Source organism: Somniosus microcephalus, chromosome 7, assembly GCF_052327205.1.
Source record: "Somniosus microcephalus isolate GS21.2 chromosome 7, FLI_Smic_1.0, whole genome shotgun sequence".
NCBI classification, from domain to species: domain Eukaryota; kingdom Metazoa; phylum Chordata; class Chondrichthyes; order Squaliformes; family Somniosidae; genus Somniosus; species Somniosus microcephalus.
The window spans coordinates 246,870,875-246,942,963 of record NC_140993.1 but is presented as its reverse complement, the minus strand read 5'-3'; positions in this window follow the sequence as shown (position 1 = coordinate 246,942,963).

Below are 72,089 nucleotides of genomic sequence, written 5' to 3'. Positions count from 1 at the left end.
GTCAGGAAAGAAGACCAGCAGCAAAAAGTCGCCGCAGGAGAAGTACAAAAAAGTACACAAGGTGACAGAGAACAGTTCGGATGAACAGAAGATGGATTCAGACTCCAGCAGTAAGGAACTGGGTTGTCTAAAAATATATAATGTGGGTAACGCAGCAGACCACCAAACTATCTGGGTCATGCTTCGGATAGCAGGAGTCCAAGTGAAGATGGAATTGGACACTGGATCGGCATTGACGGTCATGAATAAGCAAGATTACAAAAGGTTATTCTCGCACATTCCCCTGAGGGATACAGAGATTGTATTGAAAACACACACGGGGCAAATAGTATACCCCATAGGAAAGATAAAACTAAATGTGGTCTACAATGGTAAAGAAAGTCAGGAAATGGACTTGTATGTGTTACCTGATGGAGGTCCGCCACTACTGGGACGGGAATGGATCCGGAGAATAAATGTGGACTGGCATTCCATACAAGCACTGACTGTAGATGCCTGTAAAGAGGATGACGTCAAACCTAAACGACTGTCCAAAATATTGGACGATGCTAAGGAGGTGTTCCAACAGGGACTGGGAACACTGAAAGGAATTACAGCAAACATCAAGGTGGAAGAACATGCAAACCCAAAATTTTTCAAAGCCAGACCGGTACCTTATGCGATACGATCTGCTGTGGAAGCAGAGCTGGAAGGGCTAGAACGTTCAGGAGTACTGTCCAAGGTGGACTGGAGCGAATGGGCCACACCCATTGTTCCTGTCATGAAGCGTTCGTTGAGCAACAAGCCGGGGGAACCTGGGAATGTTCGCATCTGTGGCGATTTCAAGATCACTGTTAATCCGGTTCTTCACACGGTGCAATATCCGCTTCCGCGGATTGAAGATATCTTCGCTTCGCTGTCTGGTGGGAAACACTTCACCAAGATAGACCTGGCGCAGGCGTACCTACAGATGGAAGTTGATGAAGCGTCACGCCAGTATCTCACGATCAACACACATAAGGGCTTATATCGGTATAATAGACTGGTTTTTGGAGTGGCATCGGCTCCAGCGATTTGGCAAAGGGCCATGGAGCAGGTATTGCAGGGAATTCCAGGCACACAATGCTACCTGGACGACATCCTGATTACAGGAGATGATGATAAGGATCACCTCGCGAATTTGGAGCAGTTGCTCACCAGATTGAAAGAATATGGGCTCAGAGTTAATCGCCAGAAATGTGAGTTCTTTCAAAAGTGAATCTCGTACTGCGGCCACGTCATTGACCAGGAGGGGCTCCATAAGTCACCTGACAAGATCGAAGCTGTTGTGAAAGCTCCTGCTCCGGAAAATGTATCCCAGTTGAGGTCGTTCCTTGGGTTGGTTAACTATTACCACAAGTTTCTTCCAAATTTATCCACGGTGTTACACCCGCTGAACACTCTTTTGCAAATGGGAATACCATAGAAGTGGAGCGATGATTGTAAGCGGGCTTTTCAAAAGAGCAAGGCACTGATCACCTCTAAGGAAATGTTGGCTCACTTTAACCCAACGCTGCCTATTCGCTTAGCTTGTGATGCTTCCCCATATGGTATCGGGGCAGTGCTCTCATATAAGTTTCCAAATGGCTTGGAAAGGCCAGTCACGTTCGCACCCAGATCATTGACCTCCACAGAGCGCAACTATGCTCAGATAGATAGGGAGGCTCTCAGCCTCGTGTGGGGAGTTAAGAAATTTAACTATTACCTGCAAGGCCAAAAGTTTACGCTGCTGACAGATCATCAGCCGTTGGTTTCCATTTTCAACCCTAAGAAGGGTGTTCCGGTAATGACGGCGCAGAGGTTTCAGAGATGGTCCCTTTTCCTAGGGGCACATCAATATGATATCGAATTCAAAGGTACAAAGCAACATGGTAATGCTGATGGGCTGTCGTGCCTGCCACTACCTACAGCGGAAGAGGCACCGGCAGTTGACCCTGTCGAGATATTTCACTCGACCATCATCGAATGCTTACCAGTCACCAATGCGGGTATTGAGAGAGAGACCCAAAACGACCCGACACTGTCTCGGGTCTACGACTTGACAGTGAAGGGATGGCCAGCACATGGCGACCCACTGTTACCAGCATTCTCAGCCAGACGAGAACAGCTGTCCGTATGTCAAGGAACATTGATGTATGGAACAAGGGTGATTATTCCTCCTAAATTAAGGGAGAGAGTTCTGAAGGAATTGCATGAAGGTCATCTGGGGGGAGTCAAGATGAAAAGCCTTGCTAGGGCTTATGTGTGGTGGCCAGGTATCGACAAACAAATAGAGGATCTGACTAAAAGCTGCTCAGGGTGCCAAAACGTTCAAAACGCACCTCCAATTGCACCGCTGCATCCGTGGGAATGGCCTTCAACCCCATGGCAACGTGTGCATATCGACTTTGCAGGTCCATTCATGGATTCCATGTTTTTGATAGCAGTAGACGCACATTCTAAATGGCCAGAAGTGATTAAGATGTCGACCATTACCTCGGAGAAGACGATTGCAGTTCTAAGAACCATATTTGCAAGGAATGGGTTGCCGGAACAAATATGTTCAGACAACGGACCACAGTTCGTGTCAGAAGAATTCCAGAAATTCATGAAAAAGAATGGGGTGAAACACTATACATCTGCCCCATATCATCCGGCTACAAATGGGTTGGCCGAGAGATTTGTACAAACGTTCAAAAAGGCGATAAAGGCCATGAGCGAAGACCATATTCCACTACAACACAAGGTGGACAATTTCCTGATGGCATATCGAAACGCCACGCATGCAGTGACAAATCAAAGCCCTGCCATAATGTTCTATAACAGGAGGTTGCGGTCCCGGTTGGATTTGTTAAAACCCAATGTGTGAAGGGAAGTCGAAAACAAGCAATTCCAGCACATAAATAACAAGGCCACTCGGAGTTTCGAAATAGGACAACCAGTGTTGGCCAGGGACTATAGGGATGATAAATGGCAATCCGGAACAATTCGTGCCCGACAAGGGCCCTTGATGTACACGGTAGACGTTGGAGAGAACGTAATACGACGTCATGCTGACCAACTTGTGGAATCGAGAACAAGGGTCGACCCCATGTCTACGGCAGAGACACCAGTTGAAGAAGTTATTGAGCCTGTAGCATCTACCTCAGACTCGAACGTACATGATGATGTTCAATCCATAGGAGATCAAATGGATGAGTCACCCCAGCAACGAGAACCAGAGACCCCTGAAAGGCGTTATCCGGCCCGGATCAGGAGGCCTCCTCAGAGACTGAATCTTTGAACAGTTTTGTGTGAAAGTTATATATATGTTATCCATGTAATGTTTAAATTGGGGTGTACACTGTTAAGCTAAAAGGGGAGGAATTGTAGTGTATGTAACCTGTACCACCTTAAGAGGATACCTTAAGGTGATGGACTACTTTTTGATGGCTCCTGTACATTGTAGTACCGGTGGTGACCACACCGGTATACAAACCCTGCGGAGCAAAGTGTATCCCAGTTCAGCCCTGACCCTCAATCACTAAAGACCTGTTTAATTATTTCTGTAGTCTGTGTCCAGTTATTCAGCATAACTACATTTAAAAACACAGACTCAACATGAGGCAGAAGCCTCGCTGTGCCAGTAATGGTGCAGGCACTTGCCTGATGCAAGTTTGTTTGACCTCGATTGAATGGGGTGGGTAATTTAGTGGTTATGTCACTGGATTAGTAATCCTGAAGCCAGGATTGGTAATTCAGTTAGATCGCCACCGTGGCTGTTTGAGAATTTCAATTCAGTTTTCTGGCATAGGCACAATGGCCTGATTGGCCTCCTTCTGTGCTGCATCATCCTATGAACATGGAACTGGGTCAGGGCACAAGGCACCAATGGCCAGAGGTCCAATCCCGCCATTGATAGGGTGACAGATTCAGCTCGAAGGAATTTTGGGGCCTATAACCTATTCGCCGTGTTCCATTCACCAGCTGAAAGGAAACATTTATTTTCTGTTACTGACTGAAAGCTCAGGTTTTAAACTTAGTAAAAGAATTTAACAAGACATCTTAAAAGACTAATTTTGCCTTTGCATCTTCAAAAGTCTGCAGTTGGCTTTGCGAACTACAAATGGCTGGGCTGCACTTAGTTTAATTCCCAATGCTGGTTGCAGCTTTGAGGCCCCGCAGGGAAGAAAGCGCAACATTCAAAACAAATTTCTTATTACTGATTCTGGTTTTAAAGTTGAAACTCACTGTCAGTAGCAAGAAATCCATTAAATAACCTTTCGTTGTTTAGACCTGCAACGCTTTCATGTCGCTGTCTTTTCCTTGAAAGGAGCTGCACTGCAGTCAGGTCAATACGGGGAGAGTTGAGTAGGACTGCCTGAGGGTTCCATCTACTAGATTGATAATTGGGAATTTCAAATATTAAAGGCTCGTACATCATGATGAGCACCAGGTCCCGTTCACACATCACCCCTGTGCTCACTGACTTACACTGGCTCCCACTCCGGCAAAGCCTCAACTTTAAAATTCTCATCCATGTTTTCAGATCCCTCCATGGCCTCGCCCCTCCCTATCTCTGTAATCTCCTCCAGCCCTACAACCCTCTGAAATCTCTGTGCTCCTCCAATTCTGGCCTCTTGCATATCCTCTCCCAAACCTCTCCGCCTCTCTCACTTCCTTTAAGATGCTCCTTTAAACCTACCTCTCACCTGTCCTAATATCTCTTTATGTCGCTCAGTGTCAAATTTTGTCTGCTAGCACTCCTGATATCTTACATGTTAAAGATGCTATATAAATACAAGTTATTGTTATTGTATTTAAACACTTTGGGCTGGATTTTAAGGAGGAAGGCGGGTTGGGGCCAGTGGGGGGTTGGGGGCAGGGGGGGACGGTTGGGGGCAAGCTCCGAGGTGGAAACCCGGGAGGGCCCGATTTGCAGGCGAGGCCTCGGTTTCCTGCCCGCAGCCAGCCTCCGGCATTAGGCCACACAGAGGATGGAGGAAGGGATCGCGGGGGGGGGCGCGTGGGGTTGGTAAGAAAATTGGGTGAAGGGTCAGGTGGCAGCCGCGAGGAAGATCAGGAGCTGGTTGGTGGTCGGTGAAGGATCGGGGTTGGAGGTGGGAGGGGGGGTGTGCGAGGAAGATCGTGGGCCGGGAAGTGGCCACAGCAGCACGGGGGAGAGGGTCCAAGGACGATTGCCAGCCGGGAGGAGCTGGGGAGGGCGGGGGGTGATCTACAGACAAGCGCGGACTGGGAGGAGCACGGGGGTTGGGGGCGGGATCCTCAGAAGATCGTGGGCTGGAGGAGCAGGTGGGAGGCCTCATGGAGCATCAGAGGCATGTGGGGGTGTGATTGGAGGTCTGGGTGAGTAATTGGAGGCCTGGGGAAAGTGTCTCCGATCGCGGAGTTGGGTTAGGCAGGGACCCTGGATCCAGGAGGTAGGTATGAAGGCACTTACCTCCTGGATCCAGCAGTCCTCGCCTTGCTGTAACTGCCGGGTTTCACGAATTGTGTAAAACCCGTCCACATGCAGTTAAAAACAAAATTGAGGTTAAAAAAGAGGGTTCCAGCCTCATTATGATATTTAAATTGACGCCCTGCATCCTGGGAGCGGGTTGCGCCCGCTCCCTGTCCTGCCCCACTTCCCGCCGTCGTTCATTCCAGAAGTGGGCGGGATCAGGTTGGGAATTGCATTTTTCACAATTTAACTACCCCCACGCTGCAAACCCACCTGTTTTTTTAGGTTACAATTCCCTTTCTGTGCAGGCTACAGTCACGCAGCAACCCACCTGTACTGCGTTGGAAGCCCTAACAATGTGGTTAATTACAATTAGTATACAGAGCATGCCTGGCCAGCAGTCATACATAATACAATCTCAAGTCAGCTTGAGCAGATAAGTCACGAGTGAGTCAGGATAATCCTCATGAATGGAGATATTTATCAATTATTTTATGTTTATATGACAGAGTAAAATGTTATTACATATGAACTGAATTATCACTTTTGTCGCATTACTGCTATGCAAGCCACACAAACAAGGGCCAATATTTCAAATCCCTCCCTTATTACCATTTAAATTACAATTTTGTTATTTCAAAATGCTAATCTCCATTTTGTGCTAAACAACAGGTATATTTTCAAACACCGAGGCCAATATTGCCATGCTGATGGACTGATGCACTGAAACACTAAGGGTTCCTGTTGCTAAGGCCTACAACATGCCCAAGCCACACAGCGTGCCTCAGTGTGGGTGGCAAATACAAAACTGTGCACTAGGCTCATTAGGGCCCTGATTTTCATTTAAGTGAGGTTCCTGACCCTCAATATGGCTGGAGCACCAGAACAATATTTCAGTTGCACAGCAACCATTTGGAACGGAGGCTGACACAGAAGCCATCGCTAAGTTAAAATAAGGCACTTCTGCCTTTTACCACCTTTGCACTGCTGGCACTAGTGCCCTCCATGCCTGGTACCCTATTGCCCCCAGCCCTCATCTTGTGCCTGCCCACCCCGCCACTCTTCCTCATGCTGGGAAAGTGCCCCACATACAATGGACAGTCAGCAGCCCTTCACTGACTATCTGATTAACTTGGTGGGCTATCAGAAACACTGCTACAACAACAACTTTCATTTAAATAGTGCCTTTAACATAGTAAAACATCCCAAGGTGTTTCACAGGAGCATTAGCGAACAAGATTTGACACCGAGCCACATAAGGAGATATTAGGGCAGGTGACAAGAGGCACATTTTAAGGAGCGTCTTAAAGGAGGAGAGCGAGGTAGAGAGGCGGAGAGGTTTAGGGAAGGAATTCCAGAGCTTAGGGCCTAGGCAGCTGAAGGCACGGCCGCCAATGGCAGGGCGATGAAAATCAGGGAAGCGCAAGAGGCCAGAATTGGAGGCGGCAGAGATCTGAGGGTTGTGGGGCTGAAGGAGATTACAGAGATAGGGAGGGGCGAAGGCACGGAGGGATTTGAAAACAAGGATGAGAATTTTAAAATCGAGGCGTTGCCGGTTTTAATTATCTAAATAACCTGACCTTGCATTACTGCTCGAGGTCAGCTCTGTCATGCCCAGGTGCACAGAGAAGCAGAGCAGCACCGCCATCAGCAAAGCTGCCTGGGATCTGCATTATCAGCCCTACCGTGTCATTATAAAGTGTCATTAGTATCTGCACCAACACAAATACTGATTGCACCAACAAATATATCCCAGTTACCAGACAGCGTGTGTGGCATATGAATAAATTGACACAAAGTGAACAAATCATGTAAATGGCCAGAGAGAGGTGCATGTTCCGTGACAAAGTTGAATTGCTGGTTTAATTTACTTCACATATCAAAGTGGTTCAATTCCGTGATTTAATTTTCAGGATTTTTGATATGAAAGAGTTAGCTTGTTTCAGCATATTGATTTTTATATGATCGATCCATACCTCCAATGTAATATTTTTTCTAGGATAGGCACCATTGTATTTCTATTGCTAAATATCTATCTACATTAATATTCTTGCATCTAGCACACACTTCCTGTTGTTCTCATTTTCTGTATTACAATTTTTTTAAACCTGGGGGTCAGGATCTGGTCACAGGGAGCCGTGCCCCGTAACAATTTAATAAACAATTACATTTTTTTCAAGCTCATTACTTTTACTTACATCTGATTTTGTCCTATGTGATCTTTGGTCCTTCTAGCATCATTGTTCCATCTCCTATCTCTGATGGAGCTGTTTTCACTTGCCTAAAGGCTACACTTCAAACAGCAAGTTCCCATGCCTAAGCTGTTAAGCATTCACAATGTATGGGCTTGAATTAAATTTAAATATTTTATTCAACCATACCAACAGGTTCTGGTGCTGTCAGCCCCAAAATAAATTTAAATACTTTGGCTGACTGCGCCCACAAGTTACTGATCCCCGTGAATCTTATTTTCGCTTATTTTGACATTCAGTCCAGAATTAAACTTAAAATATTTCCCTTGGCTATCATGGCCTTCCACACAGGTTCTCTGCCATGATTTGCATTTATATAGCACATTTCATGACTTCAGGATGCCCCAAAGCGTTTTACAGCCAATGAAATACCTTTGAAGTGTTCCTACATTACAACAGTGACTACACTTCAAAAGTACTTCAATGGCTGTAAAGCGCTTTGGGACATCCTGAGGTCCTGAAAGGTGCTATATAAATGCAAGTCTGTCTTTAATGTAGGAAACATGGCAGCCAATTTGCGCACAGCAAGGTTCCACAAACAGTTCTTCTTCTTCTTAGGCAGTCCCTCAGAACCGAGGATGACTTGCTTCCACATTAAAAATGAGTTCTCAGGTGACTGATGAGTTCAATGCAGGACCTACAGTCCCTGTCACAGGTGGGGAAGATGGTGGTTGAAGGGACAGGTGGGTGGGGTGCTTGGGTTGATGTGCGCTCCTTGCGCTGCTTGTGCTTGACTTCCGCTTGTTCCTGGCGAAGAGGCTCGAGGTGTTTGGGAGTCGACTGTCAACAAGGGCAGATGTCGATGACGAAGTCCAACACCACCTTTAGTGTGCCACTGCAGCCTTCGGTCGCCTGAGGAAGAGAGTGTTTGAAGACCAGGACCTCAAACCCGGCACTAAACTCACGGTCTACAGAGCAGTAGTGATTCCCGCCCTCCTGTATGCCTCAGAGACATGGACCATCTACAGCAGGCACCTCAAAGCACTGGAGAGGCTGCCTCCGCAAGATCCTGCAAATCCATTGGCAGGATAGGTGCACCAACGTCAGTGTTCTCGCTCAGACCAACATCCCCAGCATTGAAGCTTTGCCCACATTCAATCAGCTCCACAAAGAGTAATGTGATAATGACCAGAAAGTATGTTTTAGTGATGTTGGTTGAAGGATAAATATTGGCCAGGACACCAGGAAGATCTCCTCTGCACTTCTGGGTGGGAGGGTAAGCTGTGAGGAGGATGTCGTGAAACTCCAGTACGATTTGGACAAGTTGGGTAATTGGGCAGAAACATGGCAAATGCACTATAATGTGGATAAATGTGAGGTTATCCACTTTGGTGGCAAAAACAGGAAGGCAGATTATTATCTGAATGGCAATAGATTGGGGGAAGGGGAAGTGCAAAGAGACCTGGGTGTTATTGTGCACCAGTCGCTGAAGGTAAGCATGCAGGTGCAGCAGGCGGTTAAGAAGGCAAATGGTATGTTGGCCTTCGTTGCAAGAGGGTTCGAGTACAGGAACAAGGATGTCTTGCTACAGTTGTACAGGGCCTTGGTGAGACCGCACCTTGAGTATTGTGTGCAGTTTTGGTCACCTTACCTGAGGAAGGACGTTCTTGCCATGGAGGGAGTGCAGCGAAGATTCACCAGGCTGATACCTGGGATGGCAGGAATGACGTATGAGGAGAGATTGTGTCGATTGGGCTTATACTCACTGGAGTTTAGAAGATTGAGAGGGGATCTCATCGAAACCTATAAAATTCTGTCAGGTCTGGACAGACTAGATGCAGGAAGGATGTTTCTGATGGCCAGGGAGTCCAGAACCAGGGGTCATAGTCTAAGGATAAGGGGTAAGCCATTTAGGACTGAAATGAGGAGGAATTTCTTCACCCAAAGAGAGGTGAACCTGTGGAATTCTCTGCCACAGAGGGCGGTGGAGGCCAGTTCATTAAATATATTCAAGAAAGAATTGGATATATTTCTTGAGACTAAAGGGATCAAGGGATATGGGGAGAAGGCAGGGACAGGGTACTGAATTTGGATGATCAGCCATGATCTCATTGAATGGCAGAGCAGGCTCGAAGAGCCAAATGGCCTACTCCTGCTCCTATCTTCTATGTTTCTATGTTTATGTTTCAGAATAGTGTCATGGGATCCTTTACGTCAATCTGAGAAGGCAGATGGGGCCTTGGTTTAACAGCTCAGCTGAAATTTGGTGCAGCACTCCCTCAGTACTGTGCTGGGGTGTCAACCTAGCTTTTGCATTCAAGCTTCTGGAGTGGGACGTGAACCAACAACCTTCTGGCTCAGAGGCAAGTGTGCCACCCACTGAGCCACAGTTGACACAGTAGGTCAATTAAGAGCCTGCAGACATTAGGATTGATGATGCTATTGCAGGCATTCACTGCTCTTATTGTTGGGCATTGTGGCATAAAACCTTAAACACCAGGCAGGATGAGTGCAGCCCAATGCAGCCGTTCTGTGCGTAAATTGTGTACAAGTCTCATGAGAGCCGCCAAAATATTTGAATTTGGGCCCTCCACTTAATGCGACTGGAATTCCTGAACAGCTGTACAGAAAACAGGGGCAGTAAGGCCCAGGCAGTAAAAATAGTTTTATTTTAATAGGGCCTCTCCATTCGCACCTATCTGAAATGGTCACATGTGGACAGACGGCAACAGCTAGGAATGTGGGAACAGGAGTAGGCCATTCAGCCCCTTGCGCCTGTTCCGCCATTCAATTAGATCATGGCTGATCTGGATATCTCACTACTTCTGAAAGGAGAAGGCAAACAAATCATTCCACTCAAAATATTGCCCAGCTCATGTTAGTTGTGTGTTTCATCGCCAGTGATTTCCCACCATGTGCTTCCCGCATGCGCCACTCGCTGTTGGGAGTGTGGGAGAGGACAATCAGTGCTAATGTACTTTAAGCATTTGCCAATTTTCCTGCTTCTTACTTTTAATTAATTGTAACTAAAGGTATTAATTATTTATGTGGTTAACCTCTAGTCTACATGCTAAAAGCTGCTATTTCAAAGAGAATTTGGTCGCAGAGTGTGAGACTATGCTAAATCCAGTAAGCAGATTACTGGAAGTGGGACATTTGTTAACCCTTCAGGTACTGATCCCTGAGACAGTAGACTATAGAAAGGGTGCAGCTTCTGGACAGTAATGGACTTGCAGCTTAATTACAGGAATTGCTGTTATGCTGGTGAGAGAGATGGTTTCTGTGTAAACTTGAAATTGTAGCATTTTCCCATTATGTGTAATGTAAACATACCTTGTGTCATATAAAATAGTGGCCGTCCAATAGTGTTGTTTGTGGTTAGTCAGAGGGAATTGCATAGGGACTCTTTTGTGGCTGGTCTGTGTCCCTGATGCATCTATTTGCACCTTCTGTCTCTCTGATATTGCTTTATCAACCTCTCTCTGTTTTGTTGATTTCTTTTATTTAGTTGCGCTATCTTTGTCAGCTATTTTTGTGACTCTTTCTCTCGCACTAATATCTCTTTGGCTCCTGATATTTTAAATTAATCTGTCTTCCTCGCCCTGTTTTTGCTCTCTTCCCCTTTGTGTTCTGTATTTCTGTCTCTACGTGTTTTTCGTGGTGGCTCGATTCCTCCTGAGAATCTGTATTTCGCTGTGTGATCTGGCCTGTCTCTTGTGGTATGGACATCTTTCCTGAGGCAGTGATTTTTTATTTGGTGGGTGAAATGGACAGTAGAGTTGGCGAAGGGGAAGAGGAGACAGGTAGCAGGGCCCCATATTGATTTGAAATTGAGGCAGCTTTGATCTGTCTCGTCTGCATGTACCTCTCTCCCAGAGTGGCGATCTGTACGTCAGCTGAAGTGGCTGGTGGGGCCAAAGTCAAAGTAGGAGTAAGTGGAGGCACAGGGCCTGATAATGAATTCAAATGCTGTGCAGCAGAAGAGCTGGAAGTGAATGGGAAGTAGGGCTGTGAGTGGCAGAGGCCTAAGAAGTGCAGAAGAGAGCAGGAACAAATTGCAGGGCTATGGGGAAAGAGCAGGGGAGTGGGACTAATTGGATAGCTCTTTCAAAGAGCCAGCACAGGCATGATGGGCCGAATGGCCTCCTTCAGTGCTGTATGAGTGGTGGAAGGAGCTGGGGAAATTTGTTAAGAAAATAAATTACAATGTAAAATGAATTTACCAAATAGAAAAAACCAACGGAGCTGGGTGACTTGCACCCACATAAACAGTACTGGTGGGAGGCCTGCAACTGTATTCTTTACAATTGTTTATATAAGAATTCCTATTCTGAATAGTTACATAAGCAGTTTCCATTATAGTGTTGACATAAAAGTGTTACTCAAAAATTGTGACAACATAGGAACATAGGAACATAGGAGCTGGAGTAGGCCATTCAGCCCCTCGTGCCTGTTCCGCCATTCAATGAGATCATGGCTGATCTGTATCCTAACTCCATCTACTCGCCTCGGCTCCATATCCCTTAATACCATTGGCTAGCAAAAATCTATCAATCTTAGATTTAAAATTATTAATTTGAGCTAGCATCTACTGTGTTTTGTGGGAGAGAGTTTCACACTTCTACCACCCTTTGTGAGAAGAAATGTTTCTTAACTTCTCTCCTGAATGGCCTGGCTCTGATTACGGTTATTGTAAAGTCTGTGGGTTATATGGTGAATTAATACACAGACTACAAGAGTAACTTTAACAGGACTTTACTATTCGAAGGTCAGGGCGAATCTGCCCAATAAATCCTTACACAGCACTTATATACCGGTGTGGTCACCACCGGTATTACAGTATACAGTAGCCAAGATAAAGTAGTGCAACCCTTAAAATAGTTCTCTTAAAGGTGGAACGTTACATACACTACAATCCTCCCTTTTCAGGTTAACAATATATACATATTCCCATTAATATAACATCTTAACATATATACAACTTTATGTGAAACAGTTCACAGATTCAGTCTCTCTGGAGGCTTCCGGACTCTGTCCGGATAACGCCTCGGTGGTGTAGTCGTTTTCGGTGGTGTAGTAGGTTCTTCTGGCAAGGTCGATTCGGCTTGAAGGACCGTTTCAGGTTCATCGGATTCCAGTATTACCGGATCGGAGGTAGATGCTCTGGGTATCTCTGCTTCAACATTAGACGTATAGAGTTGTGGAGTAGGTTGGGCCTTTGTGGATGATTCTATGATCTGGTCAACATGGCGCCTTATTATGCTTTCACCAATGTCCACGGTATACATCAACGGTCCTAGCCTTTTTCCAATAGTTCCCGGCTGCCATTTCTTGGTACGGTAGTCTCGGGCCAAAACTTGTTGACCCATCTGAAAGGATCTAGTTGGCCTTTCATTCATGCCTTGAAATTGTCAGTTCTCTACGTCCCTTCTGACGTTTGGCTTAATCAAATCCAGCCGGCACCTTATTCTTCTATTGAAAAACATCATGGCGGGAGTTTGGTTTGTGACCGCATGTGTTGCATTCCTGTACGCCAACAAGAAGTTATCTACCTTATGTTGTAGATTGATGTCTTCATTACCCATGGCCTTTATGGCCTTCTTGAAGGTCTGGACAAACCTTTCAGCTAATCCATTGGTGGCGGGATGGTATGGGGCGGCCGTATAGTGCTTGACCCCATTGCTTTTTAAGAACTTCCTGAATTCTTCGGACACAAATTGCGGTCCATTATCAGAACAGATCTGTTCCGGCAGCCCATTCCTGGCAAATATGGTCCTTAATGCTGTGATGGTTTTTTCCGTGGTGGTGGAGGACATTTTTACTACCTCCGGCCACTTGGAGTGTGCATCCACCGCGATTAAAAACATTGAGTCCATAAATGGACCAGCAAAGTCGATATGTACCCTTTGCCATGGAGATGAGGGCCACTCCCATGGATGCAGAGGAGCTTGTGGTGGCGCGTTTTGGACCTTCTGGCATCCTAGACAGCTCTTGGTTATTTCTTCGATGTCTCCATCAATACCTGGCCACCACACAAACGCTCTGGCTAGGTTCTTCATTTTCACTCCACCCAGATGCCCCTCGTGAAGCTCCTTTAGTACTTTCTGCTGGAGTTTGGGTGGAATCACCACTCTAGATCCACACATCAAGGTTCCTCGGCACACTGACAGCTGTTCTCTTCTGTGCGAAAATGCTGGCAGCATTGGTTCGCCATGTACTGGCCATCCCTCCACCGTTAAATCGTAGACTCGTGAGAGAGTCGGGTCATTTCTTGTTTCCTTTTCGATCATGGAATTTGTTACTGGTAGACATTCCATTATGGTTGAGTGGAACATCTCCACTGGGTCCACTGTAGTCGCCTCTTCTTCCACTGGCAACGGTAGGCGCGATAACCCATCAGCATTTCCATGCTGTTTGGACCGTTTGTATTCGATGTCATATTGGTGTGCCCCTAGTAGAATGGACCACCTCTGTAGCCTTTGTGCTGTCATAGTGGAAACGGCCTTGTTAGGGTTGAATATGGACACCAACGGCTGGTGGTTTGTCAGCAATGTAAACTTCTTGCCCTGCAGGTAATGATTGAATTTCTTTACTCCCCACACAAGGCTGAGAGCCTCCCTATCTATCTGAGCATAATTTCGCTCAGCGGAGGTCAATGATCGGGACGCAAATGCGACTGGCCTTTCTGAGCCATTTGGTAACTTGTGTGAGAGTACAGCTCCAATACCATAAGGGGAAGCATCACAAGCTAGACGAAGAGGTAGCGTTGGGTTGAAGTGAGCCAACACTTCCTCAGAGGTAATCAACGCCTTGCTTCTGCGAAAGGCCTTCTTACAGTCCTCGCTCCACTTCCATGGTACTTCTTTCCGCAACAGAGCATTCAGCGGATGCAGCACCGTGGATAGATTTGGCAGAAACTTATGGTAATAATTAATCAACCCCAGAAACGACCTCAACTGTGATACATTTTCCGGAGCGGGGGCCTTCACGACCGCTTCGATCTTGTCAGGTGACTTGTGCAGCCCCTCTTGGTCAATGACATGACCGCAGTACGAGATCCGTTTCTGGAAGAACTCACATTTCTGGCGATTAACTCGAAGGCCATATTCCTTCAACCTGGTGAGCACCAGTTTCAAATTTGTGAGGTGTTCCTCCTCGTCTTCTCCCGTAATCAGGATATCGTCCAAGTAACACTGAGTGCTTGGAATACCTTGTAAGACCTGCTCCATGGCCCTCTGCCAAATTGCTGGAGCCGAAGCTACTCCAAAAACCAGTCTATTATATCGATACAAGCCTCTGTGCGTGTTGATTGTGAGATACTGGCGTGACTCTTCCTCGACCTCCATCTGTAAATATGCTTGTGCCAGGTCTATCTTGGTGAAGTGTTTCCCGCCAGACAATGAAGCAAAGATATCCTCAATCCGCGGAAGCGGGTATTGTACCGTGTGAAGCACCGGATTAACTGTGATCTTGAAGTCTCCGCAGATGCGGACCTTCCCCGGTCCCCCTGGCTTGTTACTTGATGAAGACTTCATGACGGGAACAATGGGCGTGGCCCACTCACTCCAGTCCACCTTCGACAGTACCCCTGCACGTTCAAGCTCTTCCAGTTCTGCCTCCACAGCAGGTCGTATCGCGTAAGGTACCGATCTGGCTTTGAAAAATTTTGGGCTTGCATGTTCTGCAATCTTGATTTTTGCCTTAATTCCTCTCAGTGTTCCCAGTCCCTGCTGGAATACCTCTTTAGCCTCGTCCAATATTCTGGACAACCGTTCAGGTTTGACATCTTTCTTTCCGAAATCTACCGTCATTGTGTTTAGTGAGTGCCAGTCTATCTTTATTTTCCTGATCCACTCCCGTCCCAGAAGTGGTGGACCTCCCTCGGGTAGTACATATAAGTCCATTCCTTGGTGATCTTTGCCCTTGTGTCTCACCTTGACTTTTATCTTTCCGATGGGGTATACTTTATGCCCCGTGTATGTCTGCAATACTATCTCCGTATCCCGTAGGGGAATATGTTTGAATAACATTTTGTAATCTTGTTTATTCATGACCGTCAACGCCGATCCGGTGTCCACTTCCATCTTCACTTGGACTTTTGCAATCTGCAGTGTGACCCAGATAGTTTGTCGGTCAGCTTCTTTACTCACATTGTGAATCCTCAGACTACCCAGTTCCTTGCTGTTGGGGTCTGAATCCGAATTCAGTTCATCTGGACTCTTCACAGTCACCTTATGTACCTTTCTGTACTTCTTCTGCGGTGACTTATTGTTGCTGGTCTTCTTTCCTGACCGGCATACTTTAGCTATGTGACTGAGTTTGCCATATTTTCTACATTCCTGGTTTTTAAACCAGCATTGGTTCTGGTTGTGTGTTGTCTTCCCACAACGGTAACATTTCGTTGTACCCGAAGTCATTTGATCCACACTGAGTACCGCTGTCTTCAGCTGCATTTCCACCGTGCCTCTCGCTGCGGCTTCGTGCGATGCTGCAATAAGGACAGCCTTATCAAGTGTAAGATCGTTCTCTTCGAGCAGTCGCTTTTGTGTTCCTTCCTTCGACATCCCGCACACGAACTTGTCTCTCAGTGCCTCTGTCAGATTTACCCCAAACTGACAGTATTTTGCTAGCCTACGCAGTTCAACCAGGTACTCCGCATTGCTTTCCTCCTTTAGTTGCGTTCTCCCGTAAAATTTAGCTCGTTCCGCTAACATCAGCGGTGTGGGGTTCACATGATCCTTCAGGGCAGCAACAATATTAGCGAAAGACTGATCCGCCGGTTTAGCTGGTGATAGAAGATGCTTCAATAACCCGTATGTCTTCGCACCCATTGAGTTTAGTAAGGTTAGAGCTTTATCATAATTTGCTATCTTATTGACCTTACAATATATCTCGATGCATTCTACATACGTGGTCCAATCTTCCACATCAGAATCGAATTAGTTGATGTTGCCACGCTTAGGCATCTTCACAATCTTCCTGAGAAACAACAACGAAATTTTTCTTTAACTTTTTTTTTCCAAAAATGGCGGTTTCCCGCGCTTGTCTTCTTCCCCGCCCACTTTCAAAATGGCGGTTTCCCGCTCCTGTCTTCTTCTCCGCCTACTGGCGGGAGGGGTAAGCTTTTCCCTCGGGCGACGACCGCTGGCTTTCGGGGTTCGCAGCCTGCGCGCCGGCTTCAGTGCGTTCTTTGTTCCCTTTTCTCAGCAGGGCAACCGGCGCTGGGGACAACCCGTTGACGGCGAACAGTTCCAGCCGCTGGCTGAATCTCCTCGGTCTCCCTCGCTCGGCTCTGTCTCTCCCGCTCGCTTGGGCTCTGTCTCTCCCTCAGCGGCTTCCAATCGCGCCTCCCAGCCCTCTCGCAGTCCGGTCCTTTCCTCCCCCGGCTGCGGCTGAGTTCTCCGCGGTTTCTTATTTTTATTTCTTCCCGCGCCTTACGATCCCGGTCGCAGCGCCTCGCGGCCTCGGTAGCTGCCCGGCCTTTCGCCGGTCGCGGTCGAGCTGTCTCACGACGCTGTTGCATCTCCCAGCCCGCTTGTAGCCCGGTCTCTCACACTGGCTGCATTCCCGCTGCACCGCGGCTTCCGTGCCCCACGCTGCCCCAGTCTCAGCGCCTCTGGGCCCGACTTCTGTCCGGCTCCTTTCCCCCCCGACCGTGGTCGAGTTCACCGCCCTTCCTCCGTTCTTTTTTTTAATTTTCCCCCTACTCACAGTCAACGTGGCCGACTTGCTTCTCGTGGCTGATCGGCTCACTCACCACCGTGGCAGAAGGGACGATCACTGCCTGTTGCTGATGGAAGGCTTCGTGTCTGAATTCTTCCTTCTTCCTTGCTCTGCAGACTCGAGTCTTCTCTCAGCAGAATGACGAGGGCGGGTGCCTCCTCTCGACGCTCGTTAACTGCTTCGGATGTATCGCTGCCGCAGGGTAAGATCGAACTCGTCGCCACTGTAAAGTCTGTGGGTTATATGGTGAATTAATACACAGACTACAAGAGTAACTTTAACAGGACTTTACTATTCGAAGGTCAGGGCGAATCTGCCCAATAAATCCTTACACAGCACTTATATACCGGTGTGGTCACCACCGGTATTACAGTATACAGTAGCCAAGATAAAGTAGTGCAACCCTTAAAATAGTCCTCTTAAAGGTGGAACGTTACATACACTACAGTTATGTCGCCTTGTCCTAGACTCCTCCTCCAGTGGAAAAAGGTTTCACTCTATCTACCCTATCAATTCCTTTTAAAATCCTAAAAACCTCAATCAAATCACCCCTTAATCTTCCATATTCCAGGGAATACAAGCCTAATTTATGCAATCTCTCCTCATAATTTAGCCTTTGGAGCCCTAGGAACATTCTGGTAAATCTCCGCTGCACTCCTTCCAAAGCCAATCTATCCTTTCTAAGGTGTGGTGCCCAGAACTGTACACAGTGCTCCAGATGTGGTCTAACCAAGGTTTTGTATAGCTGTAGCAAAACGTACTACCTTTTATATTCTAGCCCTCTAGTTGTAAAGGCTAACATTCCATTAGCCTTTTTTGATTATTTTTTGTACTTGACTACTATATTTTAGTGATCTGTGTACAAGGACCCCTAAATCTCTTTGGACCTCCACTGTTCCTAGCTTTTCACCATTTAAAAAATACTCGGATCTATCCTTTTTTGGTCCAAAATAGATGACCTCACACTTACCTGTGTTGAAATCCATCTGCCACAGTTTTGCCCACTCACTTATTCTATCAATGCCTCTTTGTAATTTTATGTCCCTGTCTATACTACCACCAATCTTTGTATCATTGGCAAACTTGGATATATGGCTCTCTATTGTGTTATCTAAGTCATTAATAAATATAGTGAATAGTTGAGGCCCCAGCACAGACCCTTGTGGGACACCACTAGTCACTTCCTTCCAATTTGAGGACATACTCATTATCCCTACTCTCTGTCTTTTACCACCTAACCGATCTTCCAACCAGGTCAATAATTTGCCTTCAATTCCATGAGCTTTAATTTTAACTACCAATCTCTTATGTGGAAGCTTGTTGAATGCCATCCGGAAGTCCATATAAACTACATCCATAGAAATGCCCCTATCTACTACTTTAGTTACTTCCTCAAAAAATTCAATTAAGTTTGTTAGACATGACCTACCCTTTACAAATCCGTGTTGGCTCTCTCTAATCAGCTTAAATTTCTCTAAGTGCTCAGTCACTCTGTCCTTAATTATAGATTTGAATAACTTCCCCATAACAGATGTTAGACTAACAGGTCTATAATTTCTTGGTTTCTTTCTTCCACCTTTCTTAAATAAAGGAGTTACATTTGCAATTTTCTAATCTAAAGGGACAATTCCTGAATCGAGAGAGCTTTGGAAGATTATGGCTAAAGCATCTGTAATTTCCTCACCTGTGTCCTTTAAAAGTCGGGTGGAAACCATCAGATCCTATGGATTTGTCACTCAGTAGTGCCATTATTTTTTCTAATACTGTTACCTTGATACGTTAACCTTAGTGATTTCCAGTCCTTGATTCATTATTAGTTTCCCTGGAGTGTCAGGCATGTTATCCACTTCCTCTACTGTGAAGGCAAGAAGTCAGTTTTAAACACAACAGTCAGTACTTTAATAAAGAACAGAGCAGATTCACCACACAATGGGGTAGAAATTGAACATCATTTAAGCTTATTTTTTGGTAGAAAAATGAAGGATAGGGGACAAGTTTCAGGTCACGATCTCCCGCCACCCAGTCTTGCCCAGAAGTGTGGCGGCTGCCAAATTGGAAGCCAGCGACTTCTAGGTGTGCAGGGCGCCCGCCTGAAACAGACTTTAGGCATCCTGCAAAGGCAGATCGGAATCACAACTCTGGCTTTTAGGACCCCGATTTAAATTCATCTACAAATGGGCAGAGCTTGTGCCACACGTGCTCCTTCCAGTTGTTCTGGGCCTTGAGCGGTCTAACCAGGGGTCCTTAAAGAGACCACTGAAGGCCGCACAAACTTTTTAATCGTTACATTTCCATGATGCCATCCTGACTCCACAAAAGTACTGCAGCCGCTGCTGGTCTGGTCTCACCACCCCCATTCTGTTTTAGCCCCACTTCTGCCAGGACCCACCTGCGGGCTGGCTCGGCATCGGAGCCTGCCGGAATTCCTAAGGCCCTGACCGGCAAGTTGCATCGAGACGCTCAATTGGTTGCTCGCCGGTTTAATTCAAAATGAGGCCCGATGCCGAATTTGACTCAAACCTCTCGCCGACACCTCCGGATGCGTATTTCGATCGGGTGAGGGGGGCATCTATATCTCGTCGCAATCCTCCCCCAAGGTGTGACTGTGTGATGGGAGATGTTAGCACAAAGTACTTTCAATTCTAGGATTGAATCCAGCCTAGACTAATGGAGCAAATGTTGACTGTAGAATTCCTTCACAATATGAGTTTCATCCCAGTTCCTTGTCGGCACGGCTACACAGCACAGAACTGCCCCAATTTGATCATCTTGTTCAGAGAAGCCACAAGGAGGCTACTGTGAGAAGTAGAGGGGACCTCGTGCGAGGGTGGGGCTAAGGTACATTGTTGATCAGAATAGAGCAGGAATAGTTTGGGGCCCTTCCCACTGTCCAGGGTCCCAAACACCCCTTCAAGGTGAAACAGCGATTTACTTGTACTTCTTGCAATCTAGTATACTGTATTCGCTGCTCATGATGTGGTCTCCTCTATATAGAAACATAGAAGATAGGAGCAGGAGTAGGCCATTCGGCCCTTCGAGCCTGCTCCGCCATTCAACGAGATCATGGCTGATCATCCAAACCCTAGCACCCAGTCCCTACACCGACAGCCATCCCACCCAAGCCCTATCCCCGTAACCCCGTAATCCCACGTATTTAATCCCCCCTAACTCTAAGGGCCAATTTTTATCATGGCCAATCAACCTAACCCGCACATCTTTGGACTGTGGGAGGAAACCGGAGCACCCGGAGGAAACCCACGCAAACACGGGGAGAATGTGCAAACTCCACAATATATTGGGGAGACCAAACGCAGATTGGGTGACCGCTTTGCGGAACACCTCCGTTTAGTCCGTAAGGGTGACCCCGAGCTTCCGGTCGCCTGTCATTTCAATTCACCGCTCCATTCCCACTCAGACCTCACTGTCTGCGGCCTCTTGCATTGTTCCACGGAAGCTCAGCGTAAGCTCGAGGAACAGCACCTCATCTTCCAGTTAGGCACTTTACAGCCTTCCGGACTCAATATCAAGTTCAACAATTTCAGATCATAACCTCGGCTCCTATCATATTTTTAAATATATTTTTTATCCACACTTTTAGTTTGTGCCTTTTCCTTTTGTTTTCTCTCCCACATGGCAGCTGTCTCTCACTCTGCCAGCGCATTTCACACTTCATCTAGAGCCATCCTTTGTCTCTTTACTTGTCCTATTACCGTCTCGTCTCTTGCCTTGAATATCTCTCAATGTCTCTTCACCCCTCCCAGACCTTCCCTTTTGTTCTTTCATCCCTTCCCCCATTCCCCAGCCCCCTTACTTGCTTCTTAATCTGTTTCATTTCCTGCTTTTTTTTCTCAGTCCTGACTAAGGGTCTTTGACCTGAAATGTTGACTCTGTTTCCCTCTCCATGGATGTTGCCTGGCCTGCTGAGTTTTTCCAGTGTTTTCTGTTGTTATTTTAGAGCAGGGATTGGTTTGCCATGTATGAGTCGCTTGATGCTGTAACTTTGATGCCTTAAATGGGAAAGTGATCCATTGCCCAGTACCAACATCCCTTGTCTGATGAGTGAAACAAATACACATAACTAATTAAACATTATTTGTGTGGGTGAGTTGAAAGGACTACTTACCTTATATATGAAATGACATCAGGATATCACTTGATAACAACAGCTGAGGGTGAGCTAGTGCTGGTGTGAATCTGTTTGTCCTTTGTCACTCTGAAAGTAATAAATTCTGATATCTTTACACGAATTCTCTGATAAGCTTGGCCCTTTTTAGCTTTTTTAAGAGATGAAAAAAAAATTGAAATATGGCCTGAACAATTTCCAACACGATCGCTTTATAAAAATATTCATGGGAAACTAAAGTATTTTCCCTGCAAAATCAATGTGAACTACCAATCATGTCAGGCAAATACATTAAAAGCTCCATGAGGGAATTTTTTTTTTTTTTTAAAAGCAATGACTGGTAAAATCTCTCTTAGTGCTGCAATAATCATCGATTGCTTGAGAAATTGTCCTGTGACTTATCGAGGAATGCTGCGCTTCTTGCAGAGCTATTTCATTCACATCACATGGGAAGAGTAGTGAATTCATTTAGCAGGCGCTGCCCAAGGAAATACTAAAAAGTGAGGCTTCTGAAGATTTGTTCTTCTCCGGAGCCAGTTATTTCCAAGGAAAAGGATTAACTGTTACAAAGTGAGAAGTACTTTGACTATATGCTCCTCATGGAACTGAACGGCATAAAATATCAGACGCATATTGTTTTTGCAAAGGAACAATGAGGACTGAGTAGAATGATCTATTTGTGCAGCCCTGATTTCCTTCGCCCCACCATTGGCGGCCGTGCCTTCAGCTGCCTAGGCCCAAAGCTCTGGAATTCCCTCCCTAAACCTCTGCGCCTCTCTACCTTTCTCTCCTCTTTTAAGTCGCTCCTTAAAACCTACCTCTTTGTGTGGCTTGGTGTCAAATTTTTACGCTCCTGTGAAGCACACACAGAAACACACACACAGAAACCCCTCAGTGCAGATAGAGGCCATTTCGGCCCATCGAGCCTGCACCGACACATATCCCACCCGATCCCCGTAACCCCTACACCAACACATATCCCACCCTATCCCCGTAACCCCACGTATTTAATCCCCCTAACACTAAGGGTCAATTTTATCATAGCCAATCAACCTAACCCGCACATCTTTGGACTGTGGGAGGAAACCGGAGCACCCGGAGGAAACCCACGCAAACACGGGGAGAATGTGCAAACTCCACACAGACAGTCGCCCGAGGCCGGATTCGAACCCAGGTCCCTGGTGCTGTGAGGCAACAGTGCTAACCACTGTGCCACCTTGGGATGTTTTATTATGTTAAAGGCGTTATATAAATACATGTTGTCATTGTTGTTACTGTAGTAATCTCCATGTATTGATACTTATTCACATCCTAGTATTTCTCAGCCACTATATTGCCCTGCCTATGCTGTCATTTACAAACCAGGGCCCTTCACATTACTAATATAACTAGGTTTGCAAATCACAAAATAAGTAAGACTCTTCTTTAGACACTTTGTGCAGCAGATTCCATTGTAGGCCTACAATGAGTAATGGCCTGCATAAACCACTTTGGGTGCAACCAAGACAAAACAGGTATTGCTTTCAATTTACCCACATGGGTACTTTATAGTATGATTCTATGATTCTACCAAAGAACGCTGCCATTAAGTCATACATGATAACATGGTAAAATAAGTTCTGATCTGGAAATGCACAAATTTAATCTTGTTTGGGTTAATTTCCTAAATATATAAATATTTAGACATTTGAGTAAGATAATAGAAGAAAAAGTGGTAACATCCGTGTGCTACATGCTTCTAAATGATCACACTGTTTTTTGGGTGAATGATTGCTATTTGTGATGAGAAGCACTTGCAATAAAGATAAATACCATTTCAGTATCTTCTATTGTTATGTCCAATCCCAGTTAGTTTATCTGGGAGAGGGATATGTAATCCAATGATCGGTATATATTCATTCATTCCTTGGAAGGGAGAGTGCATATGTCTCTATCTGAATTGTAAAGCTTCATGATACCAATGCATTCTATAAAAGTAAAATGGCATTGGCTCTAACCAATGTTTCTTCACATAAGTGAAACTATTCTATAACATTATAAATTTCATCTATAATAGAGTTAGGTTAGAGCAGCCACAATTCTACCTTGTGTACCACAACTTGTAAAAATTCTGACGAAGGGTCTTCGACCTGAAACGTTAACTCTGTTTCTCTCTCCACAGATGCTGCCTGACCTGCTGAGTTTTTCCAGCGTTTTCTGTTGTTATTTCGGATTTCCAGCATCTGCAGTATTTTGCTATTGTAAAAATTCAAGTTTGGATTTAGCTTTGGAGCATCTCAATTTTCAAATCCTCCTAAATTAAGTTAGAGCCTGAATTCCAAATTAACTTGATGCTTCATCTTTAGATTTATCAGAGCTGAACATTTGGATAAATTCAGATTTTGAGTTCAGGTTCCAGTTATGCAAAAATCCTGCATCTTGAGGCAATGAAATTAAAGCCCAAAAGGTGTGATTCCTACCCCTGTTTCTTAGCATAGATGAAACTAATAAAGTGATTTCAACCAATCTAGAGAGAACTCCCCTTCTTCCCCTGCAGAGACCCACGTTCCACCCGTACTGCTATGGACAAGCACCAGAATTATTCAAATTAGGTGATCCTGCCCTGATACACTTTTGTTATTATGCACAGGAAATAAATTTCATTGATAAATCTGTGAACCCATTAGACCACTAAAAGGCCCAGAGGTTTACCTATCAGTTGCGAGTTTGAATCTAGGCCTGACAGATGGGAAAGACTTTTATCTCAGGCCCAAATCAGTCACCAGGTTTGGAGAGTGAAAGCCCTTTTTTATCAAAAGGTGATGGTGGGGGGAAATTAATATCCTCAGACCCACTCTGTGATGGAGCAGGAATCCCACTTCATCTGTGACCTCTGCTTCTGAAATTGCATTGTATCTAGGAAAGACTTTGGTGCCTTCTCTTATTCCAATTCATAGCAAATGTACAAGCTCACAGGGCCAATCTACATGTCTTGCACTATGTTCTCCAATCTCCTTCAGTGAGATCACATAAGAACGGAAGAAATAGGAGCAGGAGTAGGCCATTTGGCCCCTTGAGCCTGCTCCACCATTCGATAAGATCATGGCTGATCTTCTACCTCAACTCCACTTTCCTGCACTATCCCCATAACCCTTGATTCCATTCCCTTAATATCCAAAAATCAATCAATCTCTGTCTTGAATACATCACAGAATATAAGATATGGGAATTGGGATAGTTTATGCTGCATTGGTGTATTCGGGAACACTTTTCTGGAGCTAGGTTTGAGCAACGTTGTCTGGGGTTAGTAGAGGTAGTTTGCCTTTCTGCACAACCAACAGCATAACCTGGAAAGTGTTTCCAAAACACTGGGGCTGAAATTCTGCTCAGGTTTCACCGGACTCCCATTGTAACTCAGGTGGCAACCCAACGGAATTTCAACTCTATTATCTCCTGCAACTTGACCAACACAAAAAGTGAAACAGTTAAGATGAGGCCCTACAAATGCAAATATATACAGCCAGCAGTTCTTGAAAGTAAAGCGGAGGGTGCAGAGAAGATTTACAAGGATGATTACAGAAGTGCGAGGGTATACCTACCAGGAAATGATGAACAGGCTGGGTCTCTTTTCGCTTGAAAAAAGAAGGCTGAGGGGTGACCTAATTGAGGTCTTTAAAATTATGAAAGGTTTTGATAGAATAGACACACAGAAACTGTTTCCACTTGTGGGGAAGAGCATAACTAGAGGCCATCAATATAAGATAGTCACCAAGAAATGCAACATTCAGAAGAAACTTCTTTACCCAGAGAGTGGTGATAACGTTGAGCTCGCTACCACAGGGAGTGGTTGAAGCGAATAGGAGAGATGCATTTAAGGGAGGCTAGATATGCATATGAGGGAGAAGGGAATAGAGGGTTATGCTAATAGATTTACATGAGGAAAGACGGGAGGAGGTTCAAGTGGAGCATAAATGCCAGCATGGACTGGTTAGGCCGAATGGCCTGTTTCTGTGCCGTATATCCTATGTAATCCGATGTAGTTCTTGCTCCTTAGTGCAAGTAAGACTATTATTTAAATGACTTAAATCTCCCATACTGTATACTAGTCGTACTCATCACCAACAGCAGAATTCAGGTCCTCATGTGAAGGGCTTTGTCAAAGAGATATAATCACCATGAAGCTGACCCCACCCCCACAGGATGGTCAGTGACAGGTCAGTGGAGGCCAAAGCCCTTCTTCCCTACAACTGTTCCATCTTGTTACCACAAATCCACCTCTTGGCTTGGTCCTGGGTCTCGCATGTTTTTTTTTAAAAAGCCTTTCTGTTCCAAGCACATTAGTTTCTGAACTGTGAAGGACAACTGTTTAAACACATCCAGGTAGCTAGCACAGCACAAGCTGTCCTGTAAGGCCTGCCAACACACTGAAAGAGGACATCCATTGAATAACTGATGAAACTTTGAGCCTTCCAGCTGCTGGAAGGTGTTAGCTGGAGGCTTTGTATTGGAACATGTAGTTATGTATCCAGGGTTTGGTGCCTGCCCATGATTGGATTGTAGACAGGCAAGCAGCTGCTGCTGAAGCTCCATCCACTTCCAACTGCTTGATGGAATATGGGATGTATCCATTGCTGGAGTCAGCAGGGTGGTGGCAATGTACTCATACATGGTCCAGTGCACAATGTATATCTGTGCAGAGGCTGTAATGGGTGAAGAGTCGAGCTAGCAGCACAACTGCTGCCAAAACACTAATTCAGCAGGATCTTTCATTGAAGTGACGGAATCCAATCAGACTTTGTAGCTATAGAGACCTACGTTAACTCAATTCTAAATCTCTTTCAGATCAATACTTCATAGCCTAGTAACCTGAGAAAATAGTAATGAAGGCATTCTGAAAAGGCAATATCTACTCTCATGCGCTTATGGTCATCTCCATACAGTACACATTGGTCAGAACATTATACCAAAGCCACATGCCAGTAATCCGTGCAACAGGAATTTATTTTGAGTGTCTTCTTGCATGCAAGACCCCAAGAAAGATTAGTCTCTGCTTTCAACCCGTGTGGGCTTCTCAGCAGTAAAAAAAACTGATCCTCTACTTTCACATGGACTTAACTTGTTGCCGGCTGCATTGCTCAATCTGTAGTGCTTTGTTCAGGTCCTGAGATTAACCATTACTTACTTTAAAATTTCTGTGACCCAAATTGGAGGCTGCAATTACATAGGAACAGGAGTAGGCCATTCAGTCTCTTGAGCCTGCTCCAGCATTCAATCAGATCATGGCTGATCTGCACCTCAACTCCATTTACCCACCATTGCTGCATATCTCTTGATACCCTTATCTAACAAAAATCGATTGATCTCAGTCTTGAAAATTTCAATTGACCCAGCATCCACAGCCTTTTGGGGAGAACATTTCAGATTCCCACTACCCTTTTGTGTGAAAAAGTGCCTCCTGATTTCACTCCTAAATGGCCTAGCTTTAATTTTAATATTATACCCCCTTGTTCTGCAAAGGAAATAGTTTCTGTCTATCTATCCTACTGAAATAATTTTAAACACCTCAACTAGATCACCTCTCAACCTTCAGTGTCACATACCAGTCGCTCCCAAGAAAACAGCATTTCATAGCACTCTGCTTCACTTGATCCTCATTCTCCAAACACCAGCAAAAGTGAGTTACAGAAGATGCACTGTGTAATGTCATGGAGCATGATTGAGAGGGAGCAGATATTGGTGACAGTGCAGAGTACCAGATCACATCCTTCTTCAGCTGCAGTTCCCTTGGATTCTAACTTCATATGACCTGAATTTAAAAGAAGAATGCCATCAAGGCACCACTGTTCCCAGCAGTCATTAGAGGATGTGCCAAGCACCTTGCATGGTCTAAGGTATAGAAGTCCTTTAGCTGTATCTGTGCAGTCATACATCGTAACCTCTCATCACTGCGGTCAAGTATAAAGCCAATGGCAAGTCTATGGACATGTACAGCAGAGCTCCCAGTAGCAGATATCTAAGCCCAGTCTGAGTTTGTCTCACGAATGTTCAGTCTACTCCTCTAGTGGTCTTGGGCTCTAATGTGCAAGAGGTTCTCTTCTCCACATTAAACGTGCCAGAGGATCAGAGGCGTATTGTCATTAAGCAGAGCTTCACTGCTCTCATTTCTGCCCCAAGCTCTGTCACAACCCCACTCTGCTACCCCCCCGCCCCCCGCCGCCCCCCCACCCACCACCGTAAATGCTGAGGGAGTATTCAACACCAGAGACATGACTGGAGTAGACACCAATGAGGCTGCTTCTCTCAGGGTGGCATCTTCAGCCCACCCTCAAATGACCAAAGCTGTGACAGGAAACGAACTGGACTACCGGAAGAGTTGACATGAGGGAGCCAGCTGCAGGGGCATCTCATGCCACATGGAGGCATAAAGCTCCTCAATCGCAAAAGGTTCCTATTAAGACCAAGCAGCCAGCTACCTCACTTACTCCAGCCATTGTGAGATCACCGAGAAGCGGCACAGGATTAGACACCAGAACATGTGAGACATTCCACCACTAAGGGAAGGCACCAGTTGGAATAAGTTGAACACATTAGCACTGAATATTTGGAGGGAAATAAATTTGGTTGCAATTTAACTGCAAAGGAAGCAGGCATTTGTTTGCATGATCTTATTTTGACAGCCAATGACAACCTATAAGTTGATGGAGTGGGATCCCTTGTTGTGTCCGTGTATAATAAGACACAGACTGCAGGAGAACGGTATAACAGGTGTTTACTCAACGTGGCTCACACTGGAACTGATCTGTACAGATTACTACTCAGGGCTATATACAGGTGTGGTCATTGCCGGTACTGCAGGATACATGAGCTGTAAAAGATAGTTCCCCCCTTAAAGGTATATACATTACAATTCCTCCCCTTTTAGATTAACAGTACCATAACACTCATTTAACAATTAAATATCAAACTAATTACGATTAACACTTTTAACATGCAACATTAGCTGAAAATAGTCTATTTATATATTCAGTCTTTGGGGAGGCTTCCTGATCCTTTCTGGATAGCGCCTTTCCCGAGTGTCTTGCTCTTGCTGCGGAGGCGATTCTGGCCCCCTGTCGTCGGTTGGTTCATCAGCTTCCGATGCTACTGTTTCTGGGGTAGATGCGACCTGTACGTCGGGTTCATCACCAGGTACGTATGGGCGAGGCATGGGGTTGACTTGTTCCTGTGACTCTAGGATCTGGTCAGCATGGCGTCTCACGATGCTCTCCCCAACGTCCACTGTGTACATTAGTGGGCCCTGCCGTGTGCATATCGTTCCTGGCTGCCATTTTTCTGTTCGGTAGTCGCGGGCCAAGACTGGTTGCCCTACATTGAAGCTCCTTGTTGGCTTCTCATTGATGTGCTGGAATTGCTTACTCTCAACATCTCTTCGTACGTTTGGTCTGAGCAAATCCAGGCGAGATCTTAACCTTCGGTTAAAGAACATCATGGCTGGGGCCTGGTTGGTGACTGCATGTGTCGCATTCCGGTAGGCGAACAGGAAATTGTCCACCTTGTGCTGCAGCGGAATATTGTCATTGTACATAGCCTTTATTGCCTTCTTAAAGGTTTGTACGAACCTCTCAGCCAATCCATTTGTGGCTGGATGATACGGGGCGGATGTGTAATGACTTACCCCATTCTTTTTCAAGAACCTCCGGAACTCTTCGGACACAAACTGTGGTCCGTTGTCGGAGCAAATCTGTTCTGGCAAGCCATTCCTGGCAAAAATGGTCCGTAGGACTGCAATAGTTTTCTCCGTGGTGGTGGAGGACATTTTGATGACCTCAGGCCATTTCGAGTGCGCATCCACGGCTATTAAAAACATTGAGTCCATGAATGGACCAGCAAAATCAATATGCACCCGTTGCCATGGAGATGAGGGCCACTCCCATGGGTGTAGAGGGGCCTGTGGTGGTGCATTTTGGACTTTCTGGCATCCTGAGCAACTCTTGGTCAGGTCCTCGATTTGTTTATCGATTCCCGGCCACCACACATAAGCCCTGGCTAGGCTTTTCATTTTTACCCCTCCCAGATGACCCTCATGAAGCTCATTGAGCACTCTATCCCTTAACTTGGGTGGAATTACCACTCGGGATCCACACATCAAGGTCCCCCGGCACACTGACAGCTGTTCTCTCCTTGTCGAGAATGCTGGCAACAGTGAGTCGCCATGTGCTGGCCATCCCTTCACCTTCAAATCATATACCCGAGACAGTGTCGGGTCATTTCGGGTTTCCTTTTCGATACAAGCGTTAGTTACCGGTAGGTATTCAACTATAGTCGAATGGAATATTTCGACAGGATCCACTGCTGGTGCTTCCTCCGCAGTAGGCAGTGGCAGGCATGATAGCCCATCAGCATTTCCATGCTGTTTCGTGCCCTTATATTCAATCTCATAGTGGTGCGCCCCTAGAAAAAGTGATCATCTTTGTAGTCGTTGCGCAGTCATCGCTGGAACGCTCTTCTTCGGATTAAATATGGAGACAAGAGGCTGGTGATCCGTCAGCAAGGTGAATTTCTGCCCGTGCAGATAGTGATTGAACTTTTTCACTCCCTACACTAGGCTGAGGGCCTCCCTGTCAATCTGGGCATAGTTACGCTCGGCTGAGGTTAGTGATCGTGACGCAAAGGCTATTGGCCTCTCTGAGCCATCCGAGAATTTGTGCGACAGCACCGCTCCAATGCCGTAGGGTGACGCATCACATGCCAACCGAATTGGTAATGCTGGGTTGTAATGGGCCAATACCTCTTTCGATGTGATTAGTGTTTTGCTCTTCTGGAAAGCTCGTCTACATTCGTCACTCCACTTCCATGGCACCCCAGTTTGCAGTAGGGTGTTCAGTGGGTGTAGTATTGTAGACAAATTTGGCAAGAACTTATGGTAGTAGTTTACCAACCCGAGGAACGACCTCAGTTGTGACACATTTTCCGGTGCTGGAGCCTTGACTACTGCCTCAATCTTCTCTGGGGACTTATGTAACCCCTCTTTATCGATAACGTGGCCACAATACGAGATCTGTTTTCTAAAAAACTCGCATTTGGGGCGGTTAGCTCGGAGCCCATATTCCTGCAATCTAGTGAGCACCTGCTCCAGGTTGGGAAGGTGATCACTGTCATTGTCGCCCATGACCAGGATGTCGTCCAAATAACACTGGGTCCCTGGGATCCCTTGCAGGACTTGTTCCATTGCCCTCTGCCAAATAGCCGGAGCTGATGCTACCCCGAATACCAGCCGGTTGTATTGGTAGAGACCTTTATGGGTGTTGATTGTGAGGTATTTTTTTGATGCTTCTTCTACCTCCATTTGCAGATACGCCTGGGCCAGATCAATCTTAGTGAAGCGTTTCCCTCCAGATAGCGAGGCGAAAATATCTTCAATCCGCGGAAGTGGATATTGTATGGTGTGAAGGACCGGGTTCACTGTTACCTTAAAATCCCCACAGATGCGAACCTTCCTTGGTTCCCCAGGCGTGCTGCTCAATGACTTTTTCATCACAGGGACGATAGGTGTAGCCCACTCGCTCCAGTCTACCTTGGACAGTACACCTGAACGTTCCAGACTCTCCAGCTCTGCTTCGACGGCTGGGCGGATCGCATAAGGTACCGGTCTGGCCTTAAAAAATTTTGGGCTTGCGTTTTCTTCAATTTTAATCGTCGCTGTCATGCCTTTTAGTGTTCTGAGTCCTTGCTGGAACACTTCTTTCATGTCAGTTAGGATCTTTGACAGTCGCCCAGGTGTGACATCGTCATCCTTTTTGTCAGCCACAGTCAGTGTCTGTATGGAAAGCCAATCCAGTTGTATTTTCCGGATCCATTCACGTCCCAGTAATGGTGGTCCTCCATCTTGTAATACATACAGGTCTAGTTTTGGTGTTTCCTTACCGTTATATATAATGGTCACCCTTATTTTTCCTTTGGGGTAGACTTTTTGCCCCGTGTACGTCTTCAAAATAATTTTTGTGTCTCTCAAGGGTATGTGTGAGAATAGCCGCTCATAGTCCCATCGGTTTATGACTGTTAGGGCTGATCCTGTGTCCAATTCCATCTTTACCTGGACTCCTGCTATCTTGAGAGTGACCCAAATGGTTCGGTGATCCTCCGTTGTGATCACATTATGTAGTTTCAGACAACTCAGTTCCCTGCTTTCGGAGTCGTTATCACTCTTTTATTCGTCTGAACTATTCTCCGTCATCTTATGTACCTTCTTGTACTTTTCTTTGGTAGGTTTCTTATTGCTGGTTTTCTTTCCCGACCTGCAGACTCATGCTATGTGTCCTACTTTTCCACACTGTCTGCACACTTTGTCTTTGAACCAGCAATCATTCTGGTCATGTGTTGTTCTGCCGCAGTGATAGCACTTCTCTGTTCCATATGACATTTCGTTTGTGCCATATTCTTGCGGTCTCTGTTGTATCTCTGCAGCACCCCGTGCTGCTGCTTCATATGATACCGCAATGCTAAAAGCCTTTTCCAGCGTAAGGTCCTTTTCAGATAAAAGCCGTTTCTGGGTTCCTTCACTTTGAAGCACACACACAAACTTGTCCTTTAAGGTATCTGCCAGTCCCGCTCCAAACTGGCAGTGTTTCGATAGTTTGCGCGGTTCTGTTAAATAATCAGCATTTCTTTCATCCTTATGCTGGTTCCATTTGTGAAACTTGAATCTTTCTGCTATCAGCAGCGGTGTGGGGTTTAAATGTTCCTGTAGTATCATTACTATGTCTTCAAAACTCTTTTCCATTGGCTTCATTGGTGTTACTAGATTTCGTAATAAACCATACGTCTTTGCACCCATTAAATTTAACAATACCGACGTTTTCTTGTCATCTGACACCTCATTTTCCTTGCAGTATACCTCTATTCGTTCGACATATGTAGTCCAATCTTCGACTTCATTGTCAAATGCGGTGATACTGCCACTCTTCGGCATTTTGAGTGTGGTTTAAAATGGCGTCTCCCAATGGCTTAAAATGGCGTCTCCTGCGCTTTCCTTCCTCCCCCGCTGCTGCCTACGCCGCTCCTGGTGGTTCTCGTGACAATGGCAGCGCCCTGTTGGTTTCGCGTGCTTCTCCTGCGCTGCTGCCAACGCCGCTCTCGACGGTCCTCGTGGCAATGGCGGCGCCTCGCGGGTTTCTGCGCATCTCTCTCTACCTCTCTTCGATGCTGCTCGGCCCCTGAACACCGGCTGCGCCCTGTGCGCTCTGCCCTCTCTCTCTCTCCCCCGTCGATGCTGCTCGGCCCTTTGCTGTGCCACTCAGTCGGGCTCTAGCCCGCCACTCTCCGGGAAGGGTCTGCGCACTACCTGTTGCCAGCCCGTTTCGCTGGACCACCTCGACTGGAAAGCCAAGCCTGGCTCTCGACAGCCTCCCCCGCAATTCTTGAGTCTCTGCTGGATGACTGGCGGTTGCCCGTGGTCGACGCCTGAGTCTCTGGCCTTGACCTCCAATCCACTGATCTCCAGGAACGAATCCCCGGGAGGTGATGCAGAGTTGCAGGTAGGTTCGAACTTGCCTTGTCGCCAATGTTGTGTCCGTGTATAATAAGACACAGACTGCAGGAGAACGGTATAACAGGTGTTTACTCAACGTGGCTCACACTGGAACTGATCTGTACAGATTACTACTCAGGGCTATATACAGGTGTGGTCACTGCCGGTACTGCAGTATACATGAGCTGTAAAAGATAGTTCCCCCCTTAAATGTATATACATTACACCCTTGCCACCATGAAGGAGTAGGGATTGTATGCAGGTGCCCTGGACTTTGGGTAATTCTTCCCCATGAAAAAGTGCAGTGCCCTCTTATTCTGTTGCAGGTTGTCCATGGAGAAATTGTCAAAACTGTTTGGCCTGAAGAGTAACCCATCAGTCATCTCCTTGGAGCACCTAGAAACTGCAGATTGACTGTTGGTGCTGACGTCCGACATGGCAGCTTGAAATGAAGCATAACATTTCAGGGCTGTGATGACCGTATAGCCATTGCCAGTGATTGAGGATGGCACAACCCTGTCACTGCCTCTCACATGAAATGCAGCTTGCAAAGGCAATTTTTCTCAAACAAGGTAGGCATGCCTCTGCCTTCACATAGTGTGGGAAGTCCATCGCAGGTGGAATTTCATTTGCCTGGTTTCCCTCCTTTCCTTGGCTTCTTTCCCGGAGAATACATGGATTCCCAGAGGAATTCCCCTATTGCAAATTCTGAGCAAAATGCAGCTGTCAAAATAACCTGTAACAAAAATCTTCACTTAAATTGCTAACTCAACTTACAGCAATTACAAATCCCCAATCTCCCTTTATTTGTCAGCACAGAGTATTTCTCCTTGCAATGCCTATTTAATACTGTCATGCAACACAGAGGTGGTAATTTTCACTTTCCATTGAAGTCAATTGTGGCAGATTTCCAATAGGACAAGGAGAATATTATGGGTAAGTTTGAAGATTTTTTTAGGTTTTGATTTGTTTGTTATGTTGGAAATCCTAGCCTGAAAATTGCAGTTGGTGTACTATTCAAGATTCTGGGTGAGTCCATTCCTGCTGTTTTTTAACCTGATATTGTTTTCAGTCTGATGGCTGAAATGTAGGCTAAATTTATTCCAATTAATCAGCTGTGAACTGAAGTTAGGAGGCAGTTAAGCAACTGAAATTGTATTGGGAAGGCAGACAGATGTTTAACTGTAGAATTGGCCAATACAGAGTAAGTTCATGAAAGAACTTGCATTTATATAGCGCCTTTTACAACCTCATGCGTCCTAAAGAGCTTTACAGCCAATGAAGTACTTTATGAAGTGTAGTCACTGTTGTAATGTAGGAAAGCTAATGTGGCAGCTAGTTCGCACACAGCAAGGTGCCATAAACAGCAATGTGATAATGACCACATAATCTGATTTTTAGTGATGTTGGCTGAGGGGGCAAATAGAGCCTCAGTTTAATGTCTCATCTGAAAGATGGCACCTCTGACAGTGCAGCGCTCCCTCAGTAATGCACTGGAGTGTTAGCGTAGATATTGTGCTCAAGTCTCTGGACTGGGACTTGAACCCGCGACCTTCTGACTTAGAGGTGAGAGTGCTACCACTGAGACACAGCTAACACCATTGTTACCTTAGTTATTACCTTTTTTGAGTTTTTCCAACATTTTTTTCCTAAATTATTTCAGATCTCATATTTTACACAACTCTCATGGGTGAATCACAACTCTCCATTTTTAGAATTCTCTGTGGATGCTTAGTCATTGAGTATATTCAAGACTGAGATCAATAGATTTTTGGGCACTAAGCGAATCAAGGGATATGGGGATAGGGCAGGAAAGTGGAGTTGAGGTAAAAGTTCAGCCCCGATCTTACTGAATGGCAGAGCAGGCTTGAGAATCGTATGGCCTACTCATAGAAGATAGGAGAAAATAGGAGCAGGTGTAGGCCATTTGGCCCCTTGAGGTTGTTCCACCATTTAATGATCATGGCTGATCATCCAAATTCAGTAGCCTGTCCCTGCTTTCTCCCCATATCCCTTGATCCCTTTAGCCTTAAGAAATATATCTAACTCCTTCTTGAATATATTTAATAAGTTGGCCTCAACTGCCTCCTGTGGTAGAGAATTCCACAGGTTCACCACTCTCTGGGTGAAGCAATTCCTCCTCATCTCAGTCCTAAATGGCTTACCCCTTATCCTTAGACTCTGACCCCTGGTTCTGGACTCCCCCACCATCGGGAACATCCTTCCTGCATCTAGTCTGTCTAGTCCTGTTAGAATTTTATAAGTTTCAATGAGATTCCCTCTCATTCTTCTAAACTCTAGCGAATACAAGCCTAATCGACTCAATCTCTCTTCATACGTCATTCCTGCCATCCCAGGTATCAGTCTGGTGAATCTTCACTGCACTCTCTCCATGGCAAGAACATCCTTCCTCACATAAAGCGACCAAAACGGCACACAATACTCAAGATGTGGCCTCACCTCAAGGCCCTGTACAACTGCAGCAAGACATCCTTGCTCCTGTACTCGAATCCTCTCGCTACTATAGGATTCACAAAATTCCGGGACCCCCTACTCAATGGACATGTGTCTGGAATTTAAAAAGGGACTGTGTTGGACATTTTGGAGGAGAAATGTGGACAGAAATATCTCACTATTAGGCGCCTTTGGACTAAACTAGGGCCTATTGGATAGAGTTTGGACATTTTAAATTGTATGCTGGGTCTGCACAGGAAAATGGGATACTTATAGGGCTGCTAACCCACCTGGGAGGCAGGCCCCCAGGGAGACATTAGCAGTCTAACAAAAGCCCACTTACCAGGGACCCAGATACATACATATTTTAATAGTTCTTAAAACGGCTATACAGAAAAACCCTGGCATCAGCAAAACACACAATGGACAGTATCTAGACCTGATTACATTCTAACAGCACCATTCAAAAACCCCATCAACACCTTTGGGAACCTTGTATCATGCTAATGCTCAATCAGCCCACCAAAATTCTCACAAAGGGTTCACATCAGAGTTGATCAGCCTGCCAAAATTGCACAAAAGGGAGTCATCCAAAATCAATTGTGCACCCGAGTTTTGGCGCAAAAGTTTAAGCAGCCTCTCAGGTATAACTGGGGGCTTGCTAGTAGCTAAAGAGACCTAAACAGACGGGCTGAAGAGAGAGAGTGCCAGTGGGCAGCAGCAGCAGCACACCAGAGCAGAAGAAACGTACCCGAGAACACGCTGGAAAAGCACTTGGACTCTGGGCTCTTTGACTCTGGCTTTGAAACATCTAACTTGCCACACAAGGTTACAGCAACGCAACAAGAAAACCTAACAAGAAGCCTGGGAGTCACTGAAAGATCAACCATCATCCAGCGCTGACTCTAGGAAAAACTTGTTTACCATCAAAATGTCGACCAGTGCTAATACCGAAGACACCGCAACCAGCCAAGGGGTCCACAAGATTGAGGAGAGAGAAAGCAGTGTGCAACTGGTCTAAACTGTGGAGAAATCCTTTGGTGAGCATAGTCCCTGTAATTTCAGAGCCTAACTCAGTTAGTGTAGTGGTGGGAGGTGGTTTTATTTTTTTATTTTTTTTTTCTCTCAATGCATAACCTCTGTACCCGTTGCGTATACGTTTTTGTTTAGTTAATTCGTGTGGTGTGCGATTTCTAAATAAAATATTTGTTCTTGCACCAAACAGTTGTCTGCCTACATCTATCACATCCCCTAAATAATTCCAAGCCCCAGAACCAGGGAGTGGGACGATTCGAACCATCAAGGTCAATTTAAAAGGCCGACAAACCCACCACCCCCTACACTATGAAGGCCAACATACCATTTGCCTTCTTAACCGCCTGCTGCACCTGCATGCTTACCTTCAGCGACTGGTGCACAAGGACACCAAGGTCTCGTTGTCTTCCCCTTTTCCCAATCTATTGCCGTACAGATAATAATCTGTCTTCCTGCTTTTGCCACCAAAGTGGATAACCTCACATTTATCCACATTATACTGCATCTGCCATGCATCTGCTGAATCACCCAACCTGTCCAAATCATATTGGAGTTTTTCTGCATCCTCCTCACAGCACACACGACCACTGTAGGGGGTTTCTCTTGCCCGTTCTGGTCTCCTACCAGGCTTCGTGCAATAATTACCCTTGAGTGGTTCGACCCACTCTCCCCTATGGTTCTAGACCTTGGACTTAGGTGCAGGGAACTATAGTGCAGAGAAAAACTCAATAGACCAGGTTGAATAGCACGAAATGGATGATTTTATTATAAAACAGTTTGCAGTATTGTAAAATACATGTCATAAGCACAGATTAAAATAACTACAATCATACACATATCTATAAACTTAACTCTATGGAAATGGGGAACACACGGCACATCGTAAAAGGGGAAACACATTACGATTACCCTTACCCCCTCCCCTAGACCTAGACTAAGTTTCGACTTGAAGAACTCGGAATCATGCTCACCACTTTCAGATTCGCAAAAGGGGGGTTCGCAGCCTTTTTGGCACAGCTTTCCGTCGTCACGTGGATTTGGAAACTTCTGGCGCAGCTTGTTTTTCTCTCAGGCGATGGAGCAGCAGATACAGTCCCGATGAGCGCTCGTCATGACTGAATCTGTTACCGGCGGGACTTTAAGAACTGGATGCCCATGGAAGACTCAGTCGACATGTCATAAGCACAGATTAAAATAACTACAATCATACACATATCTATAAACTTAACTCTATGGAAATGGGGAACACACGGCACATCGTAAAAGGGGAAACACATTACGATTACCCTTACCCCCTCCCCTAGACCTAGACTAAGTTTCGACTGGTCGAATGGTATGTTGAGGCCCTGGCCGGCTAGGCCCGGAGTGTCCTTTTATTTCTCTCTCCCACCTGGCTCGTCGGCTTTTCCTGAGGGTGTCTTCTCCTTCGGCCTGGGTCGTCGATGATCTCCCGACAAAGGTACCCGGGCCACCCTCGTCGTCTTCCCGTTGTGGCCGAGCCTTGCCTGGCCGAACACCGACCACGCTGTCTTAACCGAAGAGTCCGTCCCGAAACGTGAATCTGAAGCGAAGCGCCGAAGCGTACTCCCAAGCGTTGAAGAAATGAAAACCGAAGTGAAGCCCCAAGTGTAGCCGCGCCAAGTGTCGCGCCGATGGACCTTTCAATCCATAGTTATACCCTTTTGGGACAGTCTTATCTCTCGCCAAATCATAGTCCTGTCTTTGTAATATTTTTGGCGGGCAGAAATCTCTGCAGGGGCGCTTTGTCTTGTAACGGGAGCCAGTGATAGCTTAACTGGCCTTCCTGGCCGATAATGTCTTTTACTTTGTCACCGTAACTCGGTTCGCATATTGATCGGTCTGGGGATTGCCCTTGATGGCTGTTAAACGGTTTTTCCTTTGTACAGTAAATGGGTTTAAGTGTTCATTCAATTGTCCGCCCATTTCTTGATGGGCCCCATCCTGTTACCTGAAACTGTCTTGTACTTAGAATCCAATTAATATGTATGCTCAGTTCCCTGAGTTTCGTTTTCCCGATACTGGCTTTCGCGGGCTTACTGTCCTCAATCCACAAGCCTGTCTGGCTTGCAGTAACAGAAATCAAATGGTCCCAGAAACTGATCACGAGGTCCGGCGGCCATTTTGTATGCCCTTTTTATCAAAGGTTTTTCTGTACAAGCTTCTTTTGGTCAATAAAACTGTTTTATTAACCCTGTTTTGTTGCGTGATTAAATTACTGAAAATTTCGAATCTTACACCACCCAGCTTTGTGTCGCCTGCAAACTTGGAGATATTACATCTAGTTCCCTCGTCTAGATCATTAATATATATTGTGAATAGCTGGGGCCCTAGCACCGATCCCTGCGGTACCCCACTAGTCACTGCCTGCCACTCGGAAAAAGACCCGTTTATTCCAACTCTTTGCTTCCTGTCTGCCAACCAGTTCTCTATCCAAGTCAATACCTTACCCCCAGACCTTAGAAACTATTGCCACAAAAATTAAGACCTTCTAAATTTTATAAACTATTAATCTTAACTGTCAAACTATAGAGTAGTATAGATACTCACCTGGCCATACTCACCCAATCAGCTGCCACTTCAGATCTAGATAAGCTTTTGGTAACATGCCTAGGAAACCAACAGAAACTCCTGTTGGATAATTACTTTTAGCTGCTGGATTTATCTTATGCCTCCATAAGAATTTGTTCTCGTATTGAAAAGTGATAGAGCATCACATATGTCAAGCAAATTTATTTTACAAAAGATGTACAAGCACATAAGAAACAGTCAAATAATAATAGTTATATATTTACAAATGATAACCTTCCACCTAACTGCTTAAGTAGACAAAATAGTAAAAAATAATGCAACTCTCTGAAGTAGTTGGGAGGAACAATATGTAGAGGCAGTGAATTCTAAATGGCACTATTTTGAAGGGGGTACAAGAGTAGAGGAACATGTTCACACATCTTTGAAGGTGGCAGAGCAAGTTGATAAAGTGGTTAAGAAAGGGTATGGGATAATTGGTTTTGTAAATGGGGCATTGAATACAAAAGCAAGGAAGTCATGCTAAACCTTTACAAATCATTGGTTAGGCTTCAGCTAGAGTATTGTGTACAATTCTGGGCACCCCACTTTAAGAAGGATGTCAAGGCCTTAGAGAGGGTGCAGAGGAGATTTACCAGGATGATACCAGGGATGAGGGACTTCAGTTATATGGAGATATTGGAGAAACTGGGATTGTTCTCCTTAGAGCAGAGATGGTCAAGGAGAGACCTAATAAGAGGTATTCAAAATAATGAAGAGTTTTGATGGAGCAAATAGGGCGAAACTGGTTCATCTGGCAAGTGGGTCAGTAATAACCAGAGGTCATAGATTTAAAATAATTGGCAAAAGAACTAGACGGGAAATGAGGAGACTTTTTTTCACACAGAGGGTTGTTAAGATCTGGACGCAAGACCTGAAAGGGTGGTGGAAGCAGATTCCATAGAAACCTTCAAAAGGCAATTGGACATGTACTTGAAGATTTGCAGAGTTCTGGGGAAAAATCTGGGTGTGGGAATAAATTGGACAGCTCTTTCAAAGAGGCATGATGGTCCGAATGGCCTTCTTCTGTGCTGTAAGATTCTATGATACTTAGCTAATCCTTTGTAGATAACTTCTAAATATACACAGGCCTAGAATTTTCCTTGAAGTGAGTTACACTGCTGTTGCACCTTTCAATTGCACAGGCCTGGAATTGGAGTTACTCGCAGGTTCCCTAAGTCTGCTCATTTACATTCCTATTGGTGCAGTCATTGGCATACTACCCATGTAAAAAGCACTTAAGCAGCTGAATTACATGGAAACTCCTGTTCAGCTTTTATAAAAGGAATCTAGCCTGCGATCTTCAGCAGCAGACTCAAGGACAACAAGGTGAGTGAGGAACTGTTCTGGGCTCTTTCACTCCACTCTCATGTAACTTCACTGCATGTCTTAGCAATATTTTTGTTGCACTGTTACAGGATAATGGCTACACCGCATAGTTTGTAGTGAGGGAGCAACAGAGCAGGAAAACACAAAACTTTACTCATTCAGGCCTCCAAGCCCTCCTCAAGAAGCTTAAAGGCAGACTCCTGGGTGTGGGTGCCACCAACCCTGACAGGAATGTAAATCGTGCCATCTGGAAGGAGGTGGCATTGGCACTGAATGTGAACTCCTTCACGCCCCAAGACTGCGGCACCAGTGCTGCAAAAAAATTCAGCAACCTCACCAGGGCTGTAAGATTCTCAAAATTCAGCAGATCCCCCAAAACCAAGAAGATTACGCTAAAGAAGGGATTTTTGGACTGTTAATAAACCATGTCAGAATGGTATAAGAATATTGGGCCTAAAAGGGGCTTAAAGTCAAAACCCCAGGATTTTGGTTATTTTAAAAGGCATGTTCAAGCCTGTGAAAGGCTGCGACAAAGGGATTGGGATGGACCTCTGTAAAACAAGCAGTTTGGATATTGGCATAAGCCAAACTGTCTGGGAACGTTCCAGACTGTCTCAGTCGTTTTACATAATGATAAAAGACCAGCGGAAGAGCCATTCCCGCCAAAAACTACAGAGCCATCCAAAGTATGCATAATGCAGAACATGCCACTGACCAACAAAAGGGACCCTGACCCCAGCAGGAAAAGACAAATCTTACTAATCAAACCAGAGATTAAACAGTCATTTAAAGCCAATTTAGGTTTCGATGGACCATCCCGAAACAAATTCACACCAACTTAAAACAATTAAGATAGATGAGACCAACTTGAAACCCGTTAAAGAATTAAAAAACTATTAATGTTAACGAGCCCGCCAAAAATGACAATGGGCCAGAGAAGATTTGGCAGGCAGATAAGCAAGGCCTCAAATGGTATAATTGGGGCCTGCTTTTTCAGTTGGTTAGTGAGTCGGTTCGTTCGGTCAAGGAGTTCGGTTCAGTACAGTCCGGAAGAAGAGAGCAGTTCAGTTTCGGTCCGTTCGATACAGCACGGCTCGTGTAGAAGAGAAGAAGAAGAAGACTTCAAAAGCCACGTCAAGTCACAAAAGTATCAGGAGTCCGAGCCAGGAGAAAACATCATCGAACGCCTCGCAGCAACCAAAGGCCCCAAGAAACAAACAGCCGAAAATATTACCAGCAACTAGGTAATATTGGGCCACCGCGACCGACAAGAAACCAACCTGGAAGAAACCGAAGATTCGCAAGTTTGTTTCCACTCTACAAACTATTCTGACTTACCCCGGGTATGATTTGATGGAAAGACTCTAAACCCCATTTCTGACCAAAAGAAATTGGGTACTTACCTGATAGATCCAATACGCACCCAACCGCATCAGCGGACATGCGGAGACTGAAACAGCAATGCAGGGGATGTCTTCTACCGCTTCTGGGTACGGCAGGCCCCAACTGCCACATCTAGAGAACCCCGAAATCGCGAACCTCTACAACTGAAAAATAAGTCGTTTGGTGAGCATTATCCCTGGTCCTCTGGAGTCCAACTTAGTTAGTGTAGTGGGATTGGGAGGGGTGAAGTATTCTGTCTATTGTTATTCTCCCTCGTATATTACGAAGTGTTCCCCCTTTTAGAGTGATAAGATTGTTCTGTTGTGTATATTTTCTTGTCTCAAATAAAATCCAAGTTCTTTCACCAACTCAGTTGTCTGCTGCAATTTCATTACAACCCCCAAATAAGTCCAAGGTCTAGAACCAAGGGAATGGGAGCGATTCGAACCGCTCATGAGTCAGAGGCGAAGCTGTCCACACACACCACCCCCTACAGGGCTGGCAAGGTAACACTGGGCATTCTTTCCTTTTTTTCTTTTCTCACCTGGGCATCAGTACACTCTTCACTACTCACCCTTAAATGAAGACTCTGGGGGAAAAATTGGGTTGCTTTGCACCTCCCGTTAGGGCCCTAAGAGGTCATTAACAGGGCGCAATGCAACTAGTGCCCGGGCATGGCGCCGCCAACGAATCTCCCACGAAATTCAGCGGGAGGTTAGCGGCTACGGTAACTGTTAGCACCCCGTGGTGCTACACCGCCAGCGATGACTTCATCGCCATGTGCAGAGTCCCGCTCACGCCCCAACCGGGATCTTCGGTAGTGCCCCCTGATTATCACTGGATGCTATGTCCAACGGGGCCAGGGGGCCTACCTGCAGCTGGGGCAGCGCTATTTAAAGGTGAGGTGCCGGGCGGCCATTTTTGTTGCTGGCTACCTGCCAGCACCTGCCTCCGCTGCCGTCCCTGGCCTCCTGAGCACCCCAACCCCGCGGATTGCCAGCTGCGCTCCATGAGCCTGGCACTTCTCTTGAGTGCCGGGCTCTTTTGCCGGCACTCCGATCCCGGTGGCCCAGCTGAGCCCCGGATCGCGCTGCGCAAGGCCCCTCCCCTTTAAGGGGAAGAAGGCCTGCAATACCACAGCATGTAGCACCGCAATATTCCCTTGCAGCGCCCCAAGAGGGAGGCAAGGCGCTTCCAGTAGCACCCTGCTTCCCTCTTGGGGCGCTACCAATGAGTTTCGGCCGCGGGGGTGCTAATTTTTTCGGGGCACTAAAAGTAGCGCTGCGACGAAGTTAGCGCCCTAAAGGGGGCATGTCTCAATTTTTCCCCCAGAAGTGCAGCTTCTGCATTAACATTTATTTCAGTTGAGTAGAAGAGCACTATTGCAGCAATATAAGGAGAGTTCCCCTTAAAAATATGCATTTACATATCCAATGTGCCATGTTAATTGTTGTTGCACACTTCATTTTCTCCCTATATTAACTTTCTGGAGGGCCGACTTTAACCACCTTCCCTGTGCCGCCCCCCCTCCCAACCGCCCGATGGGAATGGTGAGGGAGGAAGGGCGGGGTGTTCGAATCATGTTCCTGCCCCCTCCATTATTTTTGCTTGCCTGAATTCACACACAGGATGGTCGCCCGGCCCAGAGGAGCTCATGGTGGAGTGGAGTGAAGAGAAATGTACAGCCTCTCCCAAATCCACAACCTCTACCACCTAGAAGGGCAACAGCAGCAGGCGCATGGGAACACCACCACCTCCAAGTTCCCCTCCAAATCACACACCATCCTGACTTGGAAGTATATCGCCGATCCTTCATCGTCACTGGGTCAAAATCCTGGAACTCCCTCCCTAACAGCACCGTGGGACTACCTTCACCTCACAGACTATAGCAGTTCAAGAAGGCGGCTCACCACCACCTTCTCAAGGGCAATTAGGGATGGGCAATAAATGCTGCTCTTGCCAGCAACGCCCACATCCCATGAATGAAAGAAAACAGGAGGCTTGTTGTTTGTTTATTGGTAGTTTCCTTCCTGGTTGCGACTTGTTCATTGGTGGGTTTCCTACCTGCTTGTTGCTTGCTCATTGGTGGGTTTCCTACCTGCTTGTTGCTTGCTCATTGGTGGGTTTCCTACCAACTTTCATATCTGTTAAGTAATATTTCACGCAATCAACATCACTCAGATAACAGCAATTTGCTGTGATTTTTTTGCTTTGTTCTGAATATGATATTTGAAGCAATCAGGTAAATTTGACAGACATTGCAACATACACTTTTCATGTGTGACAGTTTTATGGGTGAGAGACATGCACTTGCAGCAAGAGTTTTAATTATAGATTACTGAATCTCCCGCGACAATTCTATTGGTAACTCAAAGGAGATGCTTCTGAGGCAGCGCTCATGCATGCTCTAGCCGGAGGATATGGTAAGTGTTAATAGGTGCCACTGCTATTGGAATACATGGCAACTGGTGATAGGGGATGGTGTAGATGAAGTTGCTGAGTTTGTGTGGAAGGGAGTCTGGGTTGTGGAGAGAATGAAGGGACAGTGATAACAATGTGTTTGCAAAATAGCTATGAAAAAGTATAAGCAGACTTTGTGAGGGTGTATGAAGGAGTTTGTGGGAGAGGGGATAGGAGAGTAGGTAATAGGTGGCACTAGGGGGTGCGGGTGAGGGAGTTTGTAAGTAGAAACTGCTGGGAGACAGGAGGTGAAATTTGTTAAGTTTTGAAAACTGTCATTAATGATGGTGCTACCTTCATCCATGGATGTCCGACGTCAGTGTCCTGTTGGTGGGAGTGCTATTTTCTTTGAATAGTTGGCAGATCATATTCTTAGGGGGAGAAATATCCCTAGAGGGCTATTGGGGTGCTAAGCCAAAAATTTTTGTAAAGTTAGCGGCAGGCGCTAATCTTTCCAAACATTTAAGAAATTCCCATTTTTTGCTCCAAGAGGGAAGTGGGGCACTAAATCAAGCACTTCACGTGCCTCTTGGAGCGTAAGAGGCGGGGAATGTCCCGGTCCGGGGCGATGTGTTCAGCAGCGCCATGTGTGGCCACGTGTAGCATTGCCGCGTTCAAGGGGCTTTTCCCTCAATTAAAGGGAAGGCCCCCCCACTGCGAGCTCTGCATTTTTCTTCGGCATCTGCTGGAGCACCAGGGTGGGGGAGTGCCGCGTGATCAGCTGAGTGCCGGGCTGACCGATCGTGGCACTCAGCCCGCGTCCGGTGCTCAGAAATTTGTTTTTAAAAATCGGCGATGTTTTTCATGTCGGCCGGCCACCGTGCCTTTAAATAGCACACCGCGAGCGGCCAGCCTCACTGTTCGCGACCCCTGAAACAGTTGGTAACAGTCGGGGCGCGAGGGGGAATTTTTCTCCCGGGGCGCTGCGCCCGGAGATGACGTCATGATCTCCGGGCGCAGAAGATCGGAGCGCTAACCGGTAGTACCGCCGCTAACCTCCCGTGGAATTTTACAGGCGGTTCGGTTATCGCCTCGGGGGTGGGGGGGTGGAAAACCATTTGTGCCCCCACCGGAGGCGCTAACGATGGGAATTACGCCCCTTTAGTGTTGATGGGTGTTTTGTTGAGGTTCTGAAGTGGAAGGCAACATTGGTATTAATAGTCGTAACCCATTCTATGAGTTTTGGTGAATGGGCCATCCCGATTACCTTCGACCCTCCATTGGCGGCTGTGCCTTCAGCACCTACCTCTTTGACCAAACCTTTGGTCATCTGTCCTAACATCTCCTTATGTTACTCGGTGTCACGCCTGTGAAACGCCTTGGGATGTTTTACTATGTTACAGGTACTATATAAATGCAAGTTGTAATTGTACAACTATCACAGCATGTTGTAGCCTCAGGGGTTGGGGAAGCTATGATTGGGTTGCTCTGGTTACAGCGAGTAGTTCTGCAGAGGTTGTGTTCTGATCTGGCTGGGGATATTTGCTGTGTGATGACCGTGCAATGTGAGCTCTGTGCAGCTGGTCTCTCACTGCTGTGGCCTTGTGTCAGGGGGTTTTGGCACTCTTTCTGTGTATTGATTGGCCTATATCATATACATAGAAATGTTTGCGTTTCAGCCAATCAGCTGGAAGAAATTTGACCATGAGTAGTAAATTTGTTTATAAGTAAGTGTGACAACCGGGTCATGGGAAATGCGTAGAAAGAAAGAATTTAATGGATTCTCAAATTTATCACTTTTATTTACTCTGCTTAATGTTATACATATACAGAACTCCAAGCCTCCACATTTGTTTTATTTAAAGTGAGCTATAGGCGTCATTTCTGGCCATTTGTACTGAAGAGCGAGAATCCTGAGAGTGCTTTAAGAACAAAGTGATAAGGAGTTCATAAAAGAGCACGGGTTGGTAGAACTTCAAGTATTGTTTTGTATAACCCTTCTCTGCTGAGCAGTTGGTCTCATTTTCAACTCCATTTTGAAATCTAGTCGTCCTCTGCTAGCTCATGAAACACTAAAGCTCTGGGCCGCTGACAGCCACCGCTCGGTCCCCTCCCGATCTCCACCTCACCCCCTCCCTGCTACTTCCTTCTGGACTCACTGTGGGGCCAGTGCTGGCCTCTTGAAGATTGGGGTACTGCCTCTTAGAGGGTGTGACTGGTGTCCCCAGCACGCCGGTGGAGCCCTGAAGTCACAAGAGGCTCAATCTTATGTGGTTCTCGTGCGCATCAGTTTTGGCACGGTGGTTTGTAGCCAACCTTGGGATCGCCCCCCTCTCGAACAAATCCCCACGCCTCCCCCACCACCTTCTACAGCAAGAGATTCCAAACTGAGCTGTGAAATGGTGCCACTAGCCCAAAACTGCTCTGCTGCAAACATAAGGTGACTTTTACAGATGCTCTTTAAAAATATTTTCAGTATGGCGCTATTCATTTGTTTTCCAGTGCTTTGTCTCTGTTACAGAAACACTTTAATTTTAGTTCCGTTTTTCTATTTTATTTTTGCAAATTTCTGGTTTAATAATCTCAAATGTTTGCCTTCCCACATATAAAAACGTTTTTTTAAATTGATTTTTCATTTTAGATGCATGAAAAAATAAAACTCATGACAGAGGAAAACAAACAAGTGGGTAGGCAAGATTAAAAAGACTGATTCACAAAATCATGCAGCACAGAAGGAGGCCATTTGGGCCACTGTGCCGGTGTCAGTGTTATCACTTCAACTGGAACTTTCAGCTCGAACCACTGTTCCCTGCCCTTTCCCCATAACCTTTTACATTCTTCCATTTCTAATACTTATCCAATTTCCTTTTAAATGATGTTATAGTCTGAGTCTTGGTAGCTCCATGTGGTAATACATTGCCTAATGACACTCCGCGTGAAAAAATGTCTTCCAACTGATATGCCATCAATGACTCAAAGACAAGGATTCAACTGAAGGCTTTTAATCACTAAGAACATAGCAGCATAGCAGGTCTTCCCACATCGGGTTCGTCTGGTAGTGAATGACTCATACAGCTCCTGAGACCTTTATATGGCAAAAGACAGGGGCGTAGCCAATACACACAATAGGAACAAAAGGGTGTGGTTCACACAATACAAGCAGGTAAAATACAAGCAGGTCTGATGAAGGCATATTTCATCACATTCACCCCTTCTACAGATTTAGTCTGTCTGGGGGGGGTGATAGTCCTTCCTGAACGTCGCAACAGTACCTCGGGTTCCGACCGGGAGTCCGTGGTGCCCTCCTGGGCATACCCATGTGCTGGGGGTGTTGCAGGTACTTCTGGGGGTGGTGAGGATACCTCTGGGGATGGTGGAGGTTCTTCTGGGGGTGGTGGTGATGGGTCGTCATCGTCGCTTCCTGCCGAGGCGAGGTCCTTTATGGACACGGTGTCTTCACGCCCGTCGGCGTGCTTGGCGTACGCGTACTGTGGGTTTGCGTGGAGTAGGTGTACTGCCTCCACGAGGGGATCCGTTTTGTGGCCCCTCACATGCTTCCGTAACAGGACTGTCCCTGGGGTGGAGAGCCACGAGGGTAGGGACACTCCCGAGGTTGATTTGCGGGGAAAAACAAACATCTTCTCGTGAGGAGTGGCGTTAGTAGCAGTACACAGTAGCGACCTTATCGAGTGGAGTACGTCTGGGAGGACCTCCTGCCAGCGGGAGGTGGGGAGGCCTTTAGACCTTAGTGCTAAGGTGACCGCCTTCCACACTGTCGCGTTCTCCCTCTCCACTTGCCCATTACCCCGGGGGTTATAACTAGTGGTCCAACTCGTGGCTATCCCCTTCGACAGCAGGTATTGGCGCAGTTCATCGCTCATGAACGGCGCCCCCCTGTCAGTGTGGATGTAGTTAGGCATGCCGAACGTGCAAAACAGGTTGCCGAGGCACTTGATGACCGTGGCACTGGTCATATCTGGGCAAGGGTAGGCGAATGGGAAGCGGGAGTACTCGTCCACAATGTTGAGAAAGTACACATTGCGGTCGGTGGAGGGGAGTGGTCCCTTGAAATCTAAGCTCAGGCGCTCGAATGGCCGTGTAGCTTTGATCAGGTGGGCTTGGTCGGGTCTGAAAAAACGGGGCTTGCATTCCGCACAGGTGCGGCAGTCCCTGGTCATAGACCGGACCTCCTCGATGGAATAGGGCAGGTTACGGGATTTTATAAAGTGGAATAGCCGGGTGACCCCCAGGTGGCAGAGGCCATTGTGGAGGCCCTGTAGCCTGTCCCCCTGGATGCTGGCACACATCCCTCGTGATAGGGCGTCGGGGGATTCGTTGAGGGCCCCCGGCCTATATATTATGTCGTACTCAAACGTGGAGAGTTCGATCCGCCACCTGAGAATTTTGTCATTCTTGATCTTCCCCCTCTGTTTGTTGTTAAACATGAAGGCTACCGACCGCTGGTCGGTAAGCAGGGTGAAGCGTTTGCCGGCTAGGTAGTGCCTCCAGTGCCGCACTGCCTCCACTATGGCCTGGGCCTCCTTCTCTACCGAGGAGTGCCTGATCTCGGGCCCTTGGAGGGTTCTTGAGAAAAAGGCTACGGGCTGCCCATCCTGGTTGAGGGTGGCTGCTAAAGCGAAGTCGGACGCATCGCTTTCGACCTGGAAAGGGATGTTTGCGTCCACTGCCCGCAGCGCGGCCTTCTCAATGTCGTGTTTAATGCTGTTGAAGGCGGCGTGGGCCTCGGCTGTGAGCGGGAAGGACGTTGATTTCAGGAGGGGACGGGCCTTGTCGGAATAATTGGGGACCCATTGGGTGTAATAGGAGAAGAACCCCAGGCACCTTTTCAGGGCCTTGGGAGTGTTTGGTAGGGGTAGCTCCCGTAGGGGGCGCAATCGGTCGGGGTCCAGACCGATTTCCCCGTTTTCCACCACGCAGCCCAGGATACAGAGGCGCGTGGTGCTAAAGACACACTTATCCTCGTTGTAGGTGAGATTGAGTCTGAGGGCGGTTTTCAGAAATCTCGCGAGGTTCGAGTCGTGGTCTTGCTGGTCGTGGCCGCAGATGGTGACGTTGTCTAGGTATGGGTAGGTGGCTGTTAACTGGTTCTCATCGACCATGATGTCCATCTCCCGCTGGAAGACCGAGACCCCGTTTGTTACCCCAAAGGAGACTCTGAGGAAGTGGTAGAGACGTCCGTTCGCCTCGAAGGTGGTGTATGGACGGTCCTCCGGCCTAATGGGGAGCTGGTGGTATGCCGATTTTAGGTCGATGGTGGAAAACACCCGGTATTGCGCAATTTGGTTAACCATATCCGCTATGCGGGGCAAAGGGTAGGCATCTAGCTGGGTGTATAGATTAACCGTCTGGCTATAATCTATCACCATCCGCTTCTTTTCGCTACCCTTAACTACTACTACCTGGGCGCACCACGGGCTGGTACTGCATTCGATGATACCCTCCCGCTTGAGTCTTTCTACTTCCGACGCAATGAACCGTCTATCCTCCCAGCTGTACCGCCTACTCTTGGTCGCTATGGGTCGACAGTTGGGTGCGAGGTTGGCGAACAGAGAGGGCGGCTTGACCTTCAGGGTAGCCAGACCGCACACTGTGAGGGGCGGCTGGGACCCACCGTAGGTAGACGTGATACTTTGGTGGTGGCACTGGAAGTCCAGACCCAAGATCACGCTCACACAGAGATCTGGCATTATCAATAGTTTAAAATCTCTGTAATCATTGCCTTTTACCGACAACATAACCGCGCAGAAACCTGTAATTTTTGAGGTATGAGTCTTATCGGCCATGGCGATTTTGCCCTGTGTGGGGACTATCGTTAGAGAAAGTCGTTTTACCAGGCTAGGATGAATAAAGCTTTCGGTGCTCCCGCAGTCAATCAAGCATTTAACCTTGTTCCCGTTTACCTCTATGTCCATCATCGATTTAGACAACGGATGTGGCCCGGATTGATCCACTGTGATCGAGGCCACCAGTGGGTCCTGGAGGTCCGTGTAGTCGGGGCAAGATGGTGGACTCCATGAGGGTGGACAAGATGGCTTCCAAGATGGCCGCTCCCACGGCGCGCACGCGGCGGTGGTGGAGTTGGAGGCGGGGTTCCCTCTGCAGACTTTGCTGGAATGTCCTTTCTTCCCGCATTTAAAACAGGTGGTGCCCTTCGCTGGGCACAGATGCCTGGAGTGTTTGTCCTGACCGCAGAAGTAGCATTTCGGGCCCCGATGCATCGCGGCAGTAGTGGGGCTCCTGGGTGGAGGCTGGGGCTCCGATGGTGCTGGGCTGGCCTGAGGCCTGGGAGGTGAAGATGGCTTCCAAGATGGCAGCCCCCATGGCGCGCACGAGGCGAAGTGGGCCGCGTGGCCTGGGGAACAGGATTCAGAGTTCCTCTGGGCCATATCCAGCGATCGCGCTATATCTATAGCCTGTTTTAAGTCCAGTCCCTCCTTTTCAAACCGTTTCTGCCGAATATAATTTGAACTGAGGCCCGCAATAAGGGAGTCTCGGATCAGCTCCTCCGTGTACACGATGGCAGACACGGCCTTACAGTTACAGTCTCTGCCCAGTACTTTTAGGTTTAGTTTAAAGTCCTCTAGTGACTCACCATGCCGCTGCGTGCGAGTAGTCAGAAGATGCCTGGCGTACACCACGTTTATTGGCTGCGCGTAGTGGGCCTTCAGGATGGTGCAGGCATCCTCGTAGCTGGTGGCATCTTGGATGAGAGGGGAGACCCGATGGCTCACCCAGTTTCACAGTATTCCCAGTTTCATGTCTCCGGTAGCGGTTTCGGCTGCGGCTATGGCAGTGGATGAGTTTGCAATGAAAAATTCGAAGCATTGGAACCAGTGTCCGAACTGTGTGGCTGCGTCTGAGGCATGGGGGTCCAGATCCAAGCGCTCTGGTTTCAGGAGTCGATCCATCTTGGTGTTTTAGTGATTAAAATTGATATGCCATCAATGACTCAAAGACAAGGATTCAACTGAAGGCTTTTAATCACTAAGAACATAGCAGCATAGCAGGTCTTCCCACATCGGGTTCGTCTGGTAGTGAATGACTCATACAGCTCCTGAGACCTTTATATGGCAAAAGACAGGGGCGTAGCCAATACACACAATAGGAACAAAAGGGTGTGGTTCACACAATACAAGCAGGTAAAATACAAGCAGGTCTGATGAAGGCATATTTCATCACACCAACTTTCCCCTTTCTTCTTTGAGTGAGGATCTTTAATCTATTTAGCGATTTATAAGAACATAAGAAATAGGAGCTGGAGTCGGCCATTTGACCCCTCGAGCCTGCTCCGCCATTCAATAAGATCATGGCTGATCTTCGACCTCAACTCCACTTTCCTGCCTGATCCCCATATCCCTTGATTCCCCTAGAGACCAAAAATCTATCGATCTCTGTCTTGAATATATTCAACAACTGAGCCTCCACAGCCCTCTGGGGAAGAGAATTCCAAAGATTCACCACCCTCTGAGTGAAGAAATTTCTCCTCCTCTCAGTCCTAAATGGCCGACCCCTTATCCTGAGACTAAGCCCCCTAGTTCTAGACACTCCAGCCAGAAAAAACAGCCTCTCAGCATCTACTCTGTCAAGCCCTCTAAGAATTTTATGCGTTTCCAACTAGTAGAAACAATCGTTCACTAGTTACTCTCTCAAAAACCTTCAGTGTTGAGAGTCTGCTGTTGCAAACAGTATGAGAATGACTAAACCTCTTTAGCAGTGGTAGATGTTGCACTTTGCAAAGACCACCATTAAACTGTAGTCCTAAGTCTATGTTCTCTTAGGGAAGAGGTATCCAATTTTCACCCAAGTCTACCATCCATCTCTTTTAGAGCAAGAGACTCCAAATTGGAGTTGTGAAGAAATTCTCGAGCAACAAAACTTATTTTTGCTGGAGAAAAGAAGGCAAGGGAAGGGAATACGATATAGGGTCTTTGAAACAATGAAAGATGTAGATAAGATTGAAGTAAACAGGCTATTTAACTTGGGCAATAAGCATAGAAGCCATAGGTACAGAATTCATAGTCTCGAGCAAGGCTTGAGATTAGAAAAACTAATAGTGGCTATATCGAGCAGACTCGTAATGAAGTCATTGTTTCAGGATCAAACAACATCTTTAAAAGGAAGCTGTTGGGAAGGAGGATTGAGGTTCATAGAGATATTAGTAGCACTACTTTTTTTCAGGGAAGCAGAGGAAAGAGTTTAATGCTCCTTAAAGTAGGAGGTCAACTGATGGTGGAGGGATAAAGTCCGTGATAGAATAATTACACATGAGCGGCAGATGGAGTGGACTTGGTTGGCTAAATAACTTTTTTTTTAAACTCTAGTCCTTGTTATGCTTAAGGAACATGGCCTGATTCAACTGAAGGAAATGTGCAATCTGTTTTGATCGCAAAGCATCTGTATCCAGCCACAAGACATTGGTGGTGTTGTGCTTTTATTTTAAAAAAACACCTCTCTTTCTGTACATCAGGCAGCATAACAAAGGGTGTGGCTTGAGATAAATTGCAAATTATCAGAGATTGATGAATGTCCAGCAGTGCTGATTCTGAAAATGTCAGCAATTGCGCCATTGTGTTGGCGGAAGGTTTTGATGGGCCCGATGTATGCTGGGGTTTGGCTGCAGAAGTGCTCCGGCATAAATTCTGTTGAGTCTCAGGCCATGCTGCAGAAGCACTCGCCTTCCCAGTGGCAGCCACATGCGAATGACCGAGTCAGGAGGGACAGAGGTTGCCCGTCCGAGTCAGGAGGGACAGAGGTTGCCCGTCCGAGTCAGGAGGGACAGAGGGTGCCCGTCCTGAATTCCGTTACTTCTGCCTTCCCATCTGTCCCTGAGAATGTGCACCACCAATTAAGAGGCGCTGCTTGCCGGGGTCTGTGAAGAAAGACTTGCATTTCTATAGCACCTTTCATGATCTCAGGGCTTCCCATAAGAACATAAGAAATAGGAGCAGGAATAGGCCATGCGGCGCCTCGAGCCTGCTCCACCATTCAATGAGATCATGGCTGATCTTCGACCTCAACTCCACTTTCCCGCCTGATCCCCATATCCCTTGATTCTCAGCTTTGAATATACTCAACGATTCAGCATCCACAGCTCCTTATAGCCAATGAAGTACTTTTGAGGTGTAGTAACTGCTGTTATGTAGAAGTACTTGGTTAAAGAGATATTGCTCATCTGAGTTTGATTGGACAAACTTTTGGCGATCTCACTCCTCTCTCTGCTTTGGCCACCAATCGCTCCCCTCCCCCGCCATTGATCCCTCCCCCGAGGCCCACTGATCCCTCCCCTGCCAGTGATCACTCCCCCGAGGCCCACTGATCCCTCCCCCGAGGCCCACGATCCCTCCCCCGAGGCCCACGATCCCTCCCCCGAGGCCCACTGATCGCTCCCCCGCCACTGATCCCTCCCCCGAGGCCCACTGATCCCTCCCCCGAGGCCCACGATCCCTCCTCCGAGGCCCACGATCCCTCCCCCGAGGCCCACACCCCTTCCCCGAGGCCCACGATCCCTCCCCCGAGGCCCACTGATCCCTCCCCCGAGGCCCACCCCGCTCCCCCGAGGCCCACTGATCCCTCCCCCGAGGCCCACGAACCCTCCCCCGGGGCCCATTGATCCCTCCCCCGAGGCCCACGATCCCTCCCCCGAGGCCCCCTCCCCTCCCCCGAGGCCCACTGATCCCTCCCCCGAGGCCCACTCCCCTCCCCTCCCCCGAGGCCCACTGATCCCTCCCCCGAGGCCCACTGATCCCTCCCCCGAGGTCCACGATCCCTCCCCCGAGGCCCACTGATCCCTCCCCCGAGGCCCACTCCCCTCCCCCGAGGCCCACTGATCCCTCCCCCGAGGCCCACGGATCCCTCCCCCGAGGCCCACGATCCCTCCCCCGAGGCCCACTCCCCTCCCCTCCCCCGAGGCCCATGATCCCTCCCTCGAGGCCCACTGATCCCTCCCCCGAGGCTCACGATCCCTCCCCCGAGGCCCACTCCCCTCCCCCGAGGCCCACTCCCCTCCCCCGAGGCCCACGATCCCTCCCCCGAGGCCCACTCCCCTCCCCCGAGGCCCACTCCCCTCCCCCGAGGCCCACGACCCCTCCCCCGAGGTCCACGATCCCTCCCCCGAGGCCCACGATCCCTCCCCCGAGGCCCACGATCTCTCCCCCGAGGCCCACTGATCCCTCCCCCGAGGCCCACTCCCCTCCCCCGAGGCCCACTGATCCCTCCCCCGAGGCCCACGGATCCCTCCCCTGAGGCCCACGATCCCTCCCCCGAGGCCCACTCCCCTCCCCTCCCCCGAGGCCCACGATCCCTCCCCCGAGGCCCACGATCCCTCCCCCGAGGCCCACTGATCCCTCCCCCGAGGCTCACAATCCCTCCCCCGAGGCCCACTCCCCTGCCCCGAGGACCACTCCCCTGCCCCGAGGCCCACTCCCCTCCCCCGAGGCCCACTCCCCTCCCCCGAGGCCCACTCCCCTCCCCCGAGGCCCACGACCCCTCCCCCGAGGTCCACGATCCCTCCTCCGAGGCCCACGATCCCTCCCCCGAGGCCCACGATCTCTCCCCCGAGGCCCACTCCCCTCCCCCGAGGCCCACTGATCCCTCCCCCGAGGCCCACTCCCCTCCCCCGAGGCCCACGATCCCTCCCCCGAGGCCCACTGATCCCTCCCCCGAGGCTCACGATCCCTCCCCCGAGGCCCACTCCCCTCCCCCAAGGCCCACTCCCCTCCCCCGAGGCCCACTCCCCTCCCCCGAGGCCCACTCCCCTCCCCCGAGGTCCACGATCCCTCCCCCGAGGCCCACGATCCCTCCCCCGAGGCCCACGATCTCTCCCCCAAGGCTCACGATCTCTCCCCCGAGGCATTTATATAGCGCCTTTAACGTAGCAAAACATCCCAAGGCACTTCACAGGAGCAATTATCAGACAAAATTTGACGCCGAGCCACATAAGGAGATATTAGGAGAGGTGACCGAAAGCTTGGTCAAAGAGGTAGGTTTTAAGGAGTGACTTAAAGGAGGAAAGAGAGAGCGAGAGAGGCGGAGAGGTTCAGGGAGGGGATTCCAGAGCTTAGGGCCTAGGCAGCTGAAGGCACGGCCACCAATGGTGGAGCGATGAAAGTTGGGTATGTGCAAAAGGCCAGCATTGGAGGGGGCGGTTGTAGGAGATTACAGAGATAGGGAGGGGCGAGGCCACGGAGGGATTTGAACACGAGGGCAAGAATTTTTAAATTGAGGCATTGCCGGGCCGGGAGCCAACATAGGTCAGCGAGCACAGGGGCGATGGGTGAACAGGACTTGGCGCGAGTTAGGACACAGGCAGCAGAGTTTTGGATGAGCTCAGGTTTACGGAGGTTGCAAGGTGGGAGGCAAGCCAGGAGTGCGTTGGAATAGTCGAGTCTGTGGGGATGAGGGTTTCAGCAGCAGATGAGCTGAGGCAGGAATGGAGACAGTTCTATACTGGGAACAATTCTTCATCCCATTTACAAATTGCTTTGTTTATTATTATTACTCAGAAGTCTAGAAGCTACCTAGTCACTTTTGTGTTTCAAAGATTCCTAAGATGCCTCTGAAAGGTAAGCGGCTAAGTGTATTTTCTGTGAATGTGAAGGTTGATTTTCTGACTCAAGAACTTCACAATATATATCTCTCTGGTACTTCAAACATTTATTTATTGCTGTACAAATTCAGTGAAAGCTTACATGATATTGATGTCCCTATCATAAAGCACTAGCCATAAACACTAGTAGGAATCTGATATAATCTAGCTTCAAAGCCTGCTCTCAAAACTAGTAAATCAAACAGATTTCGAGCTGACCTGCTTATACTTCCAAGCCTCTGACAAAAGAGATTGCACCAAAGCAATCAAAGCTTTAGATTAATGAATGCACCCTACATGCAAGCTGCTGAAACAAGTCTTGAACTGAAGTTATTAAGCAGATGGAATCCTTGAAATGTACCAGGAGTCCACTCATGGAGTGGGAATAGCCTGCGGTGTATTGTTTTGTTTCACTGCCCTTTCCCACGAAAGATTAGGGGAACTTGCTAGAAAGACAACATTCAGAGTCACCGACATGGGCTAACTGACATTCTAACCCTGACAAAAGGAACTCGGAACTTTGTATATTCAGCTGCGTAAACTCAGTTGACACAGCTTCTCTTTTCATGCTTGACCGAAGTGAGAGCGATTTCAAAGTCAAACAAGTCATTTGAAACTCGGGTGGTGTTCCCTCATCTCAATTACCTTTTCATTAAATGAAATAAAGACATATTTCCAACTTTGCGATGTTTTGGGAAAAAGAACACGATCAAATTTTGGGGAAAAGGAGCTTTGTCTCGTCTTCAATCCAATTCAATAAAGCTAAATATTCAAAGTGGGAGCTATATTTTGTTTGGATAAGATACTTTATTTAACAGGGAGCACAAATTAAAAACTAGGGAGTGGATTTTCCCCAGATTCGGGCGGCTGGCCGGCAGTCCTGCCAGGAGGCCCTGTCCATTCTGAGGACCAGTTCTCATTTGCATTGGGCCGACAGGCTGCGGCCGGAAACCAAGCGCTCCAGGGCAACCCGTCGACTCCGGGCCACCACCCCCTTCCCCACCAGTCTCCAAGCCGAAGGAAGATAGGTTCATGGGCGGGGGGTAGGGTTGCCAACTCTGGTTGGCCGTATTCCTGGAGGTTTCTTCACATGACCTCCTGCCTCCAACAGCCCCTCCCGCCATTGGTCCCCGAACATGTCCGAACATGTCCATCCTCGCAGTGCACAGCCTTCCTTCACCAATCAGAAAGTGAATAGACGCTTCATTACCCAATTAGGTGATTCTTGACGGTCAGTCAAACAGCATTTATTTCCCCTGCCCAATATTTTTATAACTAGTGTTGAAAGAAACTTTAATAAAAAGGACAATATTTTTAATGCCTCTACGGCATTTCTCCCTGGTTGCTTACAGCAGTGTGCTGGAGATTACTCTTTAATTCCTGGAGACTCCAGGGCAATCCTGGAGAGTTGGCAACCCTCCTCCTCCTTGTTGTGTATGTAATATGTATGTCACTTTAAACCTATGGCCAGGGCAGCACTACTTTGTAGGGCGTAGTGATACCGTAGTACCACTCCTGGCCATAGGGGTATAAATAGTACTGTGGGTACTGATCTCCCCTCAGTTCCCGCCTGTGGGTATGAAGTAAAGACCTAAGTTAAACCCTTCCAAGCTGTCTCTTCCTTTTTTGTATCAAGTATATTCGCATACTTTACACTCCTGGGGATGGGGGGAGGGGAGCTGGAGCAGAGTAGAGGGGGAGGGGAGGGAAGCCACAGCAGCAGGGTTTGTGGGTTATGTTAGTGAGGTCCCACACCAAAATTCACATTGTTTGGGTGAGCTCCATCCAAGCCCATCTAAAATGGGTCATTAGTAACTTAATAGCCTGGTTTGCAGCAGTTGGATTCTTAACACGATCTTTTCATTCTGAAAATGTAAAGTTGCGTTTGCTTTAGTGAAAGAACATAAGAAATAGGAGCAGGAGTAGGCCATTCAGCCCCTCAAGGATAGATACTTAGATGTATTTTGACCCTTGCATTAGGATGTGTTGATGTGGATGCTGCTATTTTACATAATTCCTTAGCTTCTTTACCAACCCTTTCCTACACTATTGTTCAATGCTAGGTAGGGTACAGTAGTGTAGTGGTTGTTACTGGACTAGTAACTAAGAGGCCTGGACTAAAAATTCCATGCTCTCCTCAGAGAATTCAAATAATTCAAATCTTGCCGGTTTAGAAAGCAGTTAAAAAAGCTTACGAGATCCTGGGCTTCATAAATAGAGGCACAGAGTACAAAAGCAAGGAAATTATGATGAACCTTTATAAAACACTGGTTCAGCCTCAACTGGAGTATTGTGTCCCGTTCTGGGCACCACACTTTAGGAAGGATGCGAAGGCCTTAGAGAGGGTGCAGAAAAGATTTACAAGAATGATTCCAGGGATGAGGGACTTCAGTTACGTGGATAGATTAGAGAAGCTGGGGTTGTTCTCCTTAGAGCAGAGAAGGTTGAGACGAGATTTGATAGAGGTGTTAAAAATCACGAGGGGACTAGACAGAGTAGATAGAGAGAAACTGTTCCCATTGGCGGAAGGGCCGAGAACCAGAGGACACATATTTAAGGTGATTGGCAGAAGAACCAAAGGTGACATGAGGAAAAACTTTTTTTACACAGCGAGTGGCTAGGATCTGGAATGCACTGCCTGAAAGGGTGGTGGAGGCAAACTTAATCGTGGCTTTCAAAAGGGAATTGGATAACTATCTGAAGGAAAAAAAGTTGCAGGGCTACGGGGAAAGGGCGGGAGAGTGGGACTAGCTGAAGTGCTCCTGCAGAGAGCCGGCACGGGCTCGACGGGCCGAATGGCCGCCTCCTGTGCTCTAACCATTTTATCTTTGATCCTCATCGAGAGAAATGTGCAGAATCACAGGACTTTTATCAGTCACAATAACTCCTGTGTAAAGCTAAATGATGGATATACCAACTCCCCAAGCCCCATTTCTGGGAAAACAAGCAGAGATATCTTTCTTACTGCTGCAACCACAATAAATGCTACTTCTAAGCACACAGTCAAGCTATGTCTGAGCACCATTTCCCACCTTGGTTGGTCTAAGTCAGATATTTGGGGATGATTTTAACCCTACTTGCTCAGCAGACACCTGGCGGGTGGGCAGTTAAAATCGTCCTGGCTGTTACCTGTCCAAAAGCGCCATGATGGCAACATCTGCAATTTTAACCTGCTATCCTGAGCAGGCAGCGAGGACACGCGCCCGGAGCCAGCAGGGTCCTTCTTTACATATGCATGTTGCGGCCCGATGACATCATTGAGACCCGACCTTAATTTCAACTCGGGCCTGAGCGGGGAATCCACCAAAATGTTGGTTTTGAGCACAAGCATCATGTTTTATATCACATGTGGCTTCAGTCCAGGATAATTCTGGACTAATTTAGTCCACTGGTAAATTAGGGACATTCAGGGTCATTTCTTGAAATTCATGGATGATTGAGGACTATAAAACTAAAATAATATTTTATTTCTATCCCTTCCCCCAAAATATTACTACAGTTGTCACCAAAAGGTGACATTCTAAGTCCATTAGATGGGGATTATGGAGAAGCGGTGAGCAGCAGAACATTGTACAAGAGACAGTCTCAGGTACAGCATAATCTCTACCATAGACAAAACAGATCTTTTTGCTTTTCTCAATTTTTCTCAGCCCTAATCAGTCAAGCAGCGCATATGTCATTCCGCTAAAAGAGTGAGGCTTATCCTAAATAGCAGGCAGAATCCATAAACAACACTCCAGCAGGCGAGACAGTAATTAATACCTGCCACAAATCACTGACTGGATCATGAAACCCACATTCCAAATATGGTCCATTACTGATACTATATGAAAAATCAGCTTGCCACACAACACTGCTCACCCAAATGTGAGTCAAGTGATAATGGTAAAAATTACCAATGTGATTGTACCACCATTAAGAACTAATCAGGAATTTTAAAGGAACACTACAGCGATCTTATATTTGAATAATTCTCTGAAATAGACAGTAGAGCTTGCAATACATAAAAAGCAACTACAATGAACAACAAATTTAAAACTTACAAATAGCCATTGTCTGCTGCTTGTATCTTATTCCTTTCCCTGGTTTCACACCCCTACTACTCTCTACCTCTCTCTGCTCTGTCCTTGTCTCAATCTCACTTAACAACTCTCAAGCAAGTCCTTTCTCCAGTCTTCCTCTTCCTGTTACTTTATTCCACTCTCTGTCCTTTCTCCTTCTCTAGTCTATTCCATCTACCATTTGTACAGTTTGGCACTCTTGTGACAAAGATATTTAGCAATTGCAACAGTAATTAGAATTTATTTTAATTTAAAAAAAGTCTTATAGTGCAGTGAGGCTGGGAGCAATGTCTGATCCCCGGCACTCTGTAGCTGATGTCTAGGGAGTCGATTTTAACTCCCAGCAGGTTTCAGCCTGATGAGAAGTGGTTGAGATCGTCTGCTCCAGCCACATCACCCCTAGGACCTAGATCCAGTAGAGAAAACATTTCAATAACCTCACAAGAGTAGCAAGGGTGAGTAAAGCTCTTCATTTCCCAATCTCTCTCAGGAACACCTGGCTGCAGTCCTTCCCATCTTCCTTGTCCAGCACTCTGAACAGTTGGCTTTTTGTTACATCACCTTTGATCCTCATTTCAAACACACCCTGAAAAACACAACCACAGCAAGAAGGCTCACCACCATCTTCTCATGGGCAACTAGGGATGGGCAATAAATGCTGGCCTTGCCAGCGATGTCCATATCCCCAGAATTAATTCATTAAAAATGGGGCGATAAGTTGAATTGATCGCTTTTAGCGGCCTTCCGCGCTCCATTCCCACCGGAGAGCGCGGGTTAAAATCAATCCCGAGCAATCTGTGTTTGATGATATAGTGCTGAGTCTGTACATTTATTTTGTTATTTTAAGCCGCATTATTTGTTCCTCTTCTCTCCTGAAGTCATTGGCTGCTTGCTGGAAGATAATTGCCTGGTGACTGGGCACCCTCTAGTACAGGAAACTTTGGTTTATCCGGAGGTTAACTGTCCGGAATGCTCGATCCACCGGCAAAATTCAGGAGTCGGTTCAGTAAGTTTTTTTTCTTTTCGTTGCTTTTTTTTCACTAGTCAGGCTCTGCAAGGTCTAGCTAAAGCTGTTGCTTAGCTACAGAGACGCTTGCAAGCTACGGCCGACTGTTTAGAAGCACAGGGTTTGTTGCTAGATACGGAGCTCAAAAGCTTCCGTATGTTTTAACATTAGCGCTGGTTTGTCCGGCAGTTTTGATGGGACAGCAACAGCTCGGTCCCGTCGGTGCCGGATATCACAAAGTTTCCAGTTTCTGACTCTTTATGAGTAAGAATAGACGGTGAAGGGTAGATTTTCCCGTTTCTTACACCTGGGGATTGCTTAGTTCCCGGGGCAGCAGAGATGGAAAAAGGGGCAGAGTTTTAGGAATCGCTGAGGCTTCCCAAGGGTCTGTTACTGGTCCGGAACCTAGTGTAGGTGCAAACTGAGCTTTGCAAATGAGCCATTCCCGGCCTCCTGCTGCAATTTCTTTCCCAGCCAACTATTGACCGCCCTAATGGGGGGTGCCTGAAGAAACCTGGTGGTAGGGCTCGTGCCTGGAGCCCCACAGACCGAAAGGTCAGCGGGGTTCACAGCGGCAGTCCAAAGATCCAGGAATAGACATCGCTGGAGATTTAGTAGGTACCGCCCCGCTGCCTAGATGATCTTCAGTCCTCGGAGACGTCAAGCTGTTGCTCTCCAACTGTGACCAGAAGGCCAGGCCTCTCGGGACTGCAGTTGTGAACCTGTTTCCTGCCTTGCTTTACAGCGCTAGGCTCAGCGAGGGACAGTTTTATGCCAGGAAGCCTTGTAATAGATCTATTTTTCTAGCAGTGTAGTGGGAGGGAGTAGCCATGTTCTATGAACCTAGAGATTAGTGTTTATGATATTAATTACATTAATTATCTGCACAGGATATGCTTAGTTTGGCTTCTCGTCACACCATGATCCATCTTCAGTTCATCGCTATCTGATAATATTGAATGCGCTGAACATTAATGTGTTGATGTAGCTTACATATATGTCTTCAAAGTGTTTTTACTGTGCAATCAGATGTCGGAAAATCCGTGTGGAGTCTTTTGTTGTATTTAATATATCAACATGTGAAAGATGCTCGTAACACAACATAATACAACAGCTTTAACTGACACACGCATCAACAGATCTAACGTACTTAAGAGTCAGATTTTTGGCATCCCTTATGAAAACACTGATCTGAGCAGCCAGTTTTTCTGTTATCCTGGTGTTAGCTTTCTGCATTTTGTTGGAAACCGTCAAAATGTATCAACAATAGCAGCTCTTTCAGAAAGACAAGTAAATGGGATTATCCAAGTTGAGGTAAAATACTCCCTGAAGTCTGCCATTAATTTATGAGAACTGAATATGCCTCTGTAATTTGGGACATGCATTGGTATCATAGTTCACAATACAAATGCCTGGCAAGGTATTGAAATTGTAATTCAATCTATTCAGTTCTTCTGGCCCTCATAAACCAATGAAGATTTGTATTCACAGCTTATGCTGTTACCCAACCATTTAACTATACTTTTGCTTTGTAATTTTACTGCCAGGCATTTATTCGCCCTGTATAATTAAATAGGCTTCTGACGTCTCCTGTGCAGAAAGGGACGATATTGGAATGTTCACCCAGCGGAAACAGGGCGAGTGAGCAATTAAAATGACCCATGGGTCTTATCCGCGCTGATCCCACTGTCTACCTGCGGGTTCCGATCTCAACCCGCTCTTCTGAGCAGGCAAGAGAGACACCCACCAGAAGCCAGCAGAGTCCTTCTTTAACTATTCAGATTGGGCTCCAATGAGCTCATCAGGACCCAATTGCAATTTCAAACGGAGGCCTGTACAGCAATATTCCCTCTCTTTTTTATTTTAGGGGCGTGGTCCCTTTAAATTGCATGCACGGTATCTTTTCCAGCGTTAAAGCTGGTGAGCGGCCTGCGCGGGACCTCCCAATTGCCACGTGGCCGCACAGCTTGGGGGGAACGTTGCTGTGCAGGTGAAGAGTGGGAAGAGGAGCTGAGGCCAAAAGAGACCCAAAGTGGTAAGTGGATCTTCTTGCTTTGAATTTCCTTGTCAGGCCAGGAAGAGCAGGCTTGCTCCTCTGGGCCCCACCAGAAAAGTATAAGCCTTCCCGGCCCTGGGCTTCCCCACCAACCCCTCCCCTCCACCAATCACAACTTCAAATCGAGGGAGGCCCACAAAGCACCAAAGCCGTCAGTGAGGCAAAAGCATGACTAGAAGTGGACAAGGTAAGTTAATTTTTAAAATTTTTGTAAAGATTCCTAGGAGCAGAAGTTCTCATCTGGGCCTCGCAAGGATTCCTTGGGCCTCCCGTGTTGTGATCTTGCCTCTTCCTCCTCTAAATTGTATAAATATCTGCAACCAACCTCCCTTCGCCGCCCCCCCCCCCCTGCCCCCCCACACACAGAACTTGCCTTATGCTGAGGAATGCTCCCTTGGGTCTCCAGTGCTGTCCAGCTCCCACCCACCAGCCTTGGCATCATTACAGCTGGCTTTGAGTGGGAGACAGGTCTGCAGTATTAAAATGAGGCCTGGGAGTTAAAATGGCCCAGGCCTCAGGTTGGCGAGTCCGTAGGAGACTCCAGCTCTCCCGCCCTGCCCCGCCCCCCCCCCCCCGCCCACCTGCACCGATCCCACCAAAGGGCTAAAATCGGGGCTTTAGTTTCTGACCAAGTTTCAATAACTGGGGTTAGATGCCATTACACTCTTGCACTATACATTAGCTTTCAACAACAACCTTAAATTTATATAGCGCATTTAATGTAGGAAAATGTCCCAAGAAGCTTAACAAGAGCGATATCAATAAAAACATTTTTGACACCAAACCACAGAAGGAGATATCAGGACAGATGACCAAAAGCTTCATCAAAGAGATAGGTTTCAAGGAGCATCTTAAAGGAAGAGAGAGAGTTAGAGAGGCAAAGAGGTTTAGGGAGGGAATTCCAGAGCTTGGGGCCTAGGCAGCTGAAGGCATGGCCACCAATGGTGGAGTGATTACAATCGGGGATGCTCAAGAGGCCAGAATTGGAAGAACGCAGCGATCTCAAAGGCTTGTAGGGCTGGAGGAGGTTACAGAGATAGGGAGGGGCGAAGGCACAGAGGGATTTGAAAACAAGGATGAGAATTTTAAAATTGAGGCAGACCGGGAGCCAGTGCAGAAGACTTTTCTGCCTGACAAGGGTACTGATGAGTACCTCTGGCTTCTAGTCATTGCATATATCCTTTAGGTTACTGTTCCCACATTGGGTAATAAGATTTATTTTGTAATGGAATTGATATCTGTGGTCAATGGCTCTTGGTTTGGAATTGAATGCTGGTTTAAGTATTGATGTGAATACGTGTGTGTTCTATTGGAACAGAATTTATAATCCTTATTGGGCTCAGATGGATCTCTTTCTCATCAAAGAGAAATGATTACTGATCAGGTATTTACCTAAGAGGACATAACTAACTGACGGAGTGTATTTACCCATGAGTGATATACAATTTGCCTGTCACATATCTCTTACCCGTAAACAAACACTTCTAACAAAAATATGGAAAATAATGAAGAAACACTGCATGTTATCAGGCTAAAAAGCCCGTGGGTCTCTTCATATTTTTTAAATGTCAGGCTTCTAGGCATAATTAAATGTCATTTAAAATGACATATGTAGGCCCAATTACAGGCCATTGTGATGTTTATGTTTACTTTGATGTTCCTGCCATTTCAGAAATTAAGTACATAGCACTGAAAAATAACAGGAAGTTGTTCCATTTGAAAGAATCAGAGATCAAACATCTTACACAATTGCCTGTCTGTTTATTTATTCCCAAGGGACAGTTCCATCACGTAAGGGAAATTAAGCAGATACACAATATGTCATCACTAGCGTGCACTGTTCCATCCATGTGGCACACACGTCTGACTTATTCATAGCCGGAGCCTTCCTTTTAACATGCTTATTGACATTTTCTGAATGGAGGGGCAGGTATATTTGGCAATTGTGTTCGAAATCGTTCGTCATTCTATAAATGTTCTTACCTCTGCTCTATGCTCTGCAGAATGCTTTAGTTTGCTAAGTTGAACTTTTAGGGCTTCTGTTGTTTTTGTTTTAATTACTGTCCACAAAAACAGTCTGCAGTTTAAATGCTTCCCTTTCATTCCTTCTGTATTATAAACTGAAATGCTTAAAGCTGGGTTCAGTGAAATCTATCCATATATTTTTTGCAGATGTGAGGAATATGCGCCAGGAGACTGTAGAAAATGTTCAACCTGTGACCTGACGACATAACATTTGCATAACAGCTACCAGTGAGTTGTAATGGTGATGCCCAAGCTGCGTAGCTTCCCTATTCAAAAGCTACCCACTGCATGTTCAATTTTTACAGTGGGAGTGACGGCCAAACGTTCAATGGGACTTGCAGTATAGTTCAATTCACACAATTAAAGCACCAGGAACTAACTCTGACTTTGAGCGATAGTGTAAAATGGGTGATAGCGAATCGGCAGCCCGTTTTACATCTTTCCCCATTTTTATTTACCCAATGGAAATTATCCCTCAAGTCTGGCGAGATTGGTTGACGGGTTTCACAGTGTAACAGTGCCTGGCTTAACAGTAGCAGTCAACTCATATTTACACACTGCCCATAGAAGGAAATTTTTACCAGTGTTGTTTTATATGCAAATTATTACTAAGTGCCAGTTTTGCTTCTTTCATTTACAGTAATGGTTTAATCAGCCTTATTATAAGCAACTTCATTGTCCATCTTGATTTATTACATAAAACAACATGCCACTCCATTTTATCCAATGGATTTAGTGCTGGTCTATAGGGAAATATGTTGCTGAGCTGAGATATGCCAACTAACTATTGAATGAAGGGTTAAAAATTCAGGGGCTTAATGCCACCCGTTACCGCCGCTCTTTAGCCAGCTGGTGGTGGGTTCCACGGCGTCCTCCATTTTGGTCCTCTCCGTAGCGCTGCCCATTAATATTAGCGTCGTGCACAAAATGGCAGATTGGTGACGTCAGTCGGTGTGTAATGCCGACTTAACGTCACCACAGCCAACTTCGACCTTAGCGCTGAGTTCAGTGCTGGGTCATAACTATGCCATGAAAACCCAGCATGTAAAGAGACTGACAGAGGCACTGTCAGCACCTCTTAAAGGGACACACACATTTTTCAAGTATGTTTGAATTTAAGGGTTTGGGCTGTTTATTTTTATTTTATTGAAGTAGTGGCTTGGTGCAATAGATGTTAAAAGTTTTTTAAGTGTGTGTATGGCGTGCTGCTGGATGCTTTCAAGACCTCGGATGGTAAAGGAAGGCCTCTGAGAAAACAGAAAATGCTGCAAATACTCAACGGGTCAGGCAACATCCGTGGAGTGAGAAACAGAGTTCATGTCTTAGGTCGAGATACTGCCTGACTCGCTGAATATTTCCAGCATTTTATTTATGCTGGCATTTCAGATTTACAGCATCTGCTAACAGAAGGAAGAGGACAACACAAAAGAGGAAGAAGCCAAAGAGGAGGAATCCGAAGAGAAGGAAGCAGAAGAGGAGGAAACAGAAGGAAGGAAGCATCCCAGGCAGCCCCTTTCTGGCTAGGATATCTAGGATGGAATCATTCACCTGCGGTCCCAGTGACCATAACCCCAAATCCCCTTTCAACATTTGTCCCACAACTTACCTTCCCTGTTACTGACCATCACAACATCCTCTTGACCACAATGCTGAAATAAAAGCCACCACAAAGCAAACTTTCCAATCCAACTTTATACATCTATCCATCCAATATGACATCAAGAAATCAACTCCTCACCCTTATGCACTCCCTTAGTGACTGTCTTGTGTGTGCCTTTGCCTGTCCTAGTGCTCCTACACAATGCTCCCCCAGTGGCTGCAGCATGGCTGGTGGAAGGCTGCTGACTTTCAGTGGGGTACACTGCAGATGGCCTTGCCGGTTGACCTTGAGGAGGTGACTGGGAGAGTGAAATCGATCTTCTTCTTGGTCTTCTTCACTCTCTTCTCCCTGTTCTTAGATACCCACTGGCTGGGCAGCCTGCATTTCTTGGGTGTGTGAAATGAGGAAGGCACAAGGGTAGCGTTGTGGTGAGGGGAGGGCGGCAAAGCAAGAGGTGCATACCAGAAGGAGGATAACGGAGGAGGATATCAGCATCTTGTATACTTTCAGCCTCGCTGCTGGCCAAGGGCTCAGCCATGCCCCTGCCAAGAATGGCCTGCACCGTCTCCTCCAAGGGGGTTAGGTGAGGCTAGGAGTGGGAGATGTGCCTCGTGTTTGGTACAGGTTGTTGGTAGATGATTGATGTGGGGGGAGGGGGGAGTCTTGCATTGAGCAGAGTGTGAGGCTAGTGGTGCAATTGGTAGGAGATGGCTTTAGAAGATGCATTCACTGACCTTGACCAGTGGTCTAAGGTCATGAAGCTTCTTTGGGCACTGGAGCCAGCTGGTGGGGTGACACTGCTGGCAGTGACAGCCTCGGTGATGTGATCCCACATTGTTCTTTCTGGAGGTCCTCCTGGCCCCTGTGGGTAGAGGACCTCACTTGCAATGTTGACCCCCTGCACAAAGCTGGAGTGCTGCGTGCGAGACCCTCAGTGCCCCTCCCCTGGCTTGTTGAGCCATTTGTGATAGTGCTGAAACACTTTTACCATTTTTTAGATCTAGAAGACAATTTAGCTTTAAGAGCTGAAGACTCCCATTTGGGAATTATTTTTAATGTATATATTTTTTTGAAAGGCGGTAAGGGCTGAAAAATTTATTTTTTCACTTGATTTAAATTTTTATTAGTTTTGAATGCATTGGCCCTTTAATTCACAGCCCCTTTAATTGCCCACAATACCTTGCGACCACCACAGCCTTGCTCCCAGAGGCTGTAAGAAGCAGCAAAGCCGACTGTGGACAGGAACTTTGGATCGGAGGGCTCCATTAACACCACCAGGAGGGCGTTGCAAGGTAGGTTAGCGCTGCGTTTCACATCGCCAACCCACAGAGCCAAGTTTTCAGTGGTAGCACTGCGGCCATTTTCAGCGGCTGTTAACTCGAGTTGCCAGTGATAGCGGCAATTATGTTGCTGCGCACAAATTTATTCCGCAAAGTCTTTGGATGCGGAAAACTAAAAAAAGTAACATTACAGTATTATCCACCTTTTCTCTGATATACCCATTGAAGAATTTCTATTCAAAACTTTTTGACACATAGCAAAGTCTCAGAGCAAGGTTCCCAAGGATGAGTCATCTTTATAGTTCACAAGATGAACAGGAATGGAGAGCTACAGGATTTGCACCCAGCAGAATGGAGGAAACCTGATTCCTATCATTGTATCCTCCTACAGCCCTACAACCCTTTGAGATCTCTGCACTCCTCCAATTCTGGCCTCTTGCTGATTTCCTTTGCTCCACCATTGGTTACAATGTCCTAAGCCCACTCCGAGTACCTCTCATGAGTACTTAGACTGCTACTGTACAGGTCTTGAGGTCCAGCCTATAAGTGGCTCTCTTGTGCATGTTCAACATGCTGGTGGATTGTATGGAGGGAACCATTACGCGAAGCTTCCCTGTCTTCACAGCTGCGGAAAGGTCTGCTCCTGACAGATCAGTATATACATCAAAGATATGATCAGCAGCAGGGGCATGGATCAGGGCAATGACACATTTGGTCCCTCCACCCTTGTCCCCTCAAATGACAGAAGATGTTGCAGAAAGTAAGAAGGACTAGGCAGCCACTGCAGCATGACATGGTAGAGCCAGTTGGAAGGGCATCTTTGACCTAGTACACAGAGGCAGAGGCAACCTCAATCCCAAGATGCTCCCACAGGGACCCAGTAGATAGCCACTCTGATCACGAAGGGAGTATCAAGAAGGAAGATGAGACTGGGAACTGGAACACATAAAACATACACTACCATGAAGGAGAGGCACGTGAGCACCCATACACTGAACATTTGGAAGAGAACAATTTCATTGCAACTTATTTCAACTGTTTCCAGAGAGGTATCACAGAAGATTTTTAACTTACTGTTTCTTTTTTACATAAGTCAGCATTTAATAAAACTGTTGACTTTTCCACAACTATGTAATTAACCTGACAAAGACCCTTTCGTGTTGGGATTCATTGCTTCCTTTTACAGCTGTCGCATAGGATCTAATTTCAGTCCAAGTCAGTGACAAAATTCTAAAAGTTTGACTGTGACTGAAGCGTTTAGTCCCTGAGACTCAAATTCCAGTTTCTCTTTGCTTGTGTTAATCACCTTAGTCGTCCCCCTGGTACACCCCTCATCTCCACTCCCTTTAGTCTAAGGGATGCAGACTTGAACGTCTTTGGTGGACAACTGATCTAATCATCCATCACCAGATTTGGATAGACCATATGAAGCACTATCGGGTCCTGCTCTCTATCACTAAAACCGTCCACTATTCTAAGAACATCCAGAATGGCAAAAATAACACCAGGCTTCTATTCTCCACCACTAACCGTCTTCTCAAACCACCCCCCACCTGCCTTCTCCTCCCTCACCTCCAACAATAAATGTGAGGAGCTCATGGACTTCTTTGTTAAAAAGATCGACAACATCCGTTCAACTGCCTCTGCTTTCAATTCCCTCCTTTGCCCAAGCCCAGCGGACCTTACTTCCTCTCTGTTTTCCCCCTGTCCTAACCCTAAATTTGCATATTTCTCTCATTTCTCTCCTATCTTCCCATTTGTCCTTTCAAAGCTCATCTTGTCAATGAGAACGACCTCCTGCTCTCTCGACCCTATTCCTACTAAATTGCTGACCACCCAACTTCTCTTCCTGGCTCCCATGTTAGTGGATATTGTTAACGGTTCTTACTCCTCAGGCATTGTCCCCCTTTTGTTCAAATCTGCCATCATCACCCCTCTCCTCAAAAAATCAACCCTTGACCCCTCCGTCCTATCAAACTATCATCCCATCTCCAACCACCCTTTCCTCTCCAAAGTTTTGAATGTGTTGTTGTTTCCCAAATCCGTGCCCATCTTTCCCAGAACTCCTTGTTTGAATCCCTCCAATCAGGCTTCTGCCCCTGCCACAGTACTGAAACTGCTCTTACCAAGGTCACAAATGAAATCCTAATTGACTGCGACAAAGGTAAACTATTCCTTCTTGTCCTTCTGGACCTGTCTGCAACCTTTGACACGGTTGACCATAAAATTCTGTGCCAACGCCTCTCCACCCTCGTTCAGCTGGATGTCACAGCACTCACCTGGTTCCATTCCTATCTTCCCAGCTGTATTTCCAATTAAATATTGGGAAGACTGAATCCATTGTCTTCGGTCCCCGCCACAAACTCCGTTCCCTAGCTACCAACTTCATCACTCTCCCTAGCATCTGTCTGAGGCTGAACCAGGTTGTTCGCAACCTTGGTGTTATCTTTGAGCCTGAAATTGTGAAGGAATAAGCCATATAACCTATTCAGAAAAATACACTATCTTATGAAAGAATTCTGGCCTTATTACAACATGACAAACTGGGTTTGTAAATTTAGAAACCTAACTATGAAATAACTATGAAAGCATTCTGGCTATTGAGATAAGATAGTTGTTGACCCTGAATAAATAACCTTATTGAAATGGTGAAGGACTCCGACAGGCTGGCCTTGGGAACAAAAACAATGGTTCACCATGGATAAGGTGTTCTAATTTACACTTCATAAAGAGGCACATAAGATAAGGAACACCTGCCCTCGTAAAGATGACATCAAGTAAGGAACACCTGCCGTCACACCGTTTTTATATGGTAAACTTAGAACACCTAGAGAGGAGATATGATTCTGGCTGAGGTGGCTGTAAGAGTTGCAGAGGTTGGCAGAAAAATGACTAGAGATAATTAACTTGCATCAGCAGAAAACCTTAAAGGAAATACCACTGGAAAAAGGTATAAATATTGAACTCTCAAATGGGATAACAGACTTGCTTTAATCGGGCAAAGCGATTCTCGGCCTCAGAGGCAGCTCTGTAGTCTCCAACTCTTTGTACCTCGGGGGTCAAAGGTATTTGATATTGGTGAATATCCTGCCTGTATAAGAACTGTAATACTGTAGTGAAGTTAAGATTTAAAAGTAAGATTCTCTGATAATAAGATCGTAAGTTTTCTCTTTTTGGAACTGTTAATGTTGCGATTGACTCACTAACTGTAAATTACATGTCGGTTCTTTAATAAATCTATGGCCTAGAAATTCGGTGGGCTGCGCCACCAGTTAGCGCCTAAAGAGGGCACTCAGTGGCTTTAGCGCCACTGGCCACGCCTACCGCGATATTTAGCTGGGGCGCTAATGGCGGCGTTAGCCTGTTGCGCTGCGCTGCCACCGATGACGTCATCGGTGTGCGCAGCGCCCCGCTACCGCCCCGATTGCGATATTTGGTAGCGCCCGCCTCTGTAGCGCCGTTCGCAAATCGCGCCCGGTTCACGGGGCCTATCTGTGGCGGGAGTGGCGCAAATTAAGGTGGAGGTGCGGGGCGGCCGTTTTTTTCGGCGGCCACCTGCCAGCACCTCCGTCCCCGGCCTCCTGATCTCCCCCCGCGGCAGTGCCGGCTGTTTTCCGAGAGCCCGGCACTTCTCCTCGGTGCCGGGCTCTTTTGCCGGCACTCGCGATCTCCGATCGCGCTGGTGCAGGCCCCTCCCCCTTAAGAATGGGAAGAAGGCCTGCAGTACTGCAGCGCGCCGTGCCGCAGCATGTGGCGCTGCAGCACGTTGCGCTGCAATATTCAGTTTCAGCGCCCTAAGAGGGACGTGGAGCGCCTCGAGCAGCGCCCCGTGTCCCTCTTGGGGCGCTCAAGCTGAATTTCTGGCGGTTGCAACTGCTCCGATCGCAGCGCTAATTCCGGTGCCCAGGCAAGCTGGGCGCCCCGTTTGCGGCTCCACCGAATTTCTCCCCCTATATATTTTTAGAATTGTCTCACATAAGACTTCTGTATCAAAAACTCGTAAACTAAATTTCTGTATACTCTTTGGTGAAGAGTTACAGTTCTGGGGGAGTTTTCCGGACCCTCATAATATCCAGAACGTTACAGTCTAGCTAAACTTATTAAAAGTGCTGTCTGGAGGACGATAACATTCTCGGGTTCTTCCTTTCCCTTAGGGAGAGATAGCCCAGACCTTTAGACCCAATTAAGCGTCTTTAGGATTCGGCTACCTCAAACTTTAGTTGAAAGTGAACGTCTTGAGAAATACGCCTGATCCGGGGTAGCCCTAAAGGGGCTAGGACTAGTAAAT